At 48.0% G+C, this 60948-nt stretch overlaps 12 protein-coding genes across 12 annotated transcripts; 6 read left to right on the top strand and 6 right to left on the bottom strand.

Annotated features, from left to right (window-relative positions):
• Positions 1 to 12379: 12379 nt before the first annotated feature.
• Positions 12380 to 14449, bottom strand: PtA15_8A365 (uncharacterized protein; the record flags this gene model as incomplete). The annotated part of the gene is made up of 5 exons (XM_053171787.1): positions 12380 to 12772; positions 12886 to 13109; positions 13190 to 13323; positions 13448 to 13660; positions 13791 to 14449. The coding sequence occupies 5 exons, from the start codon at positions 14447 to 14449 to the stop codon at positions 12380 to 12382; spliced, it is 1623 nt and encodes a 540-aa protein (XP_053023016.1).
• Positions 14450 to 15598: 1149 nt separating this feature from the next.
• Positions 15599 to 16487, bottom strand: PtA15_8A366 (uncharacterized protein; the record flags this gene model as incomplete). The annotated part of the gene is made up of 5 exons (XM_053171788.1): positions 15599 to 15633; positions 15698 to 15793; positions 15859 to 15984; positions 16074 to 16163; positions 16256 to 16487. 5 exons carry the CDS (start codon positions 16485 to 16487, stop codon positions 15599 to 15601), a joined length of 579 nt encoding a protein of 192 aa, XP_053023017.1.
• Positions 16488 to 18224: 1737 nt separating this feature from the next.
• Positions 18225 to 19657, bottom strand: PtA15_8A367 (uncharacterized protein; the record flags this gene model as incomplete). Its single annotated transcript, XM_053171789.1, has 7 exons — positions 18225 to 18293; positions 18406 to 18615; positions 18685 to 18822; positions 18906 to 18973; positions 19088 to 19182; positions 19296 to 19341; positions 19441 to 19657. 7 exons carry the CDS (start codon positions 19655 to 19657, stop codon positions 18225 to 18227), a joined length of 843 nt encoding a protein of 280 aa, XP_053023018.1.
• A 549-nt stretch (positions 19658 to 20206) lies between these two features.
• PtA15_8A368 (uncharacterized protein) lies at positions 20207 to 21205 on the top strand (the record flags this gene model as incomplete). The annotated part of the gene is made up of 6 exons (XM_053171790.1): positions 20207 to 20215; positions 20299 to 20380; positions 20499 to 20594; positions 20675 to 20763; positions 20857 to 21004; positions 21087 to 21205. 6 exons carry the CDS (start codon positions 20207 to 20209, stop codon positions 21203 to 21205), a joined length of 543 nt encoding a protein of 180 aa, XP_053023019.1.
• A 1404-nt stretch (positions 21206 to 22609) lies between these two features.
• PtA15_8A369 (uncharacterized protein) lies at positions 22610 to 24424 on the top strand (the record flags this gene model as incomplete). The annotated part of the gene is made up of 4 exons (XM_053171791.1): positions 22610 to 23218; positions 23303 to 23449; positions 23544 to 24030; positions 24117 to 24424. 4 exons carry the CDS (start codon positions 22610 to 22612, stop codon positions 24422 to 24424), a joined length of 1551 nt encoding a protein of 516 aa, XP_053023020.1.
• Positions 24425 to 25167: 743 nt separating this feature from the next.
• Positions 25168 to 27012, bottom strand: PtA15_8A370 (uncharacterized protein; the record flags this gene model as incomplete). The annotated part of the gene is made up of 6 exons (XM_053171793.1): positions 25168 to 25201; positions 25300 to 25769; positions 25880 to 26339; positions 26422 to 26516; positions 26635 to 26861; positions 26964 to 27012. The coding sequence occupies 6 exons, from the start codon at positions 27010 to 27012 to the stop codon at positions 25168 to 25170; spliced, it is 1335 nt and encodes a 444-aa protein (XP_053023021.1).
• A 1384-nt stretch (positions 27013 to 28396) lies between these two features.
• On the bottom strand, positions 28397 to 32101 carry PtA15_8A371 (uncharacterized protein; the record flags this gene model as incomplete). Its single annotated transcript, XM_053171794.1, has 10 exons — positions 28397 to 28448; positions 28547 to 28760; positions 28824 to 29201; positions 29264 to 29606; positions 29680 to 29708; positions 29781 to 29867; positions 29934 to 30830; positions 30894 to 30939; positions 31000 to 31257; positions 31949 to 32101. 10 exons carry the CDS (start codon positions 32099 to 32101, stop codon positions 28397 to 28399), a joined length of 2457 nt encoding a protein of 818 aa, XP_053023022.1.
• A 1674-nt stretch (positions 32102 to 33775) lies between these two features.
• PtA15_8A372 (uncharacterized protein) lies at positions 33776 to 36522 on the top strand (the record flags this gene model as incomplete). The annotated part of the gene is made up of 3 exons (XM_053171795.1): positions 33776 to 33998; positions 34217 to 35730; positions 35809 to 36522. The coding sequence occupies 3 exons, from the start codon at positions 33776 to 33778 to the stop codon at positions 36520 to 36522; spliced, it is 2451 nt and encodes an 816-aa protein (XP_053023023.1).
• A 4800-nt stretch (positions 36523 to 41322) lies between these two features.
• Positions 41323 to 43021, top strand: PtA15_8A373 (uncharacterized protein; the record flags this gene model as incomplete). The annotated part of the gene is made up of 8 exons (XM_053171796.1): positions 41323 to 41332; positions 41427 to 41465; positions 41541 to 41608; positions 41680 to 41728; positions 41816 to 41933; positions 42032 to 42583; positions 42657 to 42873; positions 42941 to 43021. The coding sequence occupies 8 exons, from the start codon at positions 41323 to 41325 to the stop codon at positions 43019 to 43021; spliced, it is 1134 nt and encodes a 377-aa protein (XP_053023024.1).
• An 899-nt stretch (positions 43022 to 43920) lies between these two features.
• PtA15_8A374 (uncharacterized protein) lies at positions 43921 to 46050 on the bottom strand (the record flags this gene model as incomplete). The annotated part of the gene is made up of 5 exons (XM_053171797.1): positions 43921 to 43936; positions 44018 to 44131; positions 44339 to 45471; positions 45534 to 45798; positions 45860 to 46050. The coding sequence occupies 5 exons, from the start codon at positions 46048 to 46050 to the stop codon at positions 43921 to 43923; spliced, it is 1719 nt and encodes a 572-aa protein (XP_053023025.1).
• A 4773-nt stretch (positions 46051 to 50823) lies between these two features.
• On the top strand, positions 50824 to 52465 carry PtA15_8A375 (uncharacterized protein; the record flags this gene model as incomplete). Its single annotated transcript, XM_053171798.1, has 7 exons — positions 50824 to 51085; positions 51167 to 51311; positions 51450 to 51537; positions 51613 to 51712; positions 51843 to 51977; positions 52053 to 52319; positions 52422 to 52465. 7 exons carry the CDS (start codon positions 50824 to 50826, stop codon positions 52463 to 52465), a joined length of 1041 nt encoding a protein of 346 aa, XP_053023026.1.
• A 2234-nt stretch (positions 52466 to 54699) lies between these two features.
• Positions 54700 to 58679, top strand: PtA15_8A376 (uncharacterized protein; the record flags this gene model as incomplete). Its single annotated transcript, XM_053171799.1, has 14 exons — positions 54700 to 54834; positions 54923 to 54988; positions 55100 to 55236; positions 55332 to 55359; positions 55486 to 55504; positions 55571 to 55673; positions 55768 to 55809; positions 55877 to 56236; positions 56299 to 56402; positions 56480 to 56634; positions 56709 to 56868; positions 56946 to 57730; positions 57794 to 58342; positions 58422 to 58679. 14 exons carry the CDS (start codon positions 54700 to 54702, stop codon positions 58677 to 58679), a joined length of 2901 nt encoding a protein of 966 aa, XP_053023027.1.
• Between the last annotated feature and the right edge of the window lie 2269 nt (positions 58680 to 60948).

Below are 60948 nucleotides of genomic sequence, written 5' to 3' on the forward strand. Positions count from 1 at the left end.
CCAGTTTGGGAAGTCTTTGGGTTCTTCCGGATTGGAATCTTCAGGGCCGCCAGCTCAAGCTTTCTTGATGTTGGTGTTATTTGCAGTGGATGTTGGGATACTACCAGTAGAAGATAATGTGGCGGTGGATATTGTATTTCTGGGAGGATTGAGTGGAGGGGGTGGAGGCGTGGGAAGTGGGATACTTGCTGTGAATCGTCTTTTGCGGGGCATAGGAGCGGTGAATCTATGTACTACAAAGACAAGATTTTCAAGCTTATTGCTTATCCGGATTAGGTTGCTGCTTTATCGCAGGGTATGTAATAAGAACTCTATTAAGTTTTTGATTTGAGTGGGAAATCACCCAATAGCAGCGAAAAAAAGTGATCAGACTGATTCCGACTGAGGTGATGATGGGTGAGTGTCTGTGTATCAAATTTAGCCCTACCTAGGTCAGTGGAGGCTATGTAGAAGCTTCCCAGAGGTGTGATTAAGCTTGGGGGAGGATGTTTTGAGGGCGATGAAGGGGCATTGTAAGTTAAGTGAATGTAATTTTATTTGTTTGTAGACATATGTACAGTTTTACAAGCATTGTTACACGTGGCACTGTAAAAGTACAGTTTACATGTAGCCAGATTGTAATTTACAAACGGATGTACTTCGCGCACTGCGAAAAACTTGTCGTGCACTGCAGGGGGCGTCCACTCGACGTCCCGGCCACAGTGCGCGGAAGCTCAAAACGCTTCGCGCACTGCAGAAAATAAACCATGAAATTCTCATTTTTTTTTCTGCCAGCCGGCAGAGGGGATCTTTCTTGCCCCTCCTCCATTTTCTTGGGGTATTTGGACCCCCCAGCATGACATAAAAAAAGGATGATAAAAAAATACAAAAAATAAGCGGAGCGCCTCCCCGGGTCGCACCCCCCGGGGATTTTTAACCTGCTAAAAAGCCATGGATCGGGTACCCAGCCCCTCGAAAACAGAGTTCGAGGGGCAGAAGTACATACCCCATGACTTCGCCGTGCGGATGGCCGGCACAGGCTGGTCCCGGAGCGGAGTACATGCACACTCCCCCGATGACCGGCCAGCACGCACGTGGAGTGCAAATCACCGGTCATCGAGGGGATTACGTACTCCTCTTGATGACCGGAACGGTCCCGCTTATCGAGAGGAGTAAACACACCTCTCGATGACCGGAACAGTCCCGGTCATCGAGAGACTAAGCATTCCGCTCGATGACCGGAACAGTCCCGGTCATCGAGAGCAATTGATCCCCTCGATGAACGGAACGGACCCGGACATCGAGAGGAGGAACACTCTCGATGACCGGGTCTGTTCCAGTCGTCAAGGGGAGTGTTTGACGACTGGAACAGACCCGGTCACGGTCATCGAGAGGAGTAAACACTGCTCCTCTCGACGACTGGAACAGACCCGGTCACGGTCATCGAGAGGAGTAAACACTGCTCCTCTCAACGACTGAAACAGACCCGGTCATCGAGAGTGTTCCTCCTCTCGATGGCCGGGTCCGTTCCATTCATTGAGGGGATTAAGTGCTCCTCTCGATGACCGGAGCGAACCGTTCATCAATCCTCTCCTTGAACAGTTCGCTCCGGTCATTGAGGGAGTGTTTCTCTACTCGGTGACCGCAGCAGACTCGGTCATCAAGATGATTATTTTCTCGATGCCCGGGTTCGTTCCGGTCATCAAGTGGTGTATTTAATCCTCTTGATAACCGGGACCGTTCCGGTCATCGAGAGATGTGTTTACTCCTCTCGATAAGCGGGACCGTTCCGGTCATCGAGAGGAGTACGTAATCCCCTCGATGACCGGTGATTTGCACTCCACGTGCGTGCTGGCCGGTCATCGGGGGAGTGTGCATGTACTCCGCTCCGGGACCAGCCTGTGCCGGCCATCCGCACGGCGAAGTCATGGGGTATGTACTTCTGCCCCTCGAACTCTGTTTTCGAGGGGCTGGGTACCCGATCCATGGCTTTTTAGCAGGTTAAAAATCCCCGGGGGGTGCGACCCGGGGAGGCGCTCCGCTTATTTTTTGTATTTTTTTATCATCCTTTTTTTATGTCATGCTGGGGGGTCCAAATACCCCAAGAAAATGGAGGAGGGGCAAGAAAGATCCCCTCTGCCGGCTGGCAGAAAAAAAAATGAGAATTTCATGGTTTATTTTCTGCAGTGCGCGAAGCGTTTTGAGCTTCCGCGCACTGTGGCCGGGACGTCGAGTGGACGCCCCCTGCAGTGCGCGACAAGTTTTTTGCAGTGCGCGAAGTACATCCGTTTACAAAAGGTGATTTACATGTTGTAACTTTACATTGTGTAGTATGTACCCAACAAATTGCAAAATTAATTTAATTGGGCCTCATATGCAAATTTACAATGTGCGCACTTTGCAATGGGTGGGCATTGTAAAACACCAATTGTAAAAATCATCCACCCCATTAATAATCCTTTGCTTTTTTCATTGCAAAAATTCAACAATCCAATGAACAATTGAGAAGAGCTTATGCTGCGGAACAGCAAGCTAAATCCAGAGAAACACAACATTATTTTGCAGAATCTTCTTCCCCTTCACTTTCTTTTCACAATAACAAAAATGAGACTGCTATACAAAGAAGTGGTTTAACAAGATTTCCCATATTTATAATGATCTAGATAATCTTCATGTACACAAAACTACCAGTACAGGATCAATTTTGGACAAAAACTTTGGCATTCAACAGACCCGCCACTTTGGTAATCAACAGACCAGCCACTTTGGTATTCATTAGAACAGCCACTTTGGTAATCATCAGACCAGCCACTTTAGAGAATACATACCATCAAAACACACTTCAAGAAGGTTTTATAACCCTGATTTTCATTTTCCCATTCCATCACAAAAATTTTCAAGGGGGGTTTCTAATCCAGATGTTGATTTTCCCAAACATTATGCAAGAACACCAAATCAAATGCAATTTCAACAACACCCACAACAACAATGCCAAAGTTAACTCCCCTGAAATTCTAATGAATGAAAATTCTTACCAGTTGTATAGGAGAATTTACAATGAACCAACAATTACAAGAGGAAATAACCACTTTATCATTGACAACTGCTGGGTCATGCCCTCCAATTCATACTTATCAGCCAAATTTCACTGTCACATCAATGTAGAAATTTGTGCAGTCAAATACCTGTACAAATATTATGATAAATCAGCCTTGGATGTTGAAGAAAATATTGATGGGGTGAATAGATTCAGAGATTATTGATGGGTAGCAGCTCCAGAAACATGCTGGAGGATTTTCTCTTTCAAACTATCTGCAACTTATCTCTCTATATATTTCTTTTGACATCCAGGACTATACATGGCACCCCACAAGCAAAGAATGGAAGCCAAGGCAGAGGGGTTTTTTAATTGATAGAATTTATGCAGTTTATCCTTCTGATGCAGAAAGATGGCATTTACAGCTACTACTCAATCATGTCACTGGTGCAACCTCTTTTGAGGATCTTTGTAAATTTCAGAGACAAATGCACAGTTTTTGTTCAGCTGCTTTGGCCCGGGGTCTGTTGGAAAATGATCATTATTTGGAAGCCACAATAGCTGAAGCAAATGAAACAATGATGCCATCTTATTTGCAAAAGTCATTTGGCATACTTATAGCAAAATTTCAACCTTAATACCCTCTGTGTTTATGAAATTCTTCCTACCATTACATGACTGAAGACTGGAGATCCATCAGGGATTTCAAGATGATGCACTCATGACAAATCAGATTATTGAAGTAATCTATCCAATCCTTTTACAAAATGGTCTTCAACATTTGGATATCTCATATTGACAATGCAAATCATTTGAACAATCAGCAGAGATCAGGCTTTGATCAGATCATCAATGCATGCTATTCAGAACAACCTGCTTGCTCCTTTAATAATGGTCCAGGGGGATCTGGAAAGACTTTCTGATACAACTGCTTACTGGAAAATGTCAGATCAACCCAAAGATTTGCTATCACAGGTGCAAGAAGTGGTGAGGTCTCATTTTCCCAGCCATACCATCTTAATTTTTATTCTCTCTGAACCCACAGGAATTGTAGCTATGAACATGCCATATGGCAGGACTGCTCAGTTGAATTTTGGAATTCCTCCAAAGCTTCTGCAAAATTCAGTTTCTTCAATCACAAAACATTCTCAAAAGGCTGATGTGTTGAGGCAATCAAAGCTTATCATTTGGGATGAAGCCCCAATGACACATAGACATGCCCTTGAATTGGGAAACACTGAGACAGATTACTCCAAGACTTGATGGATTCAGATCAACCCTTTGGTGGCAAGGTAATTGTACTTGGAGGTTATTTACGTCAGGTTTTACCAGTGGTGCGGAAGGGAACATGTCCCTAGATTTTTGATGCAAGCATTGTCAACTCTTACTGCTGGAGATACTTTCAACAAAATATCATCCAACTTCCAGACAACATGTGTGCAGCATGTGATCCTCAATTTCAGCAGTATCTCTTATCCATTGGGGATGCAAAGTTATCACTCAATCAAACAACAAAATCAACCCACCTGCTTCTATGGTCATTCATGGGGGTTCTCAGGAGCAAAATTTGAATCATCTCATAAGACTGCAAGAATATTTCTTTAAAACAAATCAACTCTAGAGTTCTAGAATCCATTCCATCTCAGGGGAGAACTTACACAAGCTTTGATTCTGTGGAAGATGATCCCCAAAACCTATATTTGCAAGAGTATATCAAAGGGTTGAACATCTCAGGGTTCCCACCTCATATTCTTCAACTAAAACATGGAGTGCCAATAATAATGCTCAGGAACCTTGATTGGACAATGGTAATTTGTAATGGAACCAGGTTGATTGTGGAAAACTTGGGTCCAAATGTGATTCACACAAGAGTCATATCAGGTAACAGAGTTAATGATTCTGTGGCTATCCCTCACATTCCTTTCATATCTGACCCAGACAAGTCTGGACTGCCTTTCAAGCTCATTTGAAAGCAATTTCCTGTCAATCTGGCTTTCTCCCTGAAAATTAATAAATCTCAAGGTCAAAGAATTGGAAATGTTGGTATTGTGCTTCATGAACCTGTTTTTAGTCATTGTCAGCTCTATGTTGCACTTTCAAGAAGCAAGTCAAGCCAAACTACAAATGTAGTGATTCCTCAGCCTGAAATTGGCCAGGCTTCATATGAAACTTAAAAACATTTTTTACAAGGAATTTCTTTCTCATGTTCAGAGTTTATGAATTAATTACCTCATCAATATTTTCCCAACAATTGTCTTTCCAGCACAACTTTTGTGTCTTCTTCAAAAAACTTGAATTTATTTCACCAGTTTGCACTAATTTTGGTTTCTTACCAAGTTTTCATTTCAAATTTTCTTTCCTTTGACTGAATGCCTGTTATGTAGATAGTCACCCAGGAATTGCAACATCAAAGTTTTGAAAAATTTAATCCGTTTCCTTTGAGCTGTCACATTACCCTTTTACCTTTCACCTCCTGTGATTGACAAACCCCTATGACTTTAACACCCCCTGTAACCCCAAATTTGGGGGCTTCCCCTTGTTTTGCATATTCATTCCCCGAATTCCCAATTCCCTGAACTTAACACAAGTCCCTTGTGTCTTCCTGCCACTGTCAGCCTGCCAGCACACAGCCAAGGTGAGCAGTACTGAGGTGGATCTCACGCTGCCAATACAGGCACAAGCTACTAATCAGAGCAGCCAAGGGTGGCTTTGATCTACCCATGCCTGCTTTGGTAGCTCTTTTGGCTTCTCTGCTGCGGGCCAAAAATGCCTTCTGGGCAGCCAAAGTGGGACTCAGGTTGCTGGGACCAGCGCCAAAAGAAAGCTGAGGTCAAGAAGAACATTTGGCTCTGGGGAAGGTCCACAGGGACTTAGGGGGAGGCTGGCTGAAGCAGTATTTTCTTTCCAGCCATTTGCAATTTCTTTCTTTCATCCCAAGTTTTGAACTTCTGCATAAGTGGGAGGGGCGGCCCACAGCAAGCATCCCACATGGGGGGACTTGTTTTCAGTTGGGCACAACCCTGGGTCGGCGGCTGATGGCCATGGCTGTAGGAGCGGTGAGGGACTCCTGTCCGTTGTAGGCAGTGGCAGTCGTGTGAGGGGAGAAGTGCTGTTTAGGCTGCCCTTGTGGCGGTGGTCCGTAGAGATGAGCGCAGATGAGATCGCAGATAGCTTGTGGTTGGGGGGGTGGTTTTGAGATGTTCGCCGGGGTGTTGGATCCTTGGTGGCAGTTGTTGTTTGAAAGGTTGGGGAAATGTGATCTTAAGGATGAGGAAGGAAGGGATCTAGGAAAATCTGGATGGAGATGATTGGCGAGCGGAGCTCAAAGGTTTGGACTCTGAAGGTCTGATCTATAAACTCAGGATGGACCGTATTCTGGGGATCAGAATGCCATGGCCACCCATCATCCAAGTTCGAGCTGAACTTGGACTCCGGGTGACATGTCACATAAATTTCATCACATCCTCCGCGCACTACGCGCGCGCACACTCACAACAAACAAGAGAAAACAAAGAAAGGAAACAACACAAGGAAAAACAAAGGAAAACACAGTGTGATGAGTCAGGAAGAAAAGAACCAGAGGGAGGAAAAGAAAAAGAGGAAAGAGAAAAAGGAAAACACTCAAGACAGGCAAAACAAACAGAAGAGAAAGAAATAAGAAACAAACAAGGAAATAAACCCACAGCAGGTGCTGTTTTAGGACCAAGAAAGCTGAAGAGGCATGGAAGGGATATGGGAAAATGGGCAGAAGGAAAAAAGGAGAGATGGGGAGCCAGTTGAAGGTGGAAAGGTTATGAGAAGAGATCTTGAGGCCTGGGGAGTTGGGACTGCGCCATAACTTTCATTGAGTCGCGGGACCCAATGACAGATTACCTAATCAACTTTCATTGAGTCGCAGGACCCAATGACGGATTTCTGTCCACCCCAGCGTGGAAATTGAGTCTTGGGAAGTGAAAAGAAACTTGAGCCTTGATGATCCTGCTGGCGGCAGTGATGCTCCTGACTAGCTGGCCACGAGAGGGGCCACCACAGCGGGAATGACTCCGCCGTTCCCCGCTGGACAATTGCCCGGGGCATTAAATTTTGGCAAGGTGGAGACTACATACTAGGGGGGTTCACAATTAAAATTTACAAAACTTTAGGACCCATTTTAAGTTGTTTATGAACATATTTTTAAAAATTTGATAAACTGCACTGATGGATTGATAACACCTGCTGCTGTGCATTTCCCCACAATTTTAAAATTTTGTTCATAAAGGCCTTAAATTTGGCTCCAAAGTTTAGTATAATTCAATTGTGAACCCCCCTACTAGAAAATGATGGTGAAATCTGATTGCAGCGGAAATCTGTCTTTCATTCAGACATTGACAATTCACACAAATCGATTAGGATGCTGCTTAATTTTAGTTTTAAAGCACAAGATTATGTGTGGGAAACAGGATTTAAGGAGATACAACAAAGATGGCTGGATGATACACGTCTGAAATAGAATAATTAATAGATTTTAGTTGTTTTATCGTATGGCGACTAGGCCTGATGAAAGGAAACGGGATACAGCTTGTGTCAATATTGACATGCAACAATCATGAAGGCAGAGAGCAAAGATGCAGAGATGACGAACCGAGTGATCATGAGTATTATGTTGGGCATCCGAAGCGTCCTTCTTAAACAGACCGCCCCCGAGATAAGGATAGCCCATTCCCCAGGAGCTGTAAGGATTAAGCATGCCGTAGTTGAGCATCGGGCTCATGCCAAAGAGCCCAAAGCTGTCGAGCCCGAGACCAAGACCCAAGCCCATGTCGTACCCGCCGCAGAATCCGGTGAGCATGCCGTAGCACTTCGAGTCCGATTTTCCTTTGCCAGCGTGCGCAACGACGTCCGCCCGCGTGGCTAGAACCGGTGTGGAAACGACAGGCTGGAGTAGTGCCAAGAGGCAACCAACTGAGAAGATGTACTGCATGGTGGGTTTGAAGGTGGGCACGGTTTGTTTGCGGAGGTGGAAGATTGGTGGAGTCGAGTGTATGGATCTGGAGTGTGTGGGGATGATGAGAGGAGGAGACTGGGAGGCCATCAAGCTTCCCTTTATATAGCTTTCTGCTGGCATATTTGGGTACTGACAGTCACCGCCATCGGCCTACCGCCGGGATCACACATCACCTTCAGCTCAAGCTCTGCTGAAGAAGTGTGGTTCAAAGTTCTGTGTTGTGTGAGTAGTACATAGAATTTCCCATATCCCCTTTTGTGTATCAACTGTCCATAAGGGCGGTATCTCCCGGTGTTGAGCTGACTCTCTGTTTCAACAAAGCCACCGGAGCATGGCGCCAATAGGAGCGCTCCGTGTAGTTGACCTTTGCAGTCTCAAGAACGCACTAGTGTCCAAACAAACCCGATTCGGGCCCGTTGAATCGAGGGCACATGATCCGTAAAGCGGTGATGGATGGAGTGTCCCTCAACTGGTGGCTCTCATGAACGGGTGAGGATGAGAAGCCGGCCGCCGCCGATGGTATCCGATTGGACCCGCAAAGGCATCTTGTGGCAACATCGAGCACAGATAAACGAAATTAATGACAGCAGGACAGAGTCATGTTTCCTTCACACACACCGTTTATGAGAAATTCCACCCAGTCGTGTGGAAAGGAAATCTGACCGAGCGGTGGTCTTGGAGAAACCCGGGATATCGAATCTTAGTAGCAAAGGGCTGGTCAAGCATGACCGGAAAGCTATATAAAGAGACGCTTGATGCCTCCCAGTCTCCTCCTCTCATCATCCCCACACACTCCAGATCCATACACTTGACTCCACCAATCTTCCACCTCCGCAAACAAACCGTGCCCACCTTCAAACCCACCATGCAGTACATCTTCTCAGTCGGTTGCCTCTTGGCACTACTCCAGAGTGTCGTTTCCACACCGGTTCTAGCTCCGCGGGTGGACGTCATTGCACAAGCCGGCAAAGGACAATCGGACTCGAAGTGCTACGGTATGCTCACCGGATTCTGCGGCGGGTACGACATGGGCTTGGGTCTTGGGCTTGGGTTGGATAGCTTTGGGCTCTTCGGCATGAGCCCTCTGCTCAACTACGGCATGCTTAATCCTTACAGCTCCTGGGGAATGGGCTATCCTTATCTCGGGGGCGGCCTGTTTAAGAAGGACGCTTCGGACAACGCTCAGGATCACTCGGTTCGTTATCTCTAGATCTTTCCTTTCTGCCTTGTGCAATTTTTTGTGGGATATGCGTATTGACACACGCTGCACAACTTTTTTTCAGTCCTAATCTCCCGCTATACGATGAATCAACGAAATCACTTCATTGTTATGTTCTAAACCTGTATCATCCGGCCATCTTTGTTGTATCTCCTTCCATCCCATCATCCACACATAATCTTGTTCTTGAGACCTACAAATAACCATCTTATTATCTCCTCTCTCAGTCTGCCTTTTTGAAACTCTTCTTTTGATTTCTTGTGGATGATCTCCCGCTTTACGATGAATCAACGAAATCACTTCATTGTTATGTTCTAAACCTGTATCATCCGGCCATCTTTGTTGTATCTCCTTCCATCCCATCATCCACACATAATCTTGTTCTTGAGACCTACAAATAACCATCTTATTATCTCCTCTCTCAGTCTTCCTTTTTGAAACTCTTCTTTGATTGCTTGTGGATGTATGTCCCCAGCAGCACTCCCTGCCTCTGGCAGCAGGCAGGGTTGACGTAGCGCATGAGTCCCTCCTTCGGAGGTCCCTGCGGGACGGCGTCCCCCTTCCACATAGAGAGGAACTAGTTATATTAGGCTAAGCCTCTCCTTTGGAGATGCTTTGCTCCTCCTCAGAGAGGCTTAGCTAAGCTCTCCAAATTCCAGGCTTTGGTTTAGGGATCATCTCTGATGGTCCAGCTGTTGATCAAACTTATCACAAGTCCCTTGCCCGCCGGGGGGCACGACACAAAGCGTCTTGCACGAAGTGCTAGCTCCCGTCCGAGGGGGACTTACATTGAGCTTAAGACAGTAAGCAATAATCTATGCCACATGAGGAACTCAATTTTCTGAGAAAATCTGACTTTTTTCAGTAATCTCTCATGTTCACCCTTATCTTACCAAATTCTTGCTCATTTTTCACCAAATGAAAGCTCTCCATGTGGTGGAGGGAACCACACCTCCAAAATTTAATTATCTAGTTTCTTCTTTGTGTAATCAAAGCAAAAAAAAAAAAACCCCAAATTCCTCTTTGACTGCAGGTCTCACATCAGCAGGACCAAAATATGCTCCAAAGAGCATCTCCAAGAGTCTTTGGGTCAATTATTAGGTTTCCCTCAGCAGACTAAAAGGGTGTGTCCCAGAATTTCAGTGATGTGTTGCAGTAGTCCGAATTGCAGACTGTCAATGTGAGTACAAAATTAACCCAAGGCCCTCTGCAAGCCCATGAAAGCCCTTGGCAGGAGGGACTTGCGCCCTATTGCCCCTGTTTACGGGGGCTAGATCCTAAATCTAGGTGGCAGGAATTTTCAAACCTCTATAATTCCTTGCTTCCTTAACTTTAGGGTCTTGGAAAAACGACTCCCAACTTTTGGGAAAACAACTCCCATACGTCGGCGCAACTATTTTTTGACCAGCACTCGACGTAGACCTAGACCCTTTTTTTCGCGTACGGGGTTTTTGGGAGTTGTTGACCCAAAATAAATTTTTTTTGGGAGTTGTTGTGCTAATTTTTTGTATTATTTTTTATTATTTTTAATATGTATAACTTTTTTGTTCCACATACTAGAGACATAAAAATTTGAGAGCACAGAGATTTATGCATAAATTGTACCCCCTGAATTTCTTAGCAATAGTGTGTCATCAGAACATGAGATATAAGGGGTGCGTGTTGGGCTTAGTAGGAAAATGACCGCCAGCCATATAAATTTTTTGTTACACACCCAAAAAGTCCAAAACTTTCAGGAATCTTTCCATAATGCATATAGTTTGTGCTATCAAGTTATTAGCAATAGTTTTCCATTGTAGAATGACATATAAGGGGTGACTTAGTTTGACCCCGCACCCACATTGGGTTGGATCAACTGGGGATCAACTTAGCCTGGAGCTCCTTTTGCAGCTAGTCGGGTCTAAATGTAGACCCCACTAATCCTGGGACTAAGATCAAATTGAATATGCATCATGCTTGTTAGCATGAACTTTATGTGTTTAGGTGCCAAACACATAACATATAGGCACCTAAACACATAACCTCCAACAGCCTTGGACCTGCTAATCCCCACCCATGCGGATGGCCGATTGGATTATCCTATTCCAATTGTAATCCGAGCTAGTTAGCCCAGGCTAATCTAGCCACGGATGCGGATGCTCTTAGATGGATGTTTTGCTAGTTGTTGCCATGCCTTTAGCTAGAAAAAGCTTACATTCAAAACTTGGACAAACTCAGCTCAACCAGTAAGGATTCTCTCAGTATCTGTATAATAAGATTACATAGATTACCTGACTACTTGAACCAACAGATCAGAGTGTGGGATAAATCCTGGCTCAAATACAATTACCATGGGAGGCCAGAAAGCACTTGGGTAATTTATTCAATGGTCAGTTAATAGTAATGGAATCTGATTCCTTTGGAAAAATAGTTTAAAGCTAGTCTTTATTTTCAGCCTGGATGGGCTTGGAGCAGTGGATAAATTTTTTGGAATGAATAAAATTGTCAAGAACTACCTTGAAATGAGGCAATTTTGTCTTCATGAAATGTAGCCGCAACTGCAGCATATAGCCACCCTGCTTTACCCAACAGACAACTGGATCATTTGACTTTCAAAATACCAACTAAATCCACTCAGAAAACAATCTTCAATTTTAAAAGCTCAGACAGCAAAGGCAGCAGATTAGCATCAGCCAGTGGTACAATTTGGGCTGAAGCAGTGTTGTGGTCTGATCCATGGAGAGAAAGACAGGGGACTGTGGTTGTGGATCCCAAGTTGCTAGATTGCAGGATGTGGAAGCTTGGCTGGATCTCTAGTTACCCATACTATGACTGTGCCAACTGTGATATGTACATGACAGGCTAGATACATAGGAAAGTCCCTGCTACTGCTCATCACAGGCAACAGCAATTCATGGACAAGCCATTGAGACACAAATATGAGTCACCAAGGCAAAATGGAGATTCAACAACTTCTTGGAGGAAAAACCATCCTAATGATTGAATGAGTTGGAAAAATGTTGCCCAAGGATGGACAAATGAGCTTATTGCGGGAATTAGGCATTTCCAGGCAGCACAGTTGGCCCTGGACTCTAAAGTTATTAGAAATAAAAACAACTTGATAGGCTTACAAACAAAGTAAAGGAGCATATTTACCATTGACAGGCTGGGTTGAATTTTCTTAATAGAATTGTCCAGCAAGAGAATAATTAGAGCCCCGAAGAAGACAACATAACTGGTTATTAAAAAAATGAGATAGGGTGCTTGAGGTTGGATAAGAGGATGAAGTAGAAGGGGAAGAATTGAGGAGTTCAAGCAAGGATGATTTGATTTGAAGGAGATTGGTTTGTTCCTGGCCTTGCTTTCTCTGGGCCCTGAGTGTCTGTCCCGGATGATCAATGTGATGTATCCCTGTTTTGTCGGTGCCTTGTTCGTCCGCCATTTGGGCTGTCAAACACCTCAGATGAACCCATTCGGTGTTCGTGAAATCGAAGATCATCATCCCTTTGTGAGGATCATACGGGTTCGAACACTTACATCCATACTTATTGTTAGGCAATAAATTGATCGATTGCTAGTTTTTACACCAAAAACAGCCGGCTCAGCGACCTGCGTGGCTTGTACCCAAGGGGATAGCTTCTTGCTCGTCAGGTTTAGGACAGGATTATCAAAGGAAAAAGAACAAACCAATAATCCCTTTGCTCCTTTTGAATTTTTACGCGAATGTTGGCGTGTTTTTGGCTGGTGATGAAAACGCAAGTAGAGGCGATAATAATAGTTTTCGACTCCGATTGATTCGAGCTCGTCATCGTCAATTTGTTGATTGACTTGCCAACAACAACGCGTGAAGACTGGCTGTTTTATACAACCAGGCGGTACTTGGTCATCGAATTTATAAACATCTGCTTGGCCTGTTTTTTTTTACCCCCGCCATAGAACCTTTAGTAAATCAAAGTTCATCGAATCAATCTGATCCAACAAGAGGACTGACCAGCTAGACTGTTGATATGGATGATACTCGAGTGGTCGGTTCTTATCAATTCTTTATCTTGGAATCGGAAATCGTTTGACTTGAGTTTGTGTTGATTTGATCTGAATCCGATTTTCTTCAACTTCTCAACGACTCTGTTAAAATACAAAATACATAACATGGACATGAAGAAGACTCAGTGTTTTACGGAAGATCTCTAGGGCCTAATACTTTCTTTAGTCCTCATGAGGTCTGGTATTGGGGATGGCGGAGACTTACTTTCGAAAAACAGGATTAGATTTCATAGAATCCTCAAAATCGTCGATTCTATAAAACCATTCAACCTTCAAGAAGACTTCGGACCGAGAGATCTGCTCCGGATCGCGGGCCGATGGATGATAGTCAGTCGGCCTGCGCTGTTTGATTTCTTTGATGAGAGCCAACCAATACCGGTCGGGCTGGGAGTCTTCTGGAATGTCTTCTTCATCTGGTCTTTTGGTAAATCCCGAGCTCCAGATCGATGATCAGCATATACCCCCTTCAAGAAGAAATCCACTGTTCGCCTTTATGTCTTTGACCGGCGCGTGATTCTTTTTCCTGTAACATAGACAGCTTGACTCACACCACAAATACCGCGTCTCCTTCTCGAAACCGCTGATGGTCAACGACCACCTCATTCAACTTGAGCATTGCGTCGAATTGCTCTTCATTCACGACTTCATTTTCTGGATACGCAATCGACGAGTCATGGCAGATCGAATAAGATCTGACATCTGTCTTCTTCAGTTTTTTCTTAGTGGATCGGGGTTTTCCTGTAGTTCTCTTCCTGACGGCCTGGTTGAGATGCTTGCTGAGTGAGGAGGACGATTGATGAACTGAATTCATCTTTGATAACAAGGCTTTGTGTCTTCTCCTCAGTCCTGATGGCTTTTCGATCAAAGGGGAATATTTTGGAATCAGGACCCCAAGGAACCGAGATTTGGTGACTGATTTGGCCGAACTGTTCTGAGTCGTCATCGAATAATTAGCAGGTTGTATGGGATCGCAAGAGGAATCATTTGATGGTGCGGATAAGGACGGGCTCGCGCTAGGGTAGGCTTGATGATGGTGGTGCTGAGACGGGGTTTTCTGGGAAGTTCTGCCGATGGGAGTCTGGTCGAAGAACCGGTTGAGGTTGTTCCTGTTGACCAAATTACCAGGGGCTGGTGATGGGGATGAGAGATGTGGGTGATAGCGAGTGATGGTTCTCCTTGAGCTCGTGTTCGGAACCGTCCTGACCATCCCGAACTATCCTGAATGCTGAAGTGGGTGATTCTGTCTTGTGTTCGTCCAGCCCGTACATCGCATCAGGCACGTTGACTATCCCAATCTCATCGCGCCACAGATCATGCCAGGGTCACTCAACCTCATCTCGAGCTCCAGCCCCTTTTTTTGTCGTTACTTTGGTCACCTGGCCTGCACGACCTTCACATGTCCCTTGACCAGGGTAACCCACCAACATCCATTCATGTTGATTATTTTTCCAGGCTCTTGGATACATTCAACCATCTGACCGCACCTAGGTGCTTTACGTTTGCGTTTGTGATATTTATTTACAGCAATCAGCTCGGAGGACAGCTGCTTCAGGTCGGATAACGTGTGAGAGACAGAATAACCCGGCAAAGGGGTCCAACAGGCCAAGCCTGGCCACCTGGATCCGGACCTCGTTGGCTTCTCGAGCGCCGGTAATGGCGGGCAGATTGATCAGCGCCGCAATCCGCCGGACCTTGGAGCCGCTCTCTTGTGGCCGGCCATCGGGCCACTCGACCAGCGGACACTGGACAGGTATCTGCGGATGGTTTGTTGCATTTGTGCTGACATTCTAATTTCTGGTATGTTCTTTCCTTGATGGAGGCCGATTTACGACCTCCCGCGTCCTATCCGTCTTCATACTATGGCAAGATATGTACTCTAGACTTTTGGCCTACTTCCAAAACTTTTTCAAACCACCAACCCAAAAAGAAGAGGAATTTGAAAGCCTCATGGGAAAGTATGACTGTAACTCCCTGACGCTTTGATTGGTAATACATTTGTAGCAACTTGACTGGAGTATAACCTAGTATAACAGGTAAGGTGTGATGGAGTTTTGGTATGCATTATTACATGGGAAAGAGCCCCTTCAGAATACGCTGCTGCTGGAACCCGAAGATTGCAGCGGCGAAGCTGCCTTGGAGTGACTGCAGTTGATAATAATATTCATTTATATAATACATTTTCAGCTCAATCAGTTAGAAACAGGATCGCCAAGCCAATATGACCTGGAGTAGCAGCAAGAATGAATCCAACTGAAGAAATAGAAGCTCAGAATTGTTCCAAAATTCAATCGAGGAGGGAAAGAAAAGCAGACCACTCGTTAGACTTGAGTCATAGAAACGGGGGAGATGCACGTTTTTATTTCCAAACCGTGTCTGTGCAATTATTACACCCTATCGAGGAATCACAATTGATCAGTTATATGTCATCCTTTTTATACCTGATGCCCTAGCTCACAAACACGTTGGAAGTTTTGTTCCAACTGGTCGGTCCAGGTGCAAGTATAACTTTCTTCTGATTGGCCTTCGATCTCTGCCGCATAACCTTTGACAACTGTCGCAAAGAACCGTTCAAAAGTAAGTCAAGAGGGAGAATCAACCCTTACCACAAAAACTCACCCAATTTTCTCAGGTCATAGGATACTTCATAGGTTCGCGGGTACACTGTATATCGTTTCTCTGTCTTATGCCCCGAAAACTCATCTTTCAAACTCATGCAACCAGTAAAGAATAAGTACTTGATAACTAATTAAAATAAGCGGAATCAGTTATCAATTTGTGTGGTTGGAATCAATGGCTAATGGGTCTGTTTAGCGTTAGGAGTGACAACTTACGTGGCTTTTCCTCTGGACTTTGGTCTGATTGACCCATGTGACAAGATTCTCGATCGCAGAGTGACTCCTCGTGGGTAGCATCCTCACATGCTAATTTTATTGGTAAGTTGGCGTAATGAAGGGTCGAGAAACCCAACTGTTAGTCTAAATGTCCTTGGATAATTCGATGACAAATGACTTACACGCTAGGATTGTGTCAGAATCGGATGGTGATGGAATAAGTTTTCTTCCCCAACTGAGGCTACACTGGGTTGGTTCTTGCTTTTCATGCCATTCTGGGGCCTCGAAAAAGTGGCGGTTGATAGTCTTGCCGTGAGTCTCAATCGCAGAGGATCGGAGGAATGGTAAACTGATGATAACTACTACCCCAGCGAGAAACATTTTGATAAGGACGTGGTGACAAACGGAAATCATCCTGATGATTATCAAATTGACGTGGAAAAAGATGGAGGGATATTCAAACTGGATATGTGGCGATGGCAGACCGGAGTGAAGCTAACCGATACGGCAACTGGTTTGACAGTACATCAACACGTCAACAAGATGACTCCGCTTGGGACTCGTGAACCCTGATCCATCGGAAGAAGATACAGACTCAAATTAATAAATACAGTGCTACAGAGAGACTCCTCATGGTCGGTGAGTTCAAGTTTTGCCTCTCCTGAGGACGTGTTTATACACAGAGTAGGAACTTGGCAGCATCACACCATCATTCACGAACGCCGGAAAGGATGATCAGTATGCTGATGCAAATATTTATGTACAAAAATGATACGATGAGAGCAAGTCATAATACATAATCTTACTCAAATTAAATAACAATTCGTGCATGGCGGGGTTTAACTTGCCTCACTTGGGGGCGGTATGCGGGCATTGCGACATCCAACAAGCTCATTTTGCGCAATTCCGCCGAAAGGCTGTCAAGATTGCCAGCAGTCAAGCAACCTCCGGACATAACTCAAGGACCGGATCTCGCAGGCGCAGTTTTGAAGTTTGAACCTGTTTCAACCATAGTAATAGTAAATATGTTGTGCTAAGGATAACATCCTTCCCAAATCCTTCCCGAATCCCAAGAGTGGTGAGTTGGCTTTCGGTGGGTATTGTGACTTGTTGAGGACTCCGAGTCCAAAGAGGTTTCACCAAACTCATTTTTTCTCAAGTCAATTCCAATAATCCTCAATAACCTGAAAATGTGGGCTTTGATTAAGAACTATGTATAGATGCTCAATTAGATTGGTAAACGACTTGGAAGCATGTGGAAAAGTAACAAGCTACTTTGAAGGGTAAAAGAAGACTCCTGGTTCTGCATTGAGGTGTGTGGAAGCCATTTAAGGGATGAGGAAAGCAAGAGGGAAGTTAAACCTTGTAAAAACTCTAATGAGGATAACTTGAACAGTATGATGGATGATACTATTTGATTTTGATTTTGATTAGGATTCCGAATTTGAAGAAAAGGGGAACAGCAATGTAACATTGAGATAAGAATCGGTCAAAAGAATTTGTAAGACAACTGAGTAAAAGACAACTAAAGTCATGATTAATCAAAAAAACAATTGTGTCTTGAGTCATCCGCATGATCTGTTATCGAGAATCTGGACTCGGTCTTAATAATCCTTACTCTTGTATAATACTGTCTGCCAGTCCAATGGGGCTCATCACCTCCATCTTGTATCCTATCCATTATCTTCATTTCCTCGGGCTATGAATAGCGCCTCCTTTCGAAGCAACGGAACCTAAACCAAGTTTGCTCGTATCTAATCTTCTCTGAGGCTGCACCTGAAACCGTCCCCCAAAAGGTGCAAATTAGCGCAGCGCAGCTAGGCCAAAGAGCGCTGCACTGCGCCTCATGTAAGAATGGCAATCCTCCAAAACCGTAAATTTCCGATGTGAATTGAGCGTGCTCACACTTCAGACCTAACAAATTGAAAAGTGAAATTTCATTTCTTTTTCCTTAAGAAAACAATTTACACATTTTATTCATTGGTTTTCTTTAATCATCTCTGACCAAGGAATACAATTCAGGCCTATAGTTTGACATAAAAGAAGCCAACTAGAAGCGCATCACAGGGTTTTTTGAAAGCAGCAACTATAAAGACAATCTCTTGAACTCTTTTAAAGAATCAACATAACCATCGACGTAAAATGACATGCTTAGCGGAGAGGACTGAAGCTGTTGGGTAATAATACATTGGCATCCATCGAATCACACAGCTTCACAGTCTGCAAAATCAAACAAAGGGATGGAAAAATGCAAGGAAGAAGATGGCCGATTATGAGTCAATGTGAATTGATCAGGCGCGTAGAAAATGGAGGAAAGTTAGTGACGACTTACGTTGGAGACGGTGTTGCTCCAGGTGTCAACTTGCCAGGCCTTCTCGCGTAACTCTAACCGAGCTTGCAAAGACGGGTACTGCCACATGTGATGGACCTGATGAAGCCTACCTACTTGAGCAAACCAGGCTCCGATTGGCTCGACAAATTTTCTGCGAGCTTCCAAACCTCTTCTCCATTCTGTTTCCCACTCCAAAAGCGTGCCCGGTTTCTACAATCATCCATGCATCTCTCAATAAAGTAAAAGATGAGTGGACAGACAACTTTATGACAATCTTACCAACTGATAACTCCTCATCTCATAGATACCACCGTTGACTTTCGGACCTGAGCATGGCCAGAATGCAAACTCTCTACAAAGCTGTGAGTTTCTGGAATGGACGAGGGGTCTGATGCTTTTGGCAAATTCTTGATGCTCCTACTCAAGATCAAAGTCAACCTATGTGTTTAGCTTACTAAGCAAAACAAAGACACTCGGGGATGGCCATAAGAGAGACTCACCGATCGTTCACGCATTTTGCTAGTGGCATCATCGTAACCCTTGTACCCTTCAAACTCCCAGATATGAACTGCCATACGAAGAAGCGGAGGAGGTCATCAGCACACACAGATAGTACAGCGTACACAGATAGGAAATGAAATAACAGGGGGGAATGTATCGCGTCGACTAAGGAAACACGCACCAAAGGTATCAAGCTCGCCAACAACTACCTCAAAAGAGCCCTTTAATGTCATGTTGAGATCGTTTTGAGAGCTGAGTTTTTCAAAGTATGTGCCGCTGTTGGAGCCCGTGCCGAGCAGTTCATAAGAAGAATTCATTTGTAAGAATATTTTGTGTGCTTTCGTAGCATTTGGGCAACCCGATGTGGAAAGTAGGAAGGCTCTCCTCACATGATTTCTTTGTACTTATCAACATGCTGAGGGTGAACCCGATGTTCTGATCAGTTGAAAAAAACCCCAAGACAACGAATACAAGGCAAATCAGATACAGATTTCGTGGGAGGTAGAGAAGGTTCAGATCATGGGGTCGGCTTACTCTGAACTTCACTTATCGTTTTAGAGCCCACGGTGGTACTATGACTCTGGAAAGCCTCGTTTTGTTTTCGAGCTTCTTCGGAGCCATGAAGGAGTGTGTTCAATAGTTTGGGTACCTTGGGTTCGACATTGAGGACGGCAGAGATCGAGAGCGAACGGCGTGCTGTCGCTAAGATTGGGGCAGACCGGGAGTAGAGTTTTGGTAAGAAGCTGGTCATCCTCGTTCTTCGTACTGTTTTTCGGGCTTCACTTCGCTCCTGGGTTTCCCGATCACCAAAGGTGGTTCACGTGCTGGTCGGTATATTCTGGTGGAAACTAGCTCGCTGAGAGTTGGAGGAGGCTCGGGGATGGATGTGCATCGATCCAAGTGACTGCGTGAACCCGCTGGACGCGCTCGAGTGACGTCAGAAGGGGGTCCGAACTTATCGATCTAACCTCCCGGCTCCCCGCACCGGATTATCTGACTCCGCCGGCACCGACACCATCGGGATTCGGGATGACAGTTGGTGAATGACAGCCGGGATCGGGTGGTATTCGGGGATTGAATCTCTCTGCGGAGGTTGCTATGCCAACTCGGGGGAGATGGCGGGAGCGAGTCACCAAGTCGACGAAAAGGATATTTTCGAAACTCAACGCCACTCCAAGGAAAGACCGGACCCGCCGAGACCTGCAGCACTCCCAGTTCTCATCGCACTGTCATCCTCAACTCGCATTTCCTCTTCCACCCCACCCCCTCTTGATACGTTCAGCATACTAAGGAGCCCAGAATGATTAAGGTATGCGTCACGTTCTACAATCCCGTTTCTCATTCCGTATCTTGCTGACTTTTCCATACCAAAAACCAAACTTCAACTCCTAGATCTGGTCGTTGAAGAAAGCCGAATCGGATGCTGCCAAGAAGAAACCAAAGACCAGTGCAGCCCAAATCCGGGTTCAAAAAGGTAACGGTTTTGTCGTTTGCCTTACCGTGTAGTAATATTGCCCGCAGGCGATAATTTATGCTACTGCTAATTCAATCTGGTCGACTGAACTGACTAATTCTGATTGTTTTTCTTTTAGATCTGACGGAACTCGAGCTTCCATCGACTATGACCACGCATTTCCCTGATCCGACCGATCTCCTGAACTTTACCCTTACCATCAAGCCAGATGAAGGTATGTCTAACCTTGAAGTCGATCTCCAGGAACTCCTGAACAGTGCCTTGTTCACGCTCTTCGTCTTGGCCGTCGCTCAGGAATGTACAAAGGTGGCGCGTTTATTTTCAACTTTGTGATTAATTTGAATTATCCTCACGAGCCACCGAAGGTCAAGTGTACTCAGAAGGTGAGCTTCTCATACAAGTAATAGCAGCCAAGCTTCCACTCATTTACATAAATATCTTTTTTCCAACTTTCCTCGCCTTGGTTTGTTGGATAGATCTATCATCCGAATGTTGACGTTGAAGGGAACGTGTGCCTCAATATTTTGAGGGAAGATTGGAAGCCAGTATTGAACTTGAACGCGGTGATAGTTGGACTGCAGTACCTATTTTTGGAGCCGAATGCAGATGATCCATTGAATAAGGGTTCGTCACCGTACCCTTCCATTGATAAGATGCGAAGACTAATAGCTAGAACCTGAATTATTTCAAATTTTTAATCCTTCAGAGGCTGCCAATGACTTGAGGAACGATCGGGTCACCTTTGAACACAATGTTAGGAACAGCATGAATGGTCGATCCATCAGGGGTACTACCTACGACGTCGTTACGACAAAACGATCATGAACACTAATCTCTATCTTCTCACATCCTCAAACCCGTATTGTATCGTCAAGATAGATCGTGCGTGTGTGGAATAGAGGAACCTCTGGCCGTTTTGATCTGCATGTGTACATTGCCCTGTGCGACTTTGTTTATCATGAATATACCTTCGCACTGTGAGCGCCGCCTCGCTCATTTGCTCAATCTAGGAACTTTTAACTACTTTGTCACTTCAGGCTATGTATCATTGAGATATCGTGCCTAACTTCCCTAGCACACAAGACCATTTACACATGACCATCAGTTACAACAATGTGCAAATTTCCATCTTATTGCTGATGATAAGCAAAAGATTCACTCTAGTTATACTTTCAATCTGAAGCAGTCCGACTTACCGAGGCATTATAACTGTTGTGTCAAATGCTTTGCCCCGTGGCTGCATTTTTTGCAATCCTTTTTTTTTCGGCGCGCGCCAAAATCAAGCAATGTAGTATTTTGTTCATGCCCACTGCAAAAGTTTTGGGATGCACACGGGTTTGCACCAAAAATATCGGAGTGCTGGGTTTGTACTCCAATTGAACTTGAATTCAATCTAAGTACACACATAAGTTTTTTCTTTTTCTTTCCAATAGGTAATGCTACAGAACCACAAAGGCAATAAGACAGGTCAGAACTAGCCCCAACCTCAACAGAATAATTATATAAGGGTATACCCTCCAGCTCCAGCTACGTATTTCAAGGGTCAAAAAAAGCTCTCTGCACAAGCTGAGAGCCTGCACCAATGGGTGGCTAACCTCTCACCCTCCTAATACTCCGCAAGTATAACAGCAAAGGGGTTTATGCCAGACCACCAGCTGGAATTTCACCAAAAGCCAAGCTCAAACAAAGTCACCCAAGACCCAATGCTTGTAAAGAAGATGTCTAGATGGTGATAGACAGCAGGTCCCCGGGAAATCTGGTTTAGTCAGTCTAAATCTGGCTAGGAGCTCTGGTAATCTGGTTCATGGACCGAAACTGGGGCTGCAGAACCGATGGGGATTCGTTCAGTCCTTGACCTTCAGAATATTCCTTATCACCTGTATTTCGAATCCACATAGGCTCAGCAAAAGGCGTCGAAAGGGCGCAAGTCCCTCTTGCCAGCAGCAGCCAAAGACTTAAAATATCACCGTTGGTCTGGTGACTTGCTGATCGGATAGGAACGGATCCAGAAATCTGGACAGGCAGGGATGGGGTGGCGGTCCGGGATCGGATAGCTTGACATGTGACCAGCTGATTACGTAATGGGCGCTTGCCAGTCTAAACATGTTTTTTTTTCACCACCAGCTGGGTTGAGTTGCTGTGAAGTCGGTCAAGAAGAACCAGCCACTGGAACGAACAAACGCAATTTTTTCTATGTAGGCAGCCGAGAAGCACTCAAAAGCTCGAAAGATGCCCTCCAACAAGAACCTCGTCTTCCTCTCTCTGGCCGCCTCCCTCGTCATCCCAATCAACTGTTTTCAGATCCCATTCCTATCCCATCCGCAACCATCATCCTCATCACCGTCTTCCAGCTCAGCCTCGGTCTTTCAACTCCAACAAGCTGTTCACATCACCACCTACAAGACCCGTCGTCTACACCTGCGGAGAACATTTAATGAAACGGACAGGGAAACAATCGATATCCGGAGCAATATACCCCGCGCAACAGCAACAAGAGCTGACGGAAGTCCAATCGAGCACTACTATCCTTCCTCTCATTCTGTGAAAGTCCGTCATGGGAAAATATGGACTCATCATTCTACTCTCAACCAGTGGAAACTCGCCCATCAACGGCAAATCTTACTCGACCAATCCCAGAGAAACTTTGGAGATCATTCTCGAATCTTAGCCAGCAACAAAACCTTGATGAACAGCCATCTGAACTGGTCTGAATTCGACACCGTTCTTCCTGATGTCACGGATATCGAAACTCTGGCCAGTCTGGCGATGATGACCAATAATGCTTATACTCTTCCGGGCGACGATAGATGGTACGATCCAGGAGGAGCTTGGAACTTGGTTAGCAGATTTACTGCCCCATCCGTTTTTGCTTCCTTAAGAAACGAAAGTTGACATTTTATATTCAATGCTATACTCATTCAGTCCGACTCTTTCGGATGGGACGAAGATGGCTTGCGGGGCCACATTTTTGCAACACCTGATAATTCGACCATCGTTGTTGCTATCAAAGGAACTTCTGCTGGTTTGCTAGGGAATGGCGGTTCGACTGGTGTCAATGATAAATTGAATGTGCGTATGCCTCATCACAAAACAAGAACAACCTTGACCGTTGGTCATCACTAAATAATCAAACAACCTTCCTATCCCGATGGTTCAATTGCAGGATAATTTATTCTTCTCGTGTTGTTGTGCGCGAGTCAGTTGGAGTTGGTCGCCGGTTTGTGATTGTTACGAAGGGCCGAACAAATGTCGAGAAAGTTGTGTGGAGAGCGCGTTGATGAACAAATCAGTGTATTTCCACGCAGCCGTCGATTTGTACGACGACATAGTACGAATGTATCCACATTCACAAATCTGGCTGGCTGGGCATAGTCTGGGTGCTGCACTAGCGGGCATATTAGGTGTTACCTTTGGAGTACCAGCCGTGGGCTTCGAGGCTCCCGGCGATCTGCTCCCCGCTCAACGACTCCATCTTCCCTTACCACCAGGCGCTAATTTCGGGAATGGCCAGGAAATGAGCCACGTTTTTCAAGTCTTTCATACCGCTGATCCGATCGCCATGGGCACTTGTAATGGCGCGTTAAGTAGCTGTTCAGTGGCCGGTTATGCACTCGAAACTCGCTGTCATTTGGGAAAATCCATTATTTTTGGTGAGTGAATCCTACCCATACCGCTTGAAAATACTTTTTTTGAATGAATCCTTGGGCTATCATTTATTACCGCCACACAAAAACAGATACCGTTGGTAAATTAAAATGGGCTCAAGATATCAGGACCCATCCGATCCAAACGGTCATCGATAAAGTATTAAGACCTGATTGGATTCCTGGATCAAACTTTTCCGAATGTCACGAAGGCGGTAAGCAAGTTAAAGAGAAAGGCTTACGATGGCCTTGGACTGGTCGTAAAAATAAGGGATCAGATTGCCCGAACGAGAACGACGAGCCGATCGTTCCTATCGCTGAACCTCAGGATTGCGAGGAGGGTGATTGCCCACTCTGGGAATTCAGAGACTCTTGGGACGATGATGGCGGTGATCATTGAAGATCCCAAAACTGCACATTCTTCTTTCTTCCTCCTTGACAGTTTACCCTCCCTCGGCCAAGTTTTTTGCACCCTTTTTTTATTATTTCAACTGATATTAACTTCCCTGTACATGTGCTTTGTTTTTCTCATGATTGTCATTGATGTTTCTATCAAGTTACTCGTTGCGCATGTATGTATTATCAGTGCGACTACTGCTAAAAAACTGCTTTATCCCTGTTGTTGTTTTTAAAATTTGCGTTTTCTCACCATTTTCTTGCTCGTTCTACTTTCCCCTCTCCCCCTTGCAACTTCTTTACATGCATACATCCCCCCAAATCCTGTTCATACCGCACATCTTCCTTTTCTTTCTGATCAGGAGTTCCTCTTTCGCTTTGGAGAACTCACATTCTGTATTTCTCTTCCTGCACTCTCCATTTGTATCCTTATGCAGATATATCTGATTCATTGATGTCCGTTGATAAATGCTTTCCACAATCACCCATCTCCTGTCACCCTCTACACAGTTCAAGAATATTACAAGCAAAACCAATCTGGTTCATTTTACAATTTTTGCCGACTCAGGCTTTTCGGCCGGTCGCAAACCGTCACAACACAAGAAGCTTCAAGTCGATTGGAGTGTAATTTAAATCTTGAAAACCTCGTTCACGGAGACACAATCCCCTAGTCCCAACGATTCCCAAGACATTGAAAGACGATTCTGACAATCAGACCCGCTACTACTCAAGCGGGGTAATGCTGGACTACTTGTGCTTGACTTTCAATACTGCATACAACCTATTAAGAATGGAGCGTTCGTTTGGTATCAGCCGATCTCGCTCACAAGTCACATCGGTTCAATGGAATTGAAGATCAGGTTGATGAATGGCTCTTACAAATCAAGTCGAGGGGTTTCAATAGCTTTGCTTTTGGCTCGTTCCAATACTGCTCCAATGATTGCCTCGAGCTCTATTGGCCGGTTCCTCTCCATGTCGACCAACATGCTTGGCTTGAACGAACGTAGGCCAATGTCGAGAGGCTCATCAACTTCCACGCTTTTGTCTTCCGCGCTATCGCCGTCTTTTTCTTCCGGAGAAACGTGAGGATTGATGCTCTGCGAAGCTGCTTGATTTCCTCCGGGTGTTTTCAGGGTCGAGGGTGTCGGCACGTTGCCCTTTGACTGATAGTTCTGAAGCATTAAATTAAGAACTTCATCCGCCGATTTAGCAGGTAGTTCCGCCTCTCGATAACCAAGTGCTCTGCCGACGTCGATCATTTCTAACATGATTCCTCTGGCTGCAGGCAATGTGTACGGCAGCATCAAGGGCGCAAGGCATTGGGCTACTGATGCACGAGACAAGGTACACTTTTGTGACCCAAGATTAGAATAAAAAGAATGAAGATATTAGCAATTATCTATCCATCCGTGTTATTACCGACCAAGCATGATACAAATATACGAATGTAAAATCGCACCATTGTTGAGAAAGCTCCGTTGTTCAAGTTCTTAGCACACCTGGCTGGTTGGATATTCTCTACCGCTTCAGCCTCACAGCCACCCGCAGTGATGATGTCTAAAAATAATTTCATCTCGCTTGTGCCATTTTGAAGTTTCTTGGTGCGAGCGGATCCGATGAGAGGAGTCCTGTCTTCAGCCAAGAGCCCTTCGACATACGAATTACAAGGGCGATGACCGGGGCCATCATGAGTGTCTGTGAGTCCCTCGCCCTCATAGAGACCGACGAGCAAGCGGTCCAGTGCCCCATGTTCAATACGCGGCCCGGCTGGATTAACTGCGCAAATTTCCGGGGTTGATGTCCCATCCGTAACGAGTGGTTGTGAGGTAGTCAAGTTGACCATAATCCAGGTTACACAACTAATGATATGGACCGAAGGAAACGCTTCTGCCAAAGGTTGCTCAATCCCAATCCCATTTCTGTTTCATGGTATCCGTTTCAGAAGTTGGTTAATATTATCAGACAAAAACTCCTTCGGAAATGAATCCGGAATGGCTCAACTGAAGAAGCACAATGGTGGGGGGAGGATTTTTTCTACCATCAGGAGAAGCTTGTTGGTAGGGCTGCAAAAATGGTGCCAAGATCGCAGAGGTAGGCTGGTCAGTTATTTCGAGAGAATCATCATGTTCCATTGAAAAGAAAAAGAAAAAAAAACTCAGATTCAGTGGGCAACCCCAAATGCTATGATATTTTTTATTGAGAGCTTTATCTTACCTGAACGTCAGGCAAACACTTGACGCAACACACGATGAACCGATAGCTGCGATCGGCGGCTTCTTCCGCTGACCGGACGAGTCGGTAAGGTCTCCAATTTTCAATCAGACCGTACTTTTTTGAACTGATGGTAAGACCGTGAGTCTGAATAGAGTCATAGAGTGATCTGGCGATTGCCGTAACTCTACATCGCTGGGATTTCTCCAAGACATAAGAATGGATACCCCCTTCACAAAAAAAAACAATCCGCGAACCAGAAGCATTTTATCAGTGATAATAAGCCCATGAGAGAAAACCACTTTGTATGGCAAAGCAGTTATAGAGCTTACCTATAGCACCAAATCCAACCAGAAGGACATCTATCGGCTCTGAACCCATTAGTTCGTTTGCTTGCCGCCTTTCTTCCTGAGATGATATCTTTTCTTCTCTCTATAAATTGGAACACGGATGAAAATGAGCCAAAGCAAGAGTTTGATCAGGCGAGTTTTAAATGCATCCTTGCTCGCCAAGGCCCGTTTTTCAACTGCAAGTGTCTACCGGCTTTGATGCAAGGGGATGGGTAAAATTTCTGCTGGTAACTGCATTTCTTTCTGTCGAGTGCAGATTTGATTTGGCGTTGCGCAGAGAACAAACATGCAAAGGATTATTTACAAAAAAGTGTCTGAGTGATCTTTCAAAAAGGTAAAAATTTGGAGGAGTGGATGGAAGAAGAAGAAAATGCCGCATAAATTGAGAATATTCAGCAGGTGAGGAGAGAATTCCAGGGATGAGCGACCGTGAAAAACGGTTAACAAAGCGCCTTCCATGCCATCACTCCAGTTGCCTGACGCACGTAGCCATGTTCTTCACTTCTCTTTACTGGCACATTGGTACCAGACGAATTTGGCTTTGTATCTTGTTTCCCTTGGCATGATTTGAAGCACCGAGCTATTTCCATCCCATCGGGTGGAGGCTTGTTTATGACATCGATCCTCGAGCATGGCCAAATCCTCGGCCCTGCTGTGAGGCCAGCGTTGCCGAGCTTTGCACATACATAACGCGTCGGTACTTGCAGGAGGCGGCTAGATTGGGCAGGAGAAATGAATGGCTTCTGCTTCGGCAAGGCTGCCTTTTCAACGGAAGATATATGACGGCTTTGACGCAAGGAAATGGGCAAATTACCATGTCGTTACGGCATCCCGCAAGTGCCACGCACGTTAAGTCAAGCCCTTGGCTACTCTTTATTACCATACTGGCACAACAAGTTGTTAGGAAATTCGGGTCAGGAGTATCGCTAGTCAGGCCCGATTGGAAAGCATCGGCTTTGCCGTCCAATACATCTTCTCAATCATCAGTCGCGGGCTCAAAGTATCAGCAAAGCAGGCTCCATCTGAAAACCCCGCCAGAAGAACAATAAAGAGAAAGCAACAAGCAGACAATGTCAATCGATCCTGTGTTTGAATCCATTTACATAACAACTTTCGCTTGTCCCTCGTCAGATCCAATTTGGCAAGAATACAAGCTCAAAATATTTCCAGCGATGGTATGTAGGGATCCTTCAAACTTTTGAGCTAGAGGGAGGCACGTCTTCATGCAGAAGCGACTTCACATTGTCATATATTTTCATGAGTAAATGTACAGAGTAAAAGCGGAACCGTGACAAAGAATGACTTGGTTACAAGATATAGTCGTTTTTAGTTAAAACATACACTTGAGAGATGGCCGTGATACAAGAATACAAACAAGAGTATGCTAGTCAGAGGAAAAGGCAGAAGCCTTCGGATTAAGAGTGTTTGAGTGCTGCACCAGAGGTGACAACTTGAGCCGAAGAAAATCTGAAAAATCACAGTTGTGTATGTCAGTCGAGATATGCGAATGTCACGGTGATTTGGGAGGAAATTGTGAAAATGCATAAAATAAATGACACTCTTACCTGCGTAGATCGCGTTCGCTTGTCTTGATTTGTCCGTGCAGGGATCTTCGGGCCGCTTGCGAGTGTTCAGCACGTTGAATGAAGCTCATCCTGTTGTTGTAGAGGGAACCGGCACTAGATTGACGGGCTAGCGAGTTCGCCTCTACGGCCACAGGTTTCAATTGTCGGGATCGGAACTTCTTGAGTACGGCACGAGTCGCGAACTTGATGAGGTCTAAAATAGATAGGGCTGGTTAGAAGTGTTTGACGTGTAACAGATGAGACAGGCGGTACGAACCCATCGGGAGGAACCAGATCAAGTTCCAGGCCCATGCCACACCTACCCAGGACAACGGGATGGCCTGCACGGCTGAGAATTCCATTGTTCCGAATACGGCCAACAACGAGGCAACAGTTTGAGCAATGCAAAACGCGCCAACCAATGCCAATGAGGGTCTCTCCATGAAGAACCAACTGTGAGAGCGGGTGACGAAGATCAGAGCTTGAGAGATAATCGCGACTTGAAGGTAAATGACCATGTGCAACTGTGGGTCATTGGCATCCTTTAAGGGAGACAGGCCGAAGTTGTCCTCCAGGAATGTCGTGTTGACAATGACCACAAACAGGAGAATGGTTGACAAAGCAAGGTGAAGGCCATATGCAACGGCGTATGTGACTGCCATTGTGAAGCGTAATTTTAGTATAGCTACAAATGCTGCGAAGGCCAAGATTACTCACAGATCTCAGCCAGGTCCCAGTGATCAGGTTCGTTGTTGGGTAAGACACGATCGAGGGAAATAGTCATCACAGTTCCGTCATTCAAGATAGCAATGACCAAGACCATGAAGGGGGGGAAATCAAACTGGAAGGCAAAAGCCATGATGGCGAAACCAACGACGATACGGATGGTGACAGCGCACGCGTAGATAGAATAGTTCCGCATCCGCTGGAAGACGATTCGCGACTGTCGGATGGCGTGTACGATGGTTGATAGACCGGGCTCGGTGAGGACAATGTCGGCGGCTCCTCTGGCGGCATCAGTCGCACCCTCAACGGCAATTCCGACGTTGGCTCGGGCGAGCTAGATAGTCAAACAGCAAAAAGAGATGAACAAGATGTTTTGAAAAGGTACCCAAATCACAATCTGAACTTACAGCAGGAGCATCGTTGGCACCATCACCGGCTGTGGAGGGGAAAAAGATAGTGTTTGATTTAGTTGGTTTTTGGTCAAGCAGAACAGATTTACAGCACTCACTCATAGCAACCATGTGACCCAGGCTCTGTAATTTTTTGACGATATCATACTTGTGCTCGGGGTACACTCCAGCAAATCCATCGGCATCTGTGTGCATATAGACTGGTGAGCCAGTTGTTATAAAGGGTGACATGTTCAGAAATACAAACACACCGAGAATCATACTGTCCACTGATGAAAATTTGCTTCCAGGTGGGGGGCCCTCTTTAAGCACCTTGGATGCAAACATGTTGTCACCCAAACCCAATCGTCGTCCGGTTTCCTTTGCAATGGCAAGTTGATCACCGGTGACCATCTTGACCTTGAGTCCGAGGCTAACAGCGTCATCGATGGTTTGCTTGGTGTCATCACGAGGAGGGTCGAAGATGGACAAGAGGCCAATGAGTTGGAATCCACTTCCAGGTCCTTCGGCGTCGCCACTGGGAACGTCTTCGTAAGCAACAGCCAGGGCTCGCAAACCTCGACGGGCAAACTCTTCAACGTCGGCTTCAAGCTGGTGTTCAATCTCGTCGGTCTTGTTGTAGGTGCAAAGGTCCATGATTTTTCCGGTCATACCCTTGGTGACTCGGCGCATTTCCCCAGTGGCAACATCGATGTAAGTTATCTCCGTTCTTTTCGAGACTGGATCGAATGGCTTGAAGTCCACGAGCTTGATCCCTCGACGTGCCACATCAGCTCCAACCGTGCCGACCACGCAACCGTCAATAGCATCCTGGTTTTCAATCCGGGAAGCGTATGAGGCCAGAACACAGACGTCTTCCGGTCCGACATCGGAGTAGGTTTTGATGGTAGATTTGTCGATTGTAAGCTTGTTCGTGGTCAGAGTGCCGGTCTTGTCAGAACACAGGATAGTAACACCCGCAAGTTCTTCGATGGCGGTGATACGGGTGACAATGGCCTTGTACTTGGCGAGCTGTTGAGCGCCAACAGCAAGAGTGACTGATAGTACGGTGGGCATGGCGATTGGGATACCGCCGATGAGCAACACGAGGATGTTGTCCAAACCCCGGCGGTAAGAGTAGCGGAATGCCCCATAGAGAACGATGAGCTCTGCAAAAGACCGGGAAATCAGAGGTCTGGTCTACAATCAAAGAAATTATAGAAATTACTCACCGAGTGCAATGGCAATGCCAATTGAGACAAGACAGAATCCACCAATCTGTGCAAAGGAGTCAGTCATCTGAATTGATGTAAAATTCATAAGGGAGTTCCGAATCACCTTGGCCAAAACTGCTTGCATGTGTCCGGTAGAATCATTTTCTGCACCAACCAGGGTGGCTGCTCGTCCGAAAAATGTGTTGGCACCGGTAGCACTCACAATACCCTCAGCCTCACCCTGCTTGCAGATGGATCCCGAGAAACACTGATCGCCAACTGATTTGGAAATCGGAAGTGATTCACCGGTCAAGGCTGCTTGGTCGATGCTAACGTTAATTGCGTCGTACAGACGACAATCTCCGGGTACCACATCACCGATCTAGAAAAAAATATGGCAATCAGAAAATCTAGCACAGAGATTATGATCAGCATGACCAAATGGATGAACTCACCTTGAATGCCACGATATCGCCAGGTACCAGGTCAGCTGAGTCAATCTCCGACCAGCTCCCGTTGCGCCGCGCCTTCGCTTTCGGAGCTAGAGAGTCCATGAGGGCTTTGACTGCATTGCCAGCGGATCTCTCTTCGTAGTACCCGATACCGGAGTTCTTTGGACAAGAAGGTCAGACAAGACTTTCACGTATATTTCAATGCCATGAAATGACTTACGATGAGGAGTAAAGCCATAATACCAACAAAATCCTGCCAGTCTGGAGGACGGTTTTCTCCGTTGGAGAGCGCAATCGAGACTATCGCCGCACCTTCCATGACCCATGACAACGGGCTATGTAATAAGATAGTTCCATGGTAAGTTCACGCCCGTTGGAATCGGATGATAGGAAACTTGGAACTTACTTCCACATGAAACTTAGGAACTGCAAGAACGGATTGACTGATTTTTCTTCCAAACGATTGGGACCAAATATTCCGCGTCGTCGCTCGACTTCAGCGGCATCCAGGCCATTTTCGCTTGTCCTGTGCAGAAGGAAGCTCGTCAGCAATTGTCACATTGGAAGCGCAGCTGATTCAGGCACTTACTGCAACAGCTGCCAAACGTCTTCAAGCTCTACTTGTTCGAGGTCGACCTTTTCGCGATCGTAAAGGTCCTCAGCATTCAACTGGATCGTCTTCATATCAACCAGACATCGCGTCGCCGCTTTTTCTTCTTCGAAGGTCTTGTCAAAGTTCCGGGCGGCTTTGGGTGGGGCATTGGACTCGGCCATTCTGGAAGCGTTGGATGAGGTGACTTGGAAAGAGGTGCTGATAATGTGTCAGAGGAAAGATGGATGTACTTCAAAATTGAAGATAGCCGGCGATCAACGCAAGGCTGAAACAAGAGGGCAAGCTAAGCTAAGCTGGAGAGAATCTCCAATATCCGAGTCAGGACCTGTCGGGGAGGCTTTATCTCCTGAGAAACCTCAAACAATACTCGAGTGAAGCTGGTTTAACTGTTCCTGAAGAATGGACTTCGAAAATCGAGTGCTTCGAAATAAACGGAGGCCGCGTGTGGTCTGTGAGGCTCTGTGAGGGCTGAGGGAAGGAGATGCCAGTCGCCCTTCTTAAATAATCTGTTAGTACACCGTTCTTGAGCCCATCGGCGCTCAGCATCCACAGCTCCGACACAAGATAATCCAGCTAGGGGCACGCTCGTTGATCCGAAATTGAGTTGACTTTTGGATCGATTGACTTGCAATATAATTTATACAGATCATCAGTTATAGGTATCTACATGAGCAGGGGCTGGACGGATCCATTTGCTCATCGCCGAGGGGCCGGGAGGGCCCGAGACTGATCAACCACGATTTGCAGCCCGGAACGACCGGCCGGCCGGCTCATGGAAGATTGTAAATATGTAAAATAATTCTTGACTTATGGATGAGCACATCAACCACACTCAAACACTTCCGTGTACTCGTCACCACTTTGGATTTAAGAGGTATGTAACAAAAATATTCAAAAATTAGGCCAGTAAGCAAAACGGTGCTACTCGGTTAGGTCTAAACCAGCTTCAGATAGTATGTATTGCCATGGACAAGCATGGACAGGCATTGCCAATGTGAGAGCTTGCCAGTTGTGACCTTCCAGGGCTCTATGTGACGGCGTCCCTTCAATGCAGAACGCGGTCCAAAGCTATATATCTCTGTTTTGGAAAAGCGGCCCTCGATTATAGACTTTTAGACTGGGATCCAAGTTGCGAAGGGAAGTCCAGTGAGATGATGTGGATGAAGAGTGCAGTTCGCAGCTGGTTGTACTGAAGATAGCAGTTGAAAAAAGCTACCACAACAATTCACCTTGGCCGGGGAAACGGGAGAACATTTACCATTCTCGCGTGTGTTGAAGGAATCGGCAGTTTATTCAAGAAGGAAGTTATTTCAGCCAGTTGGTAATGAAATAAAGATGAGGCGAAACACGGACTGAGCTGTGAGAGTGGAGGGAACTCCCACTTGCCCAAGTGTTAGCTGGTTCTGTTCGTCTCTTCTATTTACTCAACCTCCCGGTCTGTCTAAGAACAGTCCGATTCAGCCCGTGCTCATGGACCTACCCTCCTGCGTGCCTGGTTCGGGTACCTCCAATCAACTTAATGTGGAGAAGACCCAGAAGCCTCAGTGTAGATATTTAAAGGGCAACTCCAGCTGGCATTTATCGATTTCTCCACTCATCTTCTTCTAAAAGTTCTGCAACACCGGACGATTCGAAGAACGACAACGACCACGGCCACGGCGATTCAAATCACAATTATGTCATCCTCATCTTCCCCAGGCTTGCCCCACGGCAGAGCCATCTCTCGCACTTTTTCCATTCAATCCATCCCCCGCTCCGTTCTGTCAACCCCTAGTAGTGTAGGTGAATGTTCTCCCCCTCGGCCGTTTGTTCGCGGTAAATGCGAAAGAGTCCACATGGGCTCTCCAGACTCGGTGCACACTCGGACTACCTCCGCCGAGTCCCTCATCCTTCTGCGGCACCTCCGGCGGCAGGTCTCTGCTGCTTCGATTCCCATCTTCTTTGACAATATCTCTCAACCCCCCTTGGGGTCCACCGACGATTTAGAAGAAACTCTAGAGCAGGCCTCTGCCGACGAGGCGCAGAACAATCGCATTGGTTTGCTCGTCTCTCCTCAACGTCAGTGCCGTCTCAATACGTATTTCTTTATGTCCCTTTTCGCTCCAATCTCGGAGTTTATTTATCTGAGGCGCAAGCGTGGCTGCAGGCATTCCTTCCGAAATGAGTTTGACTTGCATCTCCTTTAACTAATCCATAAATCGCTCTTCCATTTGTACAACTTCCTGACTTCCTGATTTATTACATATGTGTACATGATCAACACGTGTGCGCTGTAGTACTTGCTGCTGCTTTTGGGCAAGATGAAGATGCTGAACGAACCGCCGTCGATAACCTTGGTGTCTCATTCGCCTCTTCCCTGGAGCGACCTTCAGACGCCTTCATGCGTCGCCTTTCTTCGACTTCCGGCCTGACGATGGAGTCCCTTTCCAGTGCATGCACCACTGAACCACCAACCCCTTCGGATAACACCTTCGCGATGGACCCGAGTGACCCTGAGATGGTCAAAAGTGATGGCTACCATGAGGCCCCAGCTTGTCGTGGTACCCATGCGATGATGCCTACAGGTGACAGTAGTCACGCCACCGTCCACCAACGGACGGGCAGTGAGGCCAGTACAACTAGCGCTTTCACTATCAGCGAGTACTATGGCAGCCCTGATTGCTCCGGGAATACACCTATGGTGGCTTTGGAAACACTCGTATCGCCACCCGACACCACGCAGACCAAAGCCACCGAGGCGATTGACAGCCTAACGCCAACGACAGACAGACGCCCCAAGCCGGGGGTGGCACAGACTCCTGGTACCCTAACCACTCCCAAGCCGATATCCTTGGCTCGCAAGTTAACCTTTAACATTCCGGAGAAGAAGAATCTGAGAAAGGAGAGTATGGGTTCTGCTTCAGATGATGTATGTGGCGCAGTAACTCGTTCAATCGAGCAGTCTTGTACATCTCAATTTCCGCCAGTCGGCCCGCTGCGCCATAGAACCTGCCCTCCTTCGCCTCCCTCCCAGTATCCTGCAGACCATATCAAGCCTGGCCCATCCCCCATTCAAGCTCGCCGTCGCGCAATATACCCCCACACTCCTTTGGCCATTGTTCTGCCAGCTCCCACGAGCAATCCCCTATTGAGCCTTGACACCGACAGTGTGGCATCGAGCTCCGGCACAGCCGATAGTTCCTTTACTGGAAGTTCCATAGATTCACCTTCAGCAAACATGTTTCAAATCATCCAACCTGATCAATTCTTTCCATCCCATGGCATCCTCCCTATCACTCCCCATACCGGTGACTCGTACCAAAATTCGACCACAAATCGAATCCCCTTTCATAGTCTGGACAACAGCAAACTTCACAATAACGAGAGTGATGCTTTACCGGTCGGCGAGCTCTTCCGCACCCTTCAGATATGGTTTGATCAAGAAGGCTTCAGGGAGATTGCTCCGGTCTTCACATTCAGCTACTATAACCGCGTGGATGACTTGCTCTACTTCACCACCGAACGAGTCGGCTACCCTTTCCACTATGATTCGATGCAACAGGTTCCTGTCTTACGCAAAGTCGTCGCCCCCGACTACGAAGAAGCTTATGTACTTCTGGAGGGCAAGTCTCAACGCAATGCGGCCGGCAGAAGGGACTTTATCAGCCGGCAAGCCAACCTCGACATGAGAAACGCTGGCAAGTACGTCGTTGAAGACAAAGAAGGCAAAGGGGGCAAGTGGATCTGGCGATTGGTGTATGAAGTCGAAGAGCGCAAAAGCCTGATGGGCAAACCAATGCTCGGCGAAAGAGTTAGTCCCTTTTTCCTTTGATCTGTACCAAATCACTTCATAGCTCACCATTGTCGACTTGATCACATCGTGTTACAGGCCTTTATCCCCATCACCTTCGCTTGTTCCCCTGAAATCCTGGCTCCCAGCCATGCCCGCAAACCTACTCTTCTCAACACAATTATGAAAAACATGGGCTCCAAGAAAACGGCTGTCGCCCTCGACTCGGAGGGCCGTCCCGCTACTCGACCTCGAGGCAAGTCTCTGATGGGTTACCATTCACGGAAAATTTCCGAGTCAACAACAAAGCTTCTGCGTACCCCGCCACGTCACCCATACCAGTCCAATCCACCCACAAGCGATTCGATACCCTCGCCAGATACCTTCCCGTCGACAACAACAAGCTCCCATTCTTCCAACGACAATGAGCTCTCCCGCGCCCAGGCCCACTTCTTCAAGACCATCGCACCTGCATCAGCCAGCCGGTTACGCCCCATGACAGCCCACGACGAGGACAACGCCACAAAGCGGAACCTACGCAAAGCAAAGACGAACGAACAGCTTCGTCGTCCCTTCACCGCCGATGCGGCTCGCACAGGTTTCCCAGGTCGCTCCCAACCACCGCTGCCAATCGTACCAGTCTTTGGCATGGCTCCTCAACCCTCTCGGGCAACTCCCCAAACCGCCGGCAACAGATTTCAGTCGCGGCCTAAAACGGCAGACGACCGTCGACCACGGACAGCCAAATCGCAGCTCGATATCCGCCGCATCGCAGCCGCCAGCTTCTACGCTCCGGCCTCCGGATCTCCCTAGCCCATGGCCAAGAAAGTGAGGCTTTCAAGCAAAAACTCGCTCGACGGCGAGCATGATTCTTCGCACTACCTTCTCTCATCTGTCATCACCCGGAGCTCTTATGGAGCTGCCCTCCTTCGTCTTCTACCACATCTCTTTCAATTCGCCGTCATCTCAAACCACGGACATCTGTCTTAACATTTCTCTCCGGTGGAGGTCTCGTAGGTTAATTATCAAAACTCTAAGCGTTAGAGTCTCGTCCGTTTTGCGTATTAGTGTTCATCCAGTTAGAGGTCACCTCATTGTCCAGTTACCCCAAATCCAATCCAATCCATCTTTCGTTTCCGTGTTCCATAGGATAAGCTCATTACATCATACCCAGACTATACTCCCATTTTCACTGTATCTAATTGTCGCCGACTCTCGTCTTTTTCAAGAGAACCCTTACTCACCCTGCAGTGTGTTGTACAACCAGCTGATTATCTCCTAGACCTTCATCAACACAATACACCAAACCCCCCAAAAAAAACTGTCGAATACTATTGATTCTCAGCGCCGGCTATGTAGTTAATCGAGTTCGAAAACCCTTCGCGAAGTTATCCTTTAGCAGTAAACAATCTTTTTTTCTTCTTCCTGTCATTTTGTACTACGCGGGAAGCATTTCACTTGTGGATGTTTTATATAAGTCTTTTTTCTGTTTCCGCCCGTTCGTTCTCGCCAGCCACTGGTCGCTATTTTTTTGTTTTCTGGTAACTTTCACTTATCATTTTTGTAGCTGAGTCAGATAGCCTTTCATTTGTGTCCATACCAAGCAGTAATCAGTTACATACCAGTTGGTCCTACATCGAAGCTGCTTCTCCTGGCATAAGGATAGCGTTTGGATTATGGGCTCCTCTGTAGAGAAAAAGCAAGTGCTTTGAACATGCTACCTAAACCAATTAGTCTGTTTCGTTTGCAAGGGAAAGAAGAGTGTACCCTTGGCCCCTCCGCAAAATTGGCTTTGATTCAATGACAGATCCCGGCGCCGCGGCAACAGCTGGTTTGTCGGGGCGCAGAATATATTTTGGTCTTCCTCTGTTTGCATTCATAAAGTTTTTTAATCCTATGAACCACCTTTCCAATCAACACCATTGTGAACCTTTAATACAGTCCCCACGACTCCCATTGCCTTGGTTTCTCTGTTCCCGCGGCATGGCCTTACACTTTTCACTAGTGTTACTATCCACAAGATTCAATAAGCTCATAATGGCCCAGAACATGATATCAAAAAAGTGGAAGCTGTTCTGTGTCTTTCTCACCGTCTGCTAACTAATCTTGACTGTATATGTCCTCTCCCTCTCCCTCTTTTTTTGTGATTGTGTGGAGAGGTTGAGATAAATACATGTGTTTTGTAGAAGGATGTGGGTAGGGATGCTAATTGGGCGGGTTTGACCATGGGCCACCTATGGGCCACTTTTGCGCCAATTAAGATTTCAGGACAGAGACCAGTTAAGTAAAGCCCCGGGTGGTCAGAGGATTGGTTTCACCAAGGGGCCCGCTCAAATTATGTCTCAATAGCCTTGCCAGGGTGAAGCCGGGCAGCCCAATTGTCATCCCTAGATGTGGGTCTTGCCTCTGTGGAACTACTCAAAGGATAGAATAGATCTTGGAAGGGAGATGGATAACTACACTACATAGTACTTGTGAAGCCGCCGTGCATCACAGGATTTTGCAAGAGATGTAACAGGACTCCTGTCCTTCGAGCTTTCCCATTGACATGCAGGAACATTCTTCAGGTGCCAAAGCTATCTTTGTGATAGCGCTTTAGCTTTCAAGGGTGACACTGTTGGATTCCTTGTCAAATTTCGAGTCCAACGGCCCCCCACCACATTTTGAGCCTCAGCATAAGCGGTCAAAAAACCACCCAGCCAGGCCCCATATGGCATAGACCTGTACATACCGGGCTATATAGAAAACAGGGGAAATGAGGTTGAAGTTGAAGTCAAGTTTGGGTATCAGAATTGCAGGTCTGGGAGCACAAGGTTTCTCAGAACTGCTGTGGTGGAGTGAATCAAGGGAGCTAAATGTCAAAAAGTGTGACATGTACAAATTGAAATGAAGATCAAGGCAGACTACAAGATGAGCATTCTCAACATACAAGAGCATCAACCACATCCTCCCTCAACTTTTTGTCTATCCCCAGATAATTGCCGAATTTGAATGATGAATTGGATGCAAATCTCTCCCTCAACATTGGTTGAGACATTCCAAATAATGTGCTGATTCAATTTTCAACAGATTCTCTTTTAGAAGTATAAATTTTCTATCATGATTTTGCAACATTTGAAATTTTGAAAGTATTCCACAATTTCTTCTCTTTGCAGAATATAGATTTTTTGCTCTCTGACCTTCAATGATCAGGTATAAAATGCTAATATCTAGCAAAATTTTTGCCTTTTCATCAATAAAAAAGGTTATTCTAGTGAGTCAACCCCCAATTCAAATGATAATAAAACCATTTATACATGTAATGCTTAATCTTGGACCTTCTAATTGATCCCTGATATTACCTTTTCTGGAATATTTTTTCAGTGATCCAGTCCTCAAAACATCCAATCAAGTTGTCTAGCATCAAAACTAATCCTGAAAAGGAATTATGAGCTTGTGGTTTCCCCACTCAAATGTGGCTTTTTTCCATCTAAAAAAACTATATCTCTATCTACCAGGGGAGACTTTGATGCATTCTCCAGAGAGTGCCAGAGTCTAATTTTATTTTTTTCTGGGTTGGATGTGGATTAGGAAATGATTGATAAATTTTTCAGAAGTCAATGGGAAGTGTGTCAGAAGTGAAGCAGAACTGTCACAGGACCTTGTGCAATGTTTTACAGAACAATTTCATTCTCTAAGGATAACTGAATCACAACCTATGATGAAATGAAAGTTACTCAATGCCCAATGATTAATCATTTATGTTGAATTAATTTCTCTATGTGCAAGGGGTTTCACACAACTTAACTGTGACTAGCTGGGGTTTTAATGGCTTTTGGACCAGTTTTTACTTGTCATGGAGCTGTGAAAGTCCACTCTGGTGATCTATCACCACAATGTATGTGTGCACACAAAGCTTATGTTGGTGAAGTGGAAAACAGCTCACATGCATGTGCATGGAGACATTGGAAAACAAACAAACACAAAAACAACCACAAGCTTGTATGTGTTAAGAAGCCATGATGTCTAGCTGAAATCTGGTACCACACACCTCCAAGATTAAGGTTGGTTAGTGGGTAGAAATGACCACTTTCCGCCTTCTTCAAGAATTTTTTTATCTGGGATGAGTGATTATTGATGTCTTGGCTCTTCATTGATACTTTCTGCTAGCCTTCAGCGCTTGGCAATGAGCCTGATCTATAGCATAATAATCCGCAAGGGGTGAAGCTCTGCACTCCGCAAGCACAAGTCTGTGATAGCAATCAATTGAGTAAGCCAAATAAGGGTCACATAAAACTCTTCCAATACTCTAGTACTTCCGTCAGTTGGAAGTACAATGATGATTAACAAGTCAGATAAAAACAAAGGAAAAATAGAAGAGAAACCATGAGCCTCCATTCCCTTCCTTCCCTCCACACGCATCTCTGTTCCCACCCAATTCCGCAATCTGAAACTTTCCTGCACTAGTCCGTCATCTCCACCCAATTTCTGCATGTCATTTTCTCAGGCTCCACTCCACTCTGACATCTGACCTCCCATTTCCTCTGCCTAGCCCCCGCCATTTGGTCTCTCACCAGCGCCTCCACCCCAGTTCCACCCGCTTTGGCTGGCTTCCTGACTCACCGCTTCCATCAGTCCCTGTGTTTGGTCCACCACAGTCCAGCCCTGCCCATCCACTCTGGTCCACCACCCAATCCAAATTCCGCGGTCCACAATCCACATACTTCCAAGTTGTGCATTCTGTCCGCGCGCAACTTTCTGTAAATTTTTGTATTGTGCTTTTCTGACATAATCCTCAGTGCTTATGTCACTGGAATGCACTCTGAGATAAGCTGCTTGTGCATTCCTGCCCGCGCTATTGCCAAGTGGACAATCTACCACGCTTGCCCAAATAAATCACCACAGCGCACATGAGGGTGAAATTAGAAAAGTGAAAAAAATGACCACCCCCAAGACACCAGGGAGGAATGTGTTGCACCCTTTAGAGAGTGCCAGACCATTATTTCTCTCTAGAAGTCTCATTTGTTCATACTCAACTCATACTGATCTTATCTGTGTCAAATCTTGTTGGATTTGGTGATTTCAACTCACATAATGGCTCTCTCCACTTAATGACCAGTACACACACAGACTCTCCACTGACCTGTTTGTACTGGCCATCAATTTGAGACAACCTCCACTTAATTACTGGGTTTAATGACCATCAAGTGAAGAAACCCTCCATGTGATGACTTGTTTAGATGGTCATCAAGTGGAGCACTCAGCAATTCACCACTCAATAATCCTGTGTATTGGCCATGAAGTGCAGAAATCCTCCAATTGATCACCATGAATACCAACATTTCAGTGGAGTCAATCCATGTTTTTATACTGTGAAAAAGGACGCAGATAACGGGCTAATTGCGTTATCTGGCATGGCATAAAAATGCTGGAAATGGGCAAAAAACCCGCGTTATCTGCACGTTATACCCCTGAGATTGCGGGGGAAAACGTAACATGCATAAGAAAACGGGAGAAAAATGAAAAAAACGGAACCAAATCATTGTTGCTGTTATCGCAAAATAATGGCACCAATTCCACTATGTTGTTACTTTTTGTTACAAATAATGTAACTTATTGTTGCCTGCAGAGCGGATGTGTGTTGGTTGAGTTCGGTGAGCGAGGTTGAAACCTCGGGGGAAGCGAGGAAGACCGGGGGCTGAGCGTTTGCGGTTGCCCGGTCGCGATACGGCCGACAGCGGCAACATCCGGTCAGACCTTGATCGACAACTCCACAAGTCAGCATTTCCCAACCTATCTCTCCCCCCATCCGCACCCACTGAACTTTTTTTTTCATGTCCATCTTTCTGCAGTGCCGGCCAAGCAACCGACCAGCAAGAAGCGCACCAAGGCGGAGAAGAAACGCCTCCGAAAAGCCCAAGTCGGTCTCCTAGAAGCCCGCCCCGTCCCGCAGCCTTCCTCACTGACACTCTTCCGTTTTTCTCTCAACAGGCAGCCGTGTTCTGTTGGTACTGTGAACGAGAATTCGAGGATGCTAAAGGTGCGCCATTTCTATTTTGAAGCTGCGTCATCGATCTGGTTCTGATACATATGTTCGTTTTTTTTTTCTTGGCTGCTGCTTCGTTAGTCCTGTTGCAACACCAGAAGGCGAAACATTTCCGATGTCCCCATTGTCCGCGGCGGTTGAACACGGCAGGCGGGCTGGCAGTGCACATCGACCAAGTGCACAAGCTGCCCACAGACAGGTTAGAGCCTTGCTTGTGACAAGCGACAGTCATCGATCCTTCCAGGAGGGAAACTGACAGATGGGGGGCGTTTCTTTGTTGAACGGGGACCACCACAGGATCGAGAATGCGATGCCAGGACGAGACACGTTCGACGTGGAGATCTACGGGATGGAGGGTGTGCCGGCGAACGACCTAGCGGACTGGAAGCGACGCAAGGCGGAAGCGATGGGGGTCGAGCCGGAGGCGCAGAAGCGGAAGCGGCCGAAGATCTATCTGGGCGTGATTTCGTCGGAAGAGCTGCGCTCGCAACTGCAGCAGCACCGCGCGCTCATGAACGGCATCTCCGCCGGGATCCTCTCTCGTCCAGCCGGTCCGCCCTTCGGTGGCCTTCCTCCCCCAGCTGCCATACCCTCCTCGGCCCCCTCCGTCCCGCCCCCGGGCCTCTTTGCACCCTCCTCAGCTCCCATGCCGCCCCCGCCCGGCTTCCCCTTGTTGCCCCCACACCCCGGCATGCCCTTCCCTCCGCCCGGAATGTCCCTGCCCCCCATGCCTCACGGCATGTTGCCTCCAGGCATGCCCTTCCCTCCTCCCCCTGGAATCTTCCCCCCGGGCATGCTGCCCCCCGGAATGCCGCCTCCTCCCGGGATGATGCCCCCACCAGGACTTGGGTAAGCCTTTTATCTCACACCACCTGCAAAAAAAAAAAGTGATACATTTTTTACTGAGGTCGATCTGTCGCAGTATGATGCCTGGCGCACCACCATTTGCGCCCCCAGGTGCGCCCCCCATCAACACCCTACATGCGCCTCCTCCTGGCCCCCAAGCGGCACCCCCGGGCGAGGCTGGCGCGGGCCCGGCCCTTCCTGCGACGCCACTGCAGCCGTACAAGATTGCCAACAGTCAAGTGACCCTCAAGCCTGGCCAAGTCTTGGTATACGGGGACAGCGAGGTCTCTCTGGTCAGTCGCCGATGTCCCTGGCACTACTGCTGCTAGTTTTGCTGATGCGTTTGTCCACTTGATTTAGGAGGAGAAGCGGGCTCGTCAGCCACGCTACCAGGCCCCGATAGCGGTCCCAGACATGCGGTTTGGCCTTCCAACGCGTTGAAGAAAAAAAAAAATGGCCCTGTTAGAAACACTCGGATCCGCTCCCTCGATCCGCTCCTTATTTGTGCCTTTTCAGTGTCTCCAGACGAAAAGCCGAAATCCAATAAGCCATACCCACTCCTCCCAACACTTCCCACGCACCCAATCAGTGCGCGCTCCTGAGTTTACACATATACACACATTAGATCTACTGGTGACAGAAACCAGTTGTTGTGAAAAGGAAACAGGTAGCGAAATTGTTCCTGTGTTTGTTGACGCGCATCTGACCAAACCAGGCCCTGATGTGCAACAGCATGAGGCCATGTCGCTACGAGCATGACAAGAAGACAAGGCGACTGAGACCACTTGAGCCGCGCCGCGACAAGCGGACGCCACACCACAGGGGAGCCGCACCCCGGCCCGCTCTTTGCAGGCCTCCCAGCTCACCTACTGCACCTGTTTAGATTTTCTGGGGTGCAGGACTAAACAGTAAGTACTGCAAGACACACGCACAGAGAGCTGAGTTGAAGATCGTATTAGATCGATAGATTTCTATACCGTACATGCAGCTAAAGAAGAGGGGCCCGGGAAATACACACATCTACATACATCGCCAGTAGTACAGACAGAAAAGATCCGGACTAGGAAAGAGAAAGCGGGCGGGATGGCGCGCTTGAAGCCGCCTCGCATACGAATGTTTTTTTTTTCTTGCGCCTTGCTTGTTCTTTACGTATGTCAGTGTAGGAATAAATAAATCGAGAGAGGATAAGGATGGAGGAGTTGGTGTGTGTATGGATAAAAACTGAGCATTGAGGCGGGCCTAGAGGAGAACGGGATTGCGGGGCGAGGGTGGCGGACGAGGACGGAGATGGATGGATCGATCGATCGATCGCGAGATGAGAGATTGTGTGTGTGCGAGGGTTAGGAGTTCCTTCGACTGGTGCAGAAGAGCCAGGCCGCCGATTCAGCATGCACACATCCGAGACAAACGGGGGGAGAAGGAAGGGGGCGGATTTACCTGATCTCGAGGCCTGTTGCGGTGTCGCGTTTATTGATCTGGAGGGGCTGGACGACGGCCGAGCCGTGGTCGTCGGCGCCGAACGCGTGTGCGGGGCCAAGCGAGCGAGGCACGCTGGGGGGCGGGGTGGCGAGGGCGGAGCTGTTGGGGGCGCGTCTGAATGCGCCGGCATGGGTGGTGCGGCCCTCGGCTGCGGGCAGGCCGGAGACGGGGCCTGTGGAGATGGCATGGTCGCGCAGACGGGGCGAGTAGGCCGACTTGGGGCCGGCGTCGTCCGAGTCGCTCCTGCGTCCCAGGCCTGCTGCGGTTGTGGAAGAAGGCTTGGTGGATGGGGGGTCGGGCTCGACGAGGGAGGAGCCGGGGTAGGGCCGGGGACTGCTGTCAAGGGACGGGTGTTGCAGACCGTGCCCGCCGGCCTGGCCCGGGCCTCCTCCTCCTGCGGCGTCCGAGGATGGCTTGTTGTGGGCACTCGGCGGGGGCGAGTAGAGCGAGCTGGGCGAGTACACGGGCTCGCTGGGGTGGCCCGGGCCGGCGGACAGGGGGGCGCCGTTCAAGCCGCGGACATAGAACACGTTCTCGATGTACGACGGCCGGTCGTGCGACTCGGCGCCCGGGATCTCTGCCGGGGTGCGCGACAGACGGGCGGCCATGCCGGTGGGACTACCCTGGGATCCTGCTGCTGCTGCTGCGGATAGAGGCGGGCTGGTCGTGCCGGGCTCGGCGACGGAGTTGTAGCCGCCGTGGTGGGTGGGCAGATGGGCCTCCGATGAGGCCTGGGCGGTGTACGGCAACGAGGAGGAGTAGTTGTCATGCGGGGCGTAGACGGGGCCAGGGGCGCTGTTGGGATGGTGTGCTGAGCTGCTGCTGGGCGCAGTTCGGGCGGATGAGTCGAGCGGCGGATCGTTCGGGGCGGGCTGGCTGAAGTACAGCGGGGGGAGCTCCATGGGCAGGCTGTGGGAGGCGTCTGAGGGGGGGTGTGAGGCCTGGTGGAGGCTTGCAGGATGCTCGGATTCGGAGTGGGGGGACTTGGAGGAGGAGGCGGCCGGCCCGCCCTCGGCGTGGTCCTCGATGGTGGCCGGATGGGCGGGGGCGGCCGAATGGGAGGGGTTGAAGACCACCTGGGTCAAGCATCTCTGGGCCTCCTCCACCACGCTCTGGGTCTTGTTGGCCGCACAGTACGGCTGCCGAGCCGTGCCCGGCGCCGTCCGTTCCACCGGCACCTCCGCCGTCAGCATCTTCCCGAACTCGCACACGATCGTCATCTTCTCCGCCAGCTCGAGCATCGCCCCCAGCCGCAATCCGAGCCCTTCCCGCACCGTCTCGCGCTTGAAGTCTGAGAGCCGGGCCTCCTCGATGGCTACCGAGTTCTCCAGACTGATCAGCTCGGAGCGAGCCTCCTGTAGCCGGGTGGTCAGCGCGGGCAGGTCCTTGTTCTCGCTGCTCATCTTGGTGATCTGCAGGTCCTCTTTTCAGTCAGTCCATATATCTTTTGCAGGTGGGAGTCTGGGATGCTCACCTTTTTCTCCAGGGCGGTGATTTTAGCCTGGATGGTCTCCCTGCTCTTCTTGAGTGCGGCGAGGGCCTCCTCGCGCATGCGGATGCTCTTGAAGTGGATGCGGTAGGTGCCGTCGTGGTCGGAGAAGCGCGACTGGGCGTCGGCGAGGTGGCCGAGCAGGATGGCCAGCTTGGGCAGGATGTCGGCCAGGTCGTCGCCCTCGTTGAGCCCCCATTCCTTGAGTGCGTCTGCGGCCTTGCGATAGTCGACGGACAGCCGCGAGGATCTGTTGGGTGGAGCAGGGGTGAGTGTGTTGTTTGTTGGAGATGGGGGATGGATGGGCCTACGCGGAGAGGACGTTTTTCTCGGTGGAGATGATCTCTGCCAGGTTGCGGATGTCCTTTGGGGCCAGGGAGAGCTTGTTGGTGTGCTGGATGCGGGCCTTGGCGTCGCTGAGGAAGGAGGCCATCGCTGGTGGGCTGTGTGGGCTGCTGGTGGGTTTTGGTGTGATCCGGCCGCGTGACAGCTGGAGATCCATCCCCGGCACAGCCACCACCCCAGCCACCCCACATCAAGCACCCCGCCTGCCAAGATGGGAACCAACACGTCCTCTGGAGGAGCACTCGGCCTTTTTAGTTATCCTTTTGTCTTTCCCAGGGAGACATATACAATCGTTGACGAGTTAGGAAAAAATAGAGACAGAGTTCCGCAAAGCTGAGTTCGCTCGCCGAATCCGTCCACCCAGGGATCCGGAAGAGCGTCAGGGTCAGCTGCTGGCTGGCGAGCATCTTCACACTCGAACTAGTTAGTCTCGGGGTCCAGTTGCTTCGACAAAAAGCTGCAAGCATTGGGACGAGCTCAGTTTGATCATGGGCACAAGAGCTGTCACCGCCATGACTGGCTAGTAGCTGAATCAAACAAAACGCAATGAAATTACAAAGAGCTCTACCAATGAAACTGCTGGCCACAACAGTTCCAATGATGCTTAGTCTGGACAAGATTTGGACAACAGCTCAGACAAAGATTCAAGTGATGACTTGAGTGAAGATTGAGAACTATGTAGATGAAAATGATCTTGTCCACATTTCTTCAATACATACAACTTTTTTTTTTGTGCTATACATGTCACAGTGCCTTGTGAGGAAAAATTCAAATGCAAAATCTGTACTGAATTATGTCTTGAGTGGGCTGCCAAGTCTACTTAAATGGAGTTGAGTTGGTGTGTTGACTTGTGTGGTGTAATTGGGCATTATGGGTTGAAGGATGCTGATGTTTTTACTTTATAACTGAAAGTATCAGTTATATTTTAATTTGCAATCAGATCTTCAGAGTATTGTGGCAATGATGCTAATGTTTATTCAATCTGAGTTATTATGATGTTGTGGAAAGTAGGAAGTGGCACCCTGGAAAAGTGTCCAGGGACCAATACTACTTCAAGTTGTTTCCCAGATGAGTTGAGTGGTTCTTTGGAACTCCACTCTGCTGTTCTGTAAGGTAGTCATAAGGCACAAGATGTACACAAATAGAAAACAATGGAAGTAAATATGCCGTAAAGTAAAATAAAGCCACCATAAGTAACATAAAAGCTCTCCCAAGCAGACACTGTAGAACAAGTAACAATAAGGCTGTAAAAGAATGATAGCCCATAAACAAAATCCAGAGCATACTCTGCCGCGACATACTTTGTAGAAATATAAAGGCTGGACCTGGTAAGAAATGAACAAGTCTGCCTCTCTTCAAGAATTTATACTGTTCTGAGTGATTACTGGTGACGGCTGCTCAGTACCACTTATGGTGTTCAAAGTTGGTTTGCATAATTTTATGCATGCATAAATCATAAAATCATAAGGCCCCGTTTGGAGCCAATATAATCCAGGCAATATATGAGTTTTTTTGTGTGACATCTGATCAGGTCCACCAATACTTGATCAGATGTCACAAAATTCCAGATTATATTGCACAATTATATTGGCTCCAACAGGGCCTAAAGTCTTTTTTGCAGGGGATGTGACTGTCTGATTATGTAATACAAAATTTCCTCACCAAAATATTTTTATGATTTGATGATTTATGCATGCATAAAATTATGCAAACCAACTTTGAACACCATGATTATGTTCCACTAATCTTTGGAAATCTGCTCTAAGTCTGATCTTTAGCCTAAGAGTCTGCCAGTGATAAGTTTGGCACCTTGTAAGTACAAATCCGCAATAGCTAGTATGAATAAAAGGTAACACCTAAAAATATTCTAATACTATCTGTTCTGTTCCGTAAGTTGTAAGTAAATTAAGATGAGTAGTAAGATAGATGATTCCCCAAAAGAAAAAGAGAGAAAATACATCCCCCCCCTTCCCCCTCTTGACCTCCACACTTGTCAACTGCTGTTCCCACCCAATTGTGCACTAAGACACTATCCCACCTAGTCCACCATCTCCGCCCAAGACCTGCATACCACACTCCCAGGCTCTGCTCCTCCAATGCTTGACCTTGCATGTCCTCTGTCTAGCCCCCCGCAGTGAGTCTCTCACCAGAACCTCAACCCCATTTCCACCTGCTTTGGCCACCCCAGCTCACCTGCTACCCAGTACACGCATTTGCTCCGCCAGAGTCCAGCTCAAGCCCTCCAATCCACTATCTGATATAGCTCTTGGTCAGACCTCCCCACAATCCGTGATCTGTCCTGTGTCTGCTTTTATCCCCAGACATGTAGCTTTTGGCATGCATTTTTCCCAAGCTTCCTGATATCACCACACAGTGCTTATGTCACAAAGTGCATGGTGAGCTCAGCCGTGCGTGCATTCCTGCCTGTACTACTTCCAAGCAGACATTCTGTCAGCCTGTGCCCATATAAAACACCACAATTTAAAAGTCTGCAGAATCTGTAAGTCAAGGAAGATCCATGGGGGATCTCTTCCCTCCACCTCTGCCTTGTGCATGAACACAGAAAAACAACCAGAAATCATAGAAAAGAAGTAAAATATGAAACAGTTGTGGGAACATCCCACACATCCACTTTCCTACTCACACGCACACCTCCACCAAGCCCCACTCTCACTCTAACCCCTGTCCCCTCGGCCGTGGAACTCCTCTCTGCCTAGCCTACTGGATTGGAATCCCACTTGCAGCCTTTTTTTGGCTGCCACAGCTTCCCCCAATCCCAGCCGCTACTAGTCAGTCTGTGCTGGCCTGCTCAGTTTGATTCCAGCCTTTATCCTTGATCTCTGCGTGTTGCCTCCTTAATTTGTATGCTATTCTTCCCTTGGATCCTTACACAGGTGTTGTGCATCCACCATTTAAATCTGCACTGTGCAGCCCCCAAACTCTGGAACTCCACACATCCCCAGTCACTTTTGACCCCTGCACCACATTGTGCCACCACATCAGGATGGAGGGTTTGGGTTCCCCTAAAGAGGAGGATGATCATGCAGAGAGGAATTCCTGCAGCACTTGCACTCTGAAAAATGTACAGCTAAAGTGGGTGAAATAGACCTATCTACATGGAAGTGCACATAACCGTGCACAGGGGATGAGATGGTCCAATGGGGGAAAACCATTCTAAACTGGAGCTCTTGCAGAATGCTCACACACAGAGATCCCAGGCTCAAATCGTGGTGGCCCTACCCCTCCCCCTCCCCCCTTGGAAGCTACACTCCTCCATCAACAGATCTCAACATGTTGTAAAGCTATAAAACTTTCCTGTAACTGCAACAGTTCACAGACACAATGTACTATTTAGTAACAGCATAATTGTGCTCTTACACCATACTTGCATTGCCTTAGTGCACAATTTCTAATCAATAAACACTTAAAAAAATCACCGCACACAATAATTTCTGCCTGTGAGAAAACAGATTCTTTCCTCAGTCAACAACTGGTCCGGCTTGCAGGCAAGATCCAACTCCAAATGCTCTTTATGTACCATGCTGGGTCCACCTGGATCCATATACATAGGTCAGATTAACATCTACTTGATCCAAAATCTAGCTCCAGGGAATATTCTTCAAGCACACAATATTTGCCACACATGTGGGAGAAGGCTTTGGTGGACTGTAGTTATTAGTGGGGTTCAAATTGGCAGAAATCCACTGCTGATTTTGTCTGCTCATGCACCTCTCAGTAAGGTTTATGCATGGTACATTGCTTTCAAAGTGGAGCTGCCCACCAGAACCTTGCAGCTTTCCCAGGACAAGCAAAATGTGCAGTTGATGATTTTGATGACTGATTTTGAAATCCACCTTAACTGAATCCCCTTATCACGCCTCCTATGCAAGTATGGCCGTGCTTGACGTGGTGGATTGCGGAACCAATGTTCTCTCATCCGGGGTTGTTGCAGGATGAGTACTGTAGGATGTTCTGCGGCGAGTAAATTCACACGCTGTGACAACAAATTGGTTCTTGTTTGCTCAGGAGCCTCATTGATTGGCCACCAGCCCACCTTGCTCCTCTCCTAGTCAAAGTACAAGTGTCCAGGGTCTTGCTCATGTCCCACGAGGTCCCAGATCCGAAATTTGGTAGTTGTGCCACCAGCCAATTACATGCTGAACGGGATTGTCTTGAGCTTCCATCTCCGCACCAGGGACCTGGCCACTCCTGGTAGTGGTACCAATGTACACACAGCCCAAAACTTGTTGGATTTTACATTCACCTGACGCCAACTGACGCAAGTCCTTCAGGACTCATTTTATAATCCAAAAATGTAGACCGACTCAATCAGCCGCCACGAGTAGATTGACAGGCTGTAGAGGTTGTGAACTGTTGCCAACAGCATGGAAATTCTGTGGGCACACCCAGTCCCGGGGGGCTTAGTTAAGTCAGCGCGGCACCATCGCGCAAGGAGAATAGGACCAGGATGACATAATAATGTCTCATCCAAAATGAATAAAATACTATTTATGCAACTTACACTTTCTCGATTGTTTTTTTCGGAGTGGCGGATATCGCTTGGTAAGACAGCTGTACGAGATCGACCATACCAACGCCGGATGCCCTATAGGAGGGAACATATCGATCATGAAGTTTGTGTTTTGATTTGAATAACTAATCCACCCACTCCCCTTTCATCCTGAACTCCTGAACGAACCTCTGCATGATTTGTCTATGGCAGGTTTGATGAGATCGCTAACATTCACTTGGAAACTGTTTGCCCAGATAATCCAGCCAATCTGAACTTGCCATTAAATCTCAAGCCAAAGCAAGAACGAGATTATACTTCCCTCGACATCGTTTCTTTCCCAGAAAGGCCAACTTTGATACCACTCCCTCAGTCAATCGAGATTGAATTAAGAGATTGAATTAATCAATTGATATCCTCATGGCGTCCACATTGTCGCACTCCGCCGTTTTTGCAGCAGGCTTGCTGATTGGAGTTGGATCCATATTTTACTCAACTCAACGCTCAAGCCATCATTCAGCCCACGCGCAAAACCAGAGCTCGGCCACCACGATTCCCACCAACTCGGCCAGCAGTCAACAGGCTCCTTTCCAACAACAGCACTTCTTCTCAGCCCCGCAAGCACCACCCATCCCTCACCATTCGTCATCGCTCCAAGAGATCCTTAGATTTGGCAATCCTGGTACGTCTTGCAATCACTTCCAATACTCGTAAGAATCACATCGCAAGTTAAGCATTTCCATGGTTCTCGATGACTCACAAGGCCCGATCAGCGATTTCTTTGCAAGAGAGGCATACGCAGTTGGATATGACAGAAGGACGAGGAATCCCGCGTGGACAGCCGAGCATTTGACGAGTAGTAACTTGAAATCGGGGGATGGCGATGATAAACCAGATCGGTCTCATTCGTTTTGAGTCATTTTCTTTTCTCACCCGTCTTCCTTTTTTCACTTATGCCCCAATTAAGCTCCTCAACATACTTTTCTGCCCAGAACTAAGGTTCAGAAGATTGATTGACTGACATAAACCGAAATATCGATACTCAGAACATTTCATGAGGATATGTCAATCCCTAGTCAATTTCGATCCAAACTAAGCGATTACTTCCGGAGTGGGTATGATCGCGGACACATGGTTTGTGCCCAACATTAAGCTGGAATTGATACACATTTCTCTAATTATATTTCTGTCCTATTGTTTTTTTGGTAGGTCCCAGCGGCAGATGCCAAAAGAAGCCAGTCAGCCATGAACCAGACCTTTTTACTCTCGAATATCGCACCTCAAGTCGGAGAGGGATTCAATCGGGACTGTTAGTGAACTTTCCAGTTTTCTTCTTTCTCGCCACTAGCGCAATTTGACCGGTGTGGGTAGCACCATATGAATGCTCTGTCGCTCACTGTTGGTCTGCTTTCTCCTCTGCGATGGATTGCGGGATGCAGATTGGGCACATCTTGAAGGCTTTGTTCGCCAACTCACCAACTCGTTTCAAGACGTTTATGTTTTCACCTTGCCGATGTACCTTCCCAAGCAGGATCCAGTGACCAATAAGCAGATCGTGAGCTACGAAGTGATCGGTAAGAGTTGGAAAATCCCTAGCCATAAAAGCGGTGATGATTGTTGATAGCCCATTCCGAATTGGATCGTCCTAGGTAATCCACCCAACGTAGCCGTCCCGACCCATTTTGCCAAAGTGGTTTTTGCAACCGGAGGAAAGTTGGATTCGGGCGGCCAAGGAGTGCTGGGCTCCTTCGTCCTTCCAAACGACAAGATCTCGAACGACCAGCCACTAACGTCATTCGAAGTACCCGTCGAATCGGTCGAAAGGTCGGCTGGGTTGACCTTATTACCCGAAAGTGTCAAGAGCAACCCTGTTAGACTTTGCTCCACCGTCCAATGCGATAGCATATTGAGAAGTCGTCAGTGCTTATTTGCCTCTCTTTTCCTCCGTTGCCTCGTTACCTTATGACATCATCGAGCTTAGCCACTGACCCTTTCTTTCAACATTTTGGGAATTTTAGTCAGCCAAATCACTTACAACAAGCCCAAGAAACCAGCCAAATGAGTTGCCCTTTGTCTGCGGCTTGAAACAAAAAAGTACATGTATTGTTGGAGTGAGACTCCCCTGCCATTTTCTCCCCTCTTCTTACAAATTCCCCCCCTCCCCCAATGATCTTGTTTACTGCCGTCTCGCCCCGTCTCTTGCAGCTTGTTTGTGCATATTTTAAGTGTTTGACCCTTTCATACCTCTTCACCCACATATACCTCCTCGACATGTTTCTTGTCAACTCACTCGTAAAATTCACCGAACATTTGCTCTGCTTGGGTCTAGTAAGCTTTCGAGAAACTCAAAATACGTGAAGAGTCTGCGCAACCGTTTATGTGCCCCATGCTTCTTGCAGCCGACCTCATAGCGGCCGAGGGATCTGGACAATCTTCAAGGCTGCGTTGGGGTTCTTGCGAACTTAACTAAGTCCCTACTCCGTTGCGGGCCGTGCAGCGTTTGGCTGGTCGCGAAGCGACCCCGACCGGAGGGAGGGACTTACATATTAAAACCCCTTTCTCGCGTGAGACGATTCCACGGTTTGGCTGGGAGCGGCCTTGTTTCCATCGCCACACCTTCAATACCTCCGAGTTTCTTTCTAGGTTCTAGCACCTAATAGATCTACATAATCTTGATTTTTCTATATTTTTTTTACTGCAAAATCTTGTTTGCATCCATGGAAAAAAAATTATTGAAATTCATGATTTTCAACTTTTGTACTCGAGGCCCATATGACAAGGACCGAGCGCAATCACACTACAAAGATATTTATGCTTAACGGGCACCTCGGTAATGAAACTACCGAGGAGTTCACATCACACGGTAACTCTCAAAACGGGCCCGTAAACTTTTGCAGACCGATTCTGCAGCATTTCGATCGTTTTCTCATGCGTCATTTCAGTGATTGTCTTATTCAAGGTAAGTTGGCCTGCTTTGTTCTTCAACACTCGCCCAGAGCCTCCCAACGGTGATTCATCTGTGATGTTTTCTGATATTTCTTCAAAAGGCAGGGGATCTTCGGTCGTAATATCGAGCGGCAACGATTGGAGAAAATCCGAGGGATCCTCCGCTCCAGACAGTGGTAAGGGGGCCTCATTCATCCGGATGTCCACCATCGCGATCTGAAAGAGCAGGTGTGGATGTGGACTGTTGATGTTTACCGACTTGCGCTTGCGTTAATTGATGTGTCATGTACCGACTTGGATGTACCGACTTGGGATTTCTTTAGTCGTCATTGAGCTGCTCTCTATATAATTACTGTTTCGTTAATTATTCTTAGTGATCATCATAACGTGATATTGTTAATTATAATCCTTCCGCTTAATTAAATGGAAGGATTTATGTTGAATTTCTTGTTGTCCGTTTTCAAAAATGAAGGAGGGGAAATACAATGATAAAAAAAATACTGAAAAATCAGACGCTTGATGAAGATTCCGAAAAACAAAACGGCAAAGTATTACATTGAAAGGCATGGAAACCAGGCGAGAAAGTCTGGAAAGTGGCCTCTATATCACGTGCGGCTCACGCGAGTTTGGTGTGCTAATGCATAAGCCTCTCTGGTGAGACTGGGCTGCCGCCCAGACCCGCTCACCACGAGTGGCTTAGTTAAGCTCGGGGTTCTTGATGGAACGCCAAACCCACCACACCAGCGCCCGCGGGAGGGACTGATGTTAAGTTAGGGCACTATGCTAACTTGACTAAGTCCCTTTGTAATTGCAGGGGATGCCGTCCGGAGGAGGGTCCCTTGTTTTCTGTTTTGAGCAACGTTAGTCTTGTCCCTCCTCCCGGCCGGCGCAATACGACCAGTACTTGTTTTACCATTCCATGGGGGAGTTTTGTCTCAATATGTCCAATATTGCAAGTCCGAGAATTGCCCCCACCCGACCGTCTAGTATTTGGCTCCGTTCTTACACATTTCTTGCTCCAGGCAAGTCATGATAGATATTTATGTAAGTATATATTCATGATGGCAATCATGATATTCACCATAGCAATCATTGAGGGGATATGCTGTTTACATACATAAACACATGCAAGTCAGGACTTGTTCTGTTTGGTGGATACAAACAAACACAAGCCTTTCTCCCATTGTTCCTCAAGATCAAAGCCCCATCGTCCTGAGGCTGCCTATACCGACCGCGCCTCGCTCCGGCCATCCACACTCAGCCAAGTCGAGATAGCATCCTGCAGCGAGCTCACCAGTCTGGAAATCCAAGCATGCCATCCGAGTGCCCAAGCCACAGTTCAGGGTAAACATGGTCCACTCTGAGGAACACGAAGTGGAAGACTGTGGGCTGATGACTTGGCCTCTTGCAATTCTTCATCGCCGCGTGCGTGGGTATGGGAAACATTGTCCGGGCGCAGACAGCAGTCGATCTTCTGCACGGCGTGTAAGGTGGTACGTCTTTGGAAACCCTTCCTGCATCTGATGGCTTGAGATAGGGAGAGAAAGACTGACTGTTGTGGATTTTAATGTAGGTCAAAGACATCGATGAGTTTGATGGCCACCAGCTCACCAAAAGGTTTGGCATCAAGCAATGTGTTGTGGGTGCTCTATGTGGCTGGATTACTAGCTCTCTCCACACCAACCAAAAAAAAGGATCAAGGCCCATTCATTCATGCTACAACGATGGGACTTTACTTGTATGTTTGTAGGCCCAGGAGGAGGCGAAAAAGCTGCCGATGAGTTACGATGCGGAGATGGAGAAGACGAGAGCGCTGGACAGAGGGGCGGCGGTGAAAAAGATCTGGTGCCGGAGATGCATGCCTCAGCAAACGAGCGAGTTCTTCTGGTTGGCCACTCCCTTCTCCACGTCTTCGCCTCGAATTGTTCTTCTCTGGCTGACATTTCCGCGGTATCCCATTAAACGAAATGCTCGTATTACAGTAGTGACTGTGAGCAGAAGTTACACAGGGCAAGTTGTTTTCTGTTCGCCTTGGATCCGGCGGTCCAGCAACACTGATGGACGAGCTGCTCAACCCCACTCTCTCCCCCCTCTCATCCTCTCCCCGCTCATAATCAATGTACGTGGGAACTGCAGGCCAAGTTCGCCCAAGCCCGTTGAGTTCATTTCGCGTGCGGCCTCTTCCCAACACTCCGTGGAATCTGATGGGTGTGCTGTATAGAATTATCGAAACATAAGTCGGATGAAGACAGGTTGTGCAAGGATTGTGCGGACTTGACGATGCGGAAGGTGGAGGCTGTGCGCGTTGGAGAGGAGTATGAAGCGTGAGTCCGGGGAAAGCTCTGTATGCAAGGACATCTCGTGTGGACTGACTCGGGGGATCTTTGTTGGGATGCCTTCATAACATGTTGTACATAGAGATGAGATTGAGAACACGTTGAAGGCCAGACGGGTGGCCAAGTGATGGATGTGTGGATGAATGTTGAGGGAATTCCAGTGTTGTTGTTCTTCTGTCTACCATGTGAAGGGACACTGTTTGTTTGGATGTTGGTCCAGCGGAGGGTGCTGGGGCCGGAGATCAGTGGGAAGAGGAGAGTGGCGCCGGCGCGGATCGGCTGGGAGGCTGGCCCGCCTCGGGAGTATTTAAGCCCCAGCCAGCCACGCCCACACCCCATCCACCCAGAACCAGGCAGGCCACGACAGACCCCATCCAACGACAACGACCAACGACGCAGAGCGCCATGCTGCCCGCCGGCGTCCAGACCATCCGCTTCAGGAAGCCGACCAACGACTCCGCAGCCTCCAAGGCCGCCGAGAGCAGCGAGAAGCTCAAGGCCGCCAAACACGTCGTGGTCAAGGACACGCTGATTGCCGAGCAGATCAACAGGTCCGTCGCACTCATCCAGCACGCTTGCTCAGCAGAACTCACACACCCTTGGCTGCACACAGGAATCGGCCGCCATGGGTGCCCAAGCTCTCCGTCGCCTTCCGCATCCTCGTCCTGGTCCGCTTCTGTGCAGCCATGTACAGCTCGATCAGCGACTGTGACGAGAGTAGGCATCCACCACATCTGAAACAGACCCCCAGAGGTGATCGTCGTGCTCATTTGGATTGGTTTCCGCACACACAGCTTTCAACTTCTGGGAACCGACCCATTATCTGGTCCATGGCAAGGGCTTCCAAACCTGGGAATACTCGCCCGACTATGCCATCCGCTCCTGGTTCTTTGTCTTGCTCCACTCCTTCCCGGCATGGCTAGCCAGCAAAGCCTTCCCGCTAGACAAGGTGTGTGCCCAGACCATCCCCCATCTAGAGCGGCCTCCCCGGCTGACTACATGCTCTCTTTTTTCTTCTCTCAGAGACCTGGCTTTTTCGCAATCAGGGCCATGCTGGCCTTCCTCTCCTCTTACACCGAAGCCAAACTGTACCGTGCGATCGCCGATCACATCAACCCGCGTGCTGCGCGTTACTACTTGAGCATGTCTCTGTTCAGTGCCGCGATGTGGAGTGCCAGCTCAGGTGTGTGGTGTTCTCTCTCGTTTGATTCCGGCTTCCGTCGTTTCTGACCTGTCATATCATGACGTGATTGTTTTTAGCCTATCTGCCTTCGGCCTTTGCAATGCAAGCGATCAGCTTGGCCTTCTCGTACGTGCTTGAGCCCGTGTCCTCGAAATCGGCCAGCGGACGCCGGACCTTCTTCGCCTGTCTGTTCTTTGTCATCGCCACTGTAGCCGGATGGCCCTTCGTGGGTGTCTTGGCCCTGCCCTTTGCGTTCGAGGAGCTCAGCCTGTGCGGGGATGATGAGGTCATGCCGGCCTCCCGACCGGGGTGGGCAGCCTCTCGCTTCAACCGACTCTTCGTCTGCGGCCTCGCCAGCCTCGTGCTCGTCTCCGTCCCACTGGTCTTTGTCGACTGGCTCGCATACGGCAAGCTCCTCTTCGTCCCGCTCAACATCGTCCTCTACAACGTCTTCCCTCACAAGTTTGGCTCCGGCGTCGGCGGAGGCGGGCCGGAGCTCTATGGGACCGAGCCGAGCCATTTCTATCTGCTCAACTTGCTCCTCAACTTCAACATCGTCTTCATCCTCGCCCTGCTCTCCATCCCCCTCGTCTTGTTCACCAGTCGGTTCTCGAAGAGCAGAGGCGTCCGCCTCGGCCAGAAACTTCGGCTTGCTAACCAGACTCCATCTGCCCACTTGTTGATCGTCCGTCTGCTGCCCGTATACGCTTGGATCGCGCTCATGTCCCAACAGCCTCACAAGGAGGAACGATTCATGCAACCCATCTACACCCTCATCTCCTTCAATGCAGCCGTCTCTCTCTCATTGATCCGCGGCTGGATGGAAGATATCTTTGTCAAGATCACTTCATCTCCCTACAGAGTAAGCTCATCTTATCTCCCTTCTCCTCTGAATTCCCATGTCTCACCACAATTCCTCAAACAGGCGGGCCAGACGAGCATCTTTTCTACGGTTACACGGACAGTAATCATGACGAGCTCCTGCATCGCGATAGCGCGGATCCTTGCTTTGCAAAACTACTACCATGCGCCCCTTGACCTAATGTTCCACTTCCAATACAACGAGCTCCCAGTACGAGCGATCCAAACGTACCCAGCAGAGTACGCCTACCTGGGCCTGAACACGACCAAGCCGATCCTAGAGGCGATCGAGCATGCCGAATACACGGTCGATCTGGGCCCGTTGGCCCGGGAGAAGCTCACGCTCTGTCTCGGCGAGAGCTGGTTCCGCTTCCCCACCCAGTTCCTCGTCCCCGACCCTATCAACGTCCAGTTCGTCAAGGGCCCCTTCGAAGGCATCCTCCCCGCCAAGTTCATCTCCTCCCCGAAGAAGGACCAGTTCGATGGCCCCACCACTCGTCCCTCTAACTCAACCCCCTCCCATCCTTTCAGCGAGTGGCTGTGGAGACGCAAGGGCACCCGAACCAATGGCGGCAAGTTCAACACCCAAAACAAGGAGGAGATCGACCGCTACGTAAGCATTCACACACACCCATATAACTCCTCGTAAAAACTCCCCCCCCCCTGACTGATGATCGACATGTGGACTACAGGTGGACCCCGAGACCCAATGCTCCTACGCGATCGGGCTGAACTACCCGCACCGAAGCGCCGGCTGGCGCGGCAACGAGTTCGAGGACGGGGCGCTCTGGGAGCCCCGGAAGTGCGTGAAGATGCTCGACGGCCAGCAGACCCCGACGCTCTTCCGGACCCTCTGGCTGCCGCTCTCCTGGTGGACCGACGCCCACGTCGGCGAGCGGAAGGGCAAACTCAGCTTCGCGGAACTCTGTCTCTACAAACGCACTGCTTGACCCCACTCCTCTCGCTTTCTGTCCTCTCATCGCCGTCGTCGTCGTGTGTACAGTGTGTGTATATATACAAAGATGTCCTCAATCTGCGTCCGTCCTCTAAAAGTGTTGCTCCCAATCATGTACATATCCCCCTTTTTTCCTAACTCGTCAACGATTAACGATACATGTATGGTTCTCTGTGACATATCAAGACAAAAGTAAAAATTTATAGCTATAAAGACCAACACGTCCACTAGTGCTCCACCCAATTTTGCATTGGTTCCCATCTTGCCAGGCTTGGTGTTGTAAGTGAACTTAATGCCCTTGACATGTTGTTTCCTCAGGGTTTCCAAGGATTGACCAGACATTTTTGCCTTCAAAGCACCCAGACACCCAGGAATTATGCGCAGAGGCAAAGGGAGAATGATGAAGATGAAACTGCGCTTCTTATCTTTCACTTTGTGTAACATACCATACAAAAAAGTATGAGATGGGGGGGTATAATAGAGAATAACGATTTGGACCCGGGTACGGTTGGCACCCGGGTACCGGGTACGTTTTTTTCCCCAAGCAGGGACCAAGTAGCGCACCCGGCACCGCCTGGCGGGTACCAGCGGTACTTGGGGCGGGTCCCGGCGGTACTTTGTGCCTTTTCTTCACATACTTGGCGGACGGGACTGGAGACACCAATTCCCCAAAGTCCAGCTTGCCAAGAGGCATGTCTCTTGGCGAGCTGGTCAAGTCCACACACCTCTCGGCGGACTGGGCTTTGACCAGCTCACCGGGAAGAACACCCTCGGCGGGCTGGTGAAAAAATTCAGCTCGCCAGGCCTGCCCTGTCATCCTCCTCGCTCCGCCCAGCCAACAACCCCCTCTTCTCCCGCCCCGGTCTCATACCGGAACCGGACCTACTCGGGGAACCTTCAGCAGCCCAGTGCTGTAAAAGAGCTCAGATTGCTCGCTTCCGCCCACTTCCTCTGCCCTGTCCAGGGCACTCATCCCCTGCCCTCGCTTCCCCATCCAACACACTGTTGGCTCCTTGTTCAAGTCAGGCCACGGCTTTACTGTCAGCGGACAACCCTGCTCACATGGACATAGTGAGTGTAGGATCCATGACCGTAATGGAGGACAACAGTGATCCAGGATTTTCTGCGACAAACCGGCTAGACCACGGCAATGTATTCATCAAATACCTCAACCATCTTCTAGAGCATGAGGCTGATTCGGATCAAACAGATGAAGACCCACCTACATCTTGTGTCACAGCCTTGCCCACCCCTCCACCTACCAACACCGCCACCTCCCTGAAGAAAAAGAAGAAGAAGAAGAAGAAGAAAGAGGCTATTTTCAAGACAGTGCCCTAATCCTCTATCTCAACCACTCCTTTTGATCCTCCTCCCCTACACCCACCTCAGCTCAATCAGCCAGCTCCACCCCATCACCAACAGTGACCTACTCCACACAGATAATACCCCCATTCTAGCCTCCTTCTCATTCCCCCAGTTGTTGTCTTTAATTCTGTTCCTTCAATTTTTTCTTTCCCTTTATAGGGGGAGGGGGGGGGAGACTGTGAAGCCCAGCACTCCTTTCAGGGTTCACTAGGTGTCACACAGCCTATAACATAATATCCACCAGCCAGGATTTAGTCCCAGCTCCTCCCCCTCCTTCCTAGCCCGGCAGAGACCCCCGGACCCATCAACTCTCTCTCTGCCGTGCTAGGTGAGTTCCTTCATTTCCTTCTTGCTCTCTTCCCCTCATCCTGAAGATCAGTTGTACATAGACTAACTGAGAGACCCCCGGACCCATCAACTCTCTCTCTGCTGTGCTAGCCCCCAAGGATGTTGGATCTAGAACGTCCCCAGGCCTAGTGCCCTGTCCCTCCGTGCCACCAGCCTCCAAACAGTGAAGGGTCTCCCAACCCTTACAAAGAACAAATCACCAAGCCTTTGATGGCCAACCCCAACCGGTCATTGAGAAGAGATCAAACTACTCCCCTCAATGGACATTTTGTTCCGGCCATTCTGGTCTGTTCCAGTATGACCAATACCCGCGCCAGCAATTGGTATTGGTCATACTGGATGAGATCCGCCCGCGGCTGGGTGGGAGGGCGGGGGTTGAAAATAACCTAACCAATTCCTCATTTGGTTAAATCCCCATAGTTACTAATCCTCCGGAAAAATGATAAATGCTCTTACATACCTTACTGATTGGGTTGGGATGATGAGTGTCAGCTCCGGTCTCTTGAGTGACTCGGAGTTGATAGGATTTAGAGTTCGCGCTGTAGCGGCTA

Source organism: Puccinia triticina, chromosome 8A (assembly GCF_026914185.1).
Source record: "Puccinia triticina chromosome 8A, complete sequence".
Lineage (NCBI taxonomy): Eukaryota > Fungi > Basidiomycota > Pucciniomycetes > Pucciniales > Pucciniaceae > Puccinia > Puccinia triticina.